Raw genomic sequence first — 70,651 nt, forward strand, 5'->3', positions numbered from 1 at the left:
AGATGCTTTAAGCTCAGCTTCTCACCTAAGTAACTCCAACCGTCCAAGGGAAAATTAATTTCTTTCCTTTTTGTTCTTTTCAACTCAATAAAAGACACAGTGAAGTTGGTCATACTTATGCAGGTAACATGGGCTTAATTTGATTATTATCACAAGCAAGCCCAAATTTGGTTAGGCCGAAGAAACATCAGCTAGCTAAAAAATACCTATAGAATGACTTTACTGTGAAAAAATGATGCCTACATTGACATGCCTTTCTCTTTCTACTAGCAAGGTAATTTCTCTTCACTTTGCAAAACAAGGGCGCGTTCTTTATACTGCCAGCATGGATGGAGTTATATGTGAATTGGATACTCGTAGTGGAAAACCCAAAGACACATTTAAAGCTTCGAAGAAGTCAATTAATCATTTGACAATTTCTCATGGTAAGTGCAGCATTTATTTTCATGTGCTCCTACCTTCTGCATATTTAAAAGATTTGTCTATTAAAGTTCGATGTGTTTGTTTTATTCATGGGAAGATCTTCACCAACATGTATGGCTTAATTGTGAAGCAGTGCTACATTAGAAGGAATCTCATTCTGATTTCCTTAAATGTTATTTGATCGTCATGTACAGCTGTTATGGACCTTGTCCTGATCCACATAAGCATAAATTGGGTAGGGTAAGGGGGTGAGGACCAGGGACAGGGCACTCATCTCAACCGGGTTGAGCTATTGTTCCTGACGTGGAAGAGATGCTTTCAGGCTTGTAATTTTTTTTCTTATTTCATTGCTTCAATCAAAAAGTTACATGATAACCCTTCATATGGGAAACTAAACTCTATCTCCATCTTCCATACTAAACCGATGTTGCCTAATTCGTTAACTCTCTCCCTAGCTAAATTATCTCTGTCTCCTAATGTTTTGTCGATCCTAATTCTGATAAGCCTATTCACGGGCTGGGTGACCTTCTTTAACCCATAAAAGTAATAGCCTTTTGAGCTTGTATGATAATTGCCAGTAAACATTGTTTTTTAAATAGAGCATACTGGGATACCACCCTGCCAGGAACAAACGCAGGTGGAACAATTATAGCTTATATGTTTGCATCTTTAGTGTTCAAATGTATTTAGTTTATCCAGTGTTGGAACAAAGGCTTGTAAAATTTCCAGTCTTTCGTGAATATGGCACCTTCCGTCGTTATTGTTTAGATATTTATCTTGTCCATTCTGTGTATTTTCTGGACTTACATTTTAGGATTTTGCAGATGAGAAGTTCATGGGTGTCTCAGGTAAGACAACAAAATTATTTAGTGTGAAGGACAAGAAGGAGATCTTGAAGATTCCTTCTGAAGATGTACGCTCTCTCTCTTTATCTCCTAGATGTGGCACGTAATGAAAGAGGCTTTATCACTTATCCGTGCCATTGTGATTGCAGGGCCCTATCCAGATGATGTCTGTGTCTGATGATGCACGGATTTCAGTTTCTTGTGATGACAAAAATAAAGAAGTCCAAGTCTGGTCTTGTGATCATCATAATGGCACTATCGGTTCTACAGCCTCCCTTGTCATGCATACTCAGCCAAAGGCTGTAGAATGTAAAAGGAGCGCATCATATGAAACCGGAGGAATTGTTCTTGCAGTATCGAAGAAAGGTGTTGCTTATGTGTGGCATTTACAGACCATCTCCCAAGATGAAAAAGTGCCCACCAAAATCTCAGTAAAAAATTCACCTGATAAAAAGGGCCGCATCCCAATTATCTTAGCTAAATTATGTGATGTCAAAGAAGACAATACAGTTAAGGTTCATGTTGCGTTTGGGTCACCAGGCTGTTTACAGTTCAAGGTTGTAGTATTGGGTGAGAATTGCGGGGACATCAATTTGGTTGCGGAATCTGATGCATTCACTTCGGAAAAAACTAATTTGGAGCAAGATGCTAAAGGTTTGTTGATATATCTGTCAATGTCGAACCATCATTACTAGTACAGTAAAGTCAATAAATAAGCATAGGGCTTTATCTTAGTAGCGCTGAAAGTTAATTTGACAGATGTTCCTGGCTCTGGCTGCATAACCGCTTAGTCTGTTCTCCTACATTTCGTGTGATTTGCACTTTCTTTTGTTAGTTCATTGCCATGGCAAGAGATGCTTTTACTTTTTGGCTCTTAGCTGTGTCTAGGTATCTGCAATAAACTTGATGGTGTTAAAAATAGTTTCAGTTGTTCAGCAAGATGTTTTCTGACCATTCATATCTTGTAAGTTGTAACCCATAAATTTGATCTTATAACTTACCTATCCAATTATCAGTTGTTTTTTCACAAATATCCTGAGTAACTGTGTTTTGAAGGCTTTTCTATGATCGCAAGTAGTCCTTGCCAGATCATATGAGTTGTTTAGATAGCAGGTAGCGTATACTTCACTAATGTATGTCCAATTTGGTAAAACAAATAAGCAGCACATGTAAGTAGTTATATTTTGTTGATGAAAAGGTGTCACACTCAGCGAAGCATGTCTGCCATGTTTTGTAGCTTGTGACTACATGTTAATGAAATATGAATCAAACTTATATAGTATAGTTCACTAGAGGGTTTATCATAATTTATGACTTAATCAAGTACTTTCATTGCTTTCCCAATAAGCGGCAAACACACTTTTTTTTTTCCGAAAGCCGGCAGGAGTACTGCCTATTCGTATAGAGGGGTGAAACTATACAGAATTTTACAAGATTTGTTGCAAACAGCGACCAGGTTTAGTCAAGATCGTCAGCTACCACTCTCACAAAAGCAAGAGCTCTATGTACCAGGCCGGCAACAATAACAAAAGAAATGTACTTATGTAAAAAAAAGTCCTGCTATTTCGCTCCTTCCATAGGAATCAGGCGGTATAAGCAACCGTGCCATCAATAGTTGACCTGGTAACTGCACCTGCCTTAGTTTTGTGTAGTTTGCGTTTTGGAAGTCATAGAAGTGCCGTTCTTCTATATTCAACATGTTAAATGTTAAGGCTTTACATTTTTTTAATTTGGTTTTTGTGATGAATGACTTAATTTGATGGTATGACACTGTGACTCCTCTTTATAAACATTATAGTTTGGCACAATGAACGTCTGTGTTATTTTGTTGTTCTATTATAGGTGAATGTTGCACAGGGATTTGAGATGCTAATTTACAGCTGCAAGGAAGCGAGATACCAGCATATAGAAAGCAGAAAATGCATAGTACTTTTTGTGCCAGATATAATACATTAGTCTACCAATGATAGTATAACAAACCAAAACGTGAGAGAGGTGATGTCCTGTGGTTGCGGCATGCATGTTTTTGACACTAATGACATTTTTGTTTGGTCTTGGTTCCTTGTAAATTGAATCACAAATTTTGGACTTTGTCTCCATATGTTTTTACGACTATATGTTATGCTATTGAAGTTACAATTATGTACTTAGTTGAGATGCCTATCGTTGATCTTAACTGTTTATCAATTTCTGTATGTCACTAGGAAATAGCAGGATGGCTGGTGAACAAGATCAACAGGAGAATACAAACCCAACTGATCAAGGAAGATCAAAGAAAAGGACAGCATCTGTTCTGGATTCTACTAATGGTAACAAATCACCATGTTATTTGAAGTACCTCCAGACCTGACACAGTCATATGCATCAAGTGTTCTAAACCATGAAAAAACAAATTTAAGGGTGCCCTTCATTTTCTTTCTGATGACTAAAATTTGTATTTTGGTGGAACATCTAGACACAGTCAAGGAGGGGAATCCAGAGTATAATATTGACGAACCAACTATGGAGCAGAAACTTGAAAGTCTAAATTTGCTCAACAAATCTGAATTCATTGAAGAGCAACCAGTCTCTCTAGCACCGCCGAGTGCAGATTCAGTCCATATTTTGCTGAAGCAAGCTTTACGTGCTGATGATCATGCTGAATTGCTGAAATGCTTGTACAATAGAGATGAAAAGGCATGTCTTTGTTTTCTGTTTTGTGCAATGCTATGTCAAATCCTTTGTTGCTGCTTGTCTTCACAGGTCATACCATGAATTTTTTCACGTCAAAGTTCCTAGTTAATTAAATGCTTGTACAATAGAGATATATTTTATATAGTAAGTAAAGGTGCATAGGAAAAGGGTAAATTATGTGCAATACTGAGTTTCTACCAGTGATGTTGTTGATAACAGAAGAAACAGAGTTCCTTATTCCTGCTCTTAACCAATGTTCTAGACCTCGAGTTTTTTTTTTTTTTTTTTTTTTTGAGGGAATCTCTAGGCTTATTCAGTCAAGCTAGGATGCTTTATAAACAATCCTTGCGAGAAGTTATCTGTTAGGCTAAGATCTGGCCTGCTTTTCGGCCCATAACAAACCTAATAGTTAAGTGAGTTTGAGTTTCACCAATTACTCCTCTAGCTGCAACCTTTCAGTTATTTGTACCTGCCAAAGTCAGGATTTGGCGCTATTTATCTTTTTTGCTATTTGTCAGAATATGTTCTCTTGTGTGATAATTTTATTGTTTCATTACATGCAGGTCATTGTGAAGTCAATATCACTCCTAACACCAGCAGATGCCCTGAAGCTTCTCAAGTTTTTCGTGTTGTCGATACAATCTAGGTACGAAAGCTTTGGAAGTATTTTCTTACTTGAGTACATTGTTCAGAACAAACTGTGGTGCGCTGGTGTGTGTAATATTAACTAGAGAACATCAGTTCATTGACTGATAATGCCTTCAGTCAGACACCATTTACTGTATGTAATCCATTGACCTTTGCATTGTTGGTTACTGTATTTCCGATCTAATCTTTTTATTCACATGACTAGATTGTAGAACTTCGGAATGTGCTTAGCCTCTTGTAGTTAATTTTCCCCATTATTTGGTGATTCATGCGTGCATGCATATGACATCACAACCTTACAAAAAGTTTTTTTTTCCTCCACAGGGGTGCAAAACTGGTTTGTTTGCTTCCGTGGCTACAAACTTTACTTAGCCGGCACATGAGCAGCATAGTGTCTCAGGAGTCTTCTTTGCTGTTGCTCAATTCACTCTATCAGGTTCGTAATTTTGTCATCTGCAGTTACAGTACATCGAACAAATATGTTTTGGATTAAAAATTGGCTAGACCGTTACAGTTTTGGACTGCCTTGAATATGTAAGGTTCGTTTGTGGGTACTGAGTGCATTTTTTTCTCTAGCTTATTGATGCAAGAACATCGACCTTCAAATCTGCACTTCAACTCTCTACCACCCTAGATTACCGTTTCAGTGAGGTAAGCTTTCCTTCTCCTTCTGTAAAAAGCATGATTGTTTTTTTGGCATTTCAAATAATTGAAAGATTTTCCAGATTGCTGATGAAGAAACTGACGAGGAAGAGGCGATTGCACCAATTATCTACGAGGACAAGGACACAGATGACGAAGAAGAATCTGATGGTGATGCTATGGAAACCGATGGGGAGAGTGAAGAGCTGGGCGATGTAACTGATGCCTTTGAGCATTCTGATGGAAGTGAGATCATGAGCGACTGACGGACTTGTACACTCTTCTAGTTCTGACCGCTCAATCGTCCTTATATGACCATGCTAGAATATCGTCCGTAAGAGGTAGGAGCTTGAAAACCCATGGTGCAAGCTGTTGAACGTTCTTGGATAAAATATTTGAGAGCCAACCCAGCTGAGCTTATACGTGTTAAAATTGCATTTCATCTGAGGAAGAAACTGTAGGCAATTTTATTTTTTGAAGAATTCGTTGCCTTGTTTAGTTCTTAGTAAGGTTGAGAGACGACGATTTACACACTTTGCAAAATATGTTCGTTTCGAGAAATTACACAGGGGGCACTTCAATTCTGGTGGCTGCCTCGTCTGTCTTTCATGTGAATTACATATGGACTACGGTATATCCGCGAGCTTCTCTCTCCCTTCGTCTCCGATTTCAGTTTTTGATTACGTACTGGATCAAAACTTGCAACTTTGCAGCCAGGTATCCGAGCTGCAGCTACCGGGAAACCTGACAACGACGGAACTCCTAAACCACTGCCTGCCACATATATAAAATAAAATACTAATCCAAGGTAGATTTCTAAATCGACTCTCTATAATATAATCCTGATATGTGTTTGACCATAGAGGTTCGAGGTCAAAACTAGTACTTCACCCGCAAGGCAGAAGCAGCTATAAAGTCATCCACGGCAACGGCAACCATTTCTACGCCGCAAGTGCCACTGCCATCTCCCAAAAGATTCCCAAAACTTCTGTATTTGCAATACTATTGAGCAGGTCCAACGACCTTCCACACGGACAAGATCGATGAAGCAGACCGTAGTCCTGTACCCCGGCGCCGGCGGCAGCCACGTGGGCGCCATGACGGAGCTGGCCAACGTCTTCCTCAAGCACGGCTACGACGTCACCATGGTGCTCGTGGAGCCGCCCTTCAAGTCATCCGACTCTGGCGCCACCGCCATCGAGCGCATCGCCGCCTCCAACCCGTCCATCTCCTTCCATGTCCTCCCGCCCCTCCCCGCCCCGGACTTCGCCGCCTCCGGCGACAAGAACCCTTTCGTGCTCATTTTCCAGCTCCTGCTCGAGTACAACGAGCTTCTCGGAACCTTCCTCCGCTCCATCCCCAGGAAACGCTTGCACTCCGTCGTCCTCGACATGTTCTGCATCCACGCCGTCGACGTCTGCACGAGCCTCGGCGTCCCGGTCTACACGTTCTTCGCCTCGGGCGCGTCGTGCCTGACCGTCCTAACCCAGCTTCCGGCGCTGATCGCGGGCAGGCAGACGGGTCTGAAGGAACTCGGGGACACGCCACTCGATTTCCTCGGCGTCCCGCCGATGCCGGCGTCTCACCTGATCAAGGAGCTGCTGGAGGACCCGGAGGATGAGATGTGCAAGATCCTGACCAACATGTGGAAACGCAACACCGAGACGATGGGCGTTCTGGTGAACACGTTCGAGTCGCTGGAGAGCCGCGCGGTGCGGTCGCTGAGGGACCCGCTCTGCGTCCCCGGCCGGACCCTGCCCCCGATCTACTGCATCGGGCCGTTGGTCGGCGAGGGCGCGAAGGATCATGCCGATGACGGAGCGGAGAGGAGGAACGAGTGCCTCACGTGGCTCGATTCGCAGCCGGACGGCAGCGTCGTGTTCCTCTGCTTCGGAAGCAAGGGCACGCTCTCCGCGGAGCAGCTCAAGGAGATAGCCGTCGGGCTGGAGAGGTCCGGGCAACGGTTCTTGTGGTCCGTGCGCACGCCGGCCGGAAGCCACGACGCGAATAAGTACCTGGAGGTGCGCCCCGAGCCGGACCTCGGCGCGCTCATGCCGGAGGGGTTCTTGGAGCGGACCGGGGACAGGGGCCTCGTCGTCACGTCGTGGGTGCCTCAGGTGGACGTGCTCCGGCACCGCGCGACCGGCGCGTTCGTCACGCACTGTGGCTGGAACTCGGTGCTGGAGGCCGTCGCGGCAGGCGTCCCGATGCTGTGTTGGCCGCTGGAGGCGGAGCAGAAGATGAACAAGGTGTGCATGACGGAGGACATGGGCGTCGCAGTGGAGCTGGTAGGGTACGGGGAAGGTTTCGTGAAGGCCGGCGAGGTGGACGCCAAGGTGAGGATGGTGATAGAGGGCGAGGAAGGGCGGCAGCTAAGGGCGCGGGTGGCTGCTCGCAGAGAAGAGGCGGAGGCGGCGCTGGAGGAAGGAGGCGCGTCACGGGCGGCGTTCCTCCGGTTCCTGTTGGATGTGGAGAGTATCAGAGAGCCGATCGTCGAGTGATGTATCTTGTAATTACGAGGTGTGCATTGGTGTCTTCCCGTCTTCTTCTACCACCAGTAAAGACGGAAGGATAAGTTAGCTCACGAACGGGTATCACAGGATCCTGATCATTTAAAGTAAACCAAATTTGCAAAGAGGGACACCGAAGCAAAACCCAATTTGCAACTGATCTTTGCCATCTACCAGTATGTACACTCGTTTCGCTTCTTTTGTAAAACTATTCCTTCCGTTTTTTATTTTCTTCTTGTTTTAAGGTTAGTCAATGTCAAACTTTGTCAAATTTAACTAAGAATATAGAAAAAAAATCAACAACCACAATATAGTAAAAGGTAATTCAACTTTCTAAAAAAAAAGAGAAATAGAGATAGTACATCTCTAATCAATTCCCCACCCACATGTACAGATAGTCTACACCCATCTTCTATTGAATCCCCTCGGTCAAGCAGCTGGCCAAAGCGAACTTCTCTTTCGCCTTTTCCCTCGGTCAACTCCACATTTTTCCATGACCATCATCAATCCTCTAAATCGAGGATACGACTTCTCTGAATCGAGCCTACAACTTAAAGATTGGCGGCTCATGCACCAGGAAGCTATTGCTTTCGTTAAAGCAGAGCCTTCCACCTTTTCTCTAAAAAAAATAGTCCTTCAATTTTAAAATAATTGACGTTTTAGAATTGTCCTATGTCAAATTAATTTAAATTTGACCAAGTTTTTTAAAAACATGTTGACAACGACGACATCATTATAGTTTCATTAGATTTATAATATTTTTTCACTATATAGATTTAGTGTTATAGATATCAACCTATTTTTATTACCGATCAAACTTATAAAAGTTAACTTAGGACAAACCTTACGCCCTCCGGTATCCATTGAAGCTCTACCTGGTTTGCCCCATTATGAAGGTGACCCAGCACGACGACTAGACAAGCTAGACCCACACATTATATCGGCTTGAAGTATAAGAAAGAAGACTCTACAATAACTCTTGTAAATCCTAACCTGCATATATAAAGCCAGACAGGAATACACCTGGGGGTACACGATATTAGACTAGACGTAGACAACTTCTTCCGCATACGGTGGCCCTCTGTAATACAACTATGATCATATACTGGATTGCTAGCAGGATGTAGTGATCCTCCACCGAGGGGACGTGGATCTGGGTACGTCGTGTGCCACTCTCGCTCCCGGATTGTCCTCACCGCCTTCTACCCAAAACCCAAATCCATAATCCATGGACATTGTCGAGGTCACCCCTCGACAAACATATATAATATCATTTTCTTCGGAACAAAGGGATTATTTCTTCAAATTTGTTTTGATCCTTATTGTCTCCTTTGGTTGAATTTTTATATTAAAGAAAGTATTTGTTCATTGGAGCAATCCAAAAATACTAAGATGTTAATGTGCAAAGTCCCTTGCAACAACATGGTTGCCATGTTGCAATGGTTATGGGTTAACCTATGACCAACTACTCCCTCCGTCCCTTTGAACAAGGCCTGATTTTTTTTCCATTTTTCACCAAAGAACAAGGTGCGGGGCGCTTAATAGGTGGTACTTTGTAGTTTATTATCACATATTTATTCATATTTTCATCTCATATACGGTTATATCAATGTTTTATATTGTTTTTGGAATTTTTTCAATTATCCCTTTTATTTTGGTTATAACTATGCAGAACGCAATCTCCCGTTTTGTGTATTTTTTTATTTCAGGGATCTATGCTGAGTTAAATAGACCTCAGCTTTTTCGAGGATCAATATTTTACAAAGATTGATGATATGAAGCTTTGAAATCACACAAACGGAGCCCGTAATGCAGAAAACCTATGGGTGGCGTGGCCCACACCCCTGGCCGCGCCACCTAGGCGTTCCGCCTCCTCGAGTGTCCTCGACCGTCCATCAAGAGCCAAGATGATGATCTTGACCTAAAAATCCCTATATAAAGGACCCCCGCCGTGTATCGGAAAGGAGGCGGAGCGTAGATCAGAAACACTGAAATAGAGTCAGCACCAACAAAGATAGAACCAGTACTTTGATGAAATCAAACATCACACTGTAATAGGGTAACTATAAAGGTGGGTTTGGGTACTATGAAAGTATTAGTTGAGGCTCATGGATCAAGACTGAGATTTATCCATCCTGCCCTCTCGGTGATATCACATTGTCAGCGCTTGCAAGCACGTGACTAGGTCACGGGAATGTCATATCACGAACTAGTAAAGAGTACTTGTCGGTAAAGGGATCGGACTAGGTATAAGTTGATATCAATGCTCAGATCCCAAACAAGCAAAGTATCGCGAGATAAAAGGAATCAGTTACTATCTTTATGGTTCATGCGATCACAAGTTTCATCTTTGAATGAGTGGGAGTCATTACGGATCTCCATATCCCGCTGATAATTATTGATCGAAGATGTGTCTCGATCATGTCCATATTATTCACGAACCGTAGGGTGTAGGTCCGTCGATGCTTTTGAGTTGATACGGAACACAGAAGAAAAGTTTGGACAACATAGGGATTGTTTCGAGAATTGCCAGAATTATTTTTGGGATATCGAAATAGTTAAAGGGGTTGAATGTAATGCTTGTTAATTAAAATAATTAACATATTAAGTAAAAGATTTAAAAATGTTTTATTCATTTATTGGAGAAAACCCCTTCATTTTGAGTGTAGTTTTAAATCAATTATGATATATTTGAGTGGGTGTGAGTGGAGTGTCCACCACATAATGATGGAAGAGGTGGTGGCACCTCTTATGGCCGCACCCCCTTGGTTGCTACCCTCTCCTCCTATATAAGATGGGTGGAGTTTCTCTTCCATTGTTGCTCATTCCTTGACCCTTTGGTTGGTCCCTTCTTCCTCTTCCCGTTGATCACCATACGAGCTATGGCTTAGGCGAAGCCCTGTTGAAATTGTTTCTCCACCAACACCACCACGTCAGAGTGCTTTTGGATTATCCCGGTGGATCCAATACTTCTTCTGCCCCGCTGGAACGAGGGATCGGAGGTCATCGTCAAGCCATACGTGTGACCAAGTTTGGAAGTGCTGCCCATTGTAGCGATTGTCTTCTTCACGATTTTGAGATCGACAAGTGATCGACTAAATCAACCACAAGAACCGTTCTCAGTAACGCTATGCGGCTTTGATGTCTACTCACGCTTCTTTTCCTGTAGACAGTGTTGGGCCTCCAAGAGCAGAGGTTTGTAGAACAGCAGCAAGTTTTCCCTTAAGTGGATCATCCAAGGTTTATCGAACTCAGGGAGGAAGAGGTCAAAGATATCCCTCTCAAGCAACCCTGCGATCACAATGCAAGAAGTCTCTTGTGTCCCCAACACACCCAATACACTTGTCAGATGTATATGTGCACTAGTTCGGCGAAGAGATAGTGAAATACAAGTGGTATGAATGTATATGAGCAGTAGTAACGGCGCCAGAAAATACTCGACTGTCTACGGCGCCAAAAAATAGCTTGCTGGCATGCAGTAGTAATATTGCAGGAAGTAAAGATGCAGTAAAACAGTAAACAAGCGATGATTGCAGTATTTGGAAACAAGGCCTAGGGATCATACTTTCACTAGTGGACACTCTCAACATTGATCACATAACTGAATAGATAAATGTTATACTCTACACTCTCTTGTTGGATGATGAACACCACTAATTGTGTAGGGCTACAAGAGCACCTCAATGCCGGAGTTAACAAGCTCCACAACATTCGATATTCATATTTAAATAACTTTAGAGTGCATGATAGATCAACACAACTATACCAAGTACTAACATAGCATGCACACTGTTACCATCACACTATGAAAGGAGGAATAGATCACATCAATACCATCATAGTAATAGTTAACTTTATAATCTACAAGAGATCACAATCATAGCATATACCAAGTACTTCATGATGCACACACTGTCAACATTACATCATGGAGGAGGAATAGACTACTTTAATAACATCACTAGAGTAGCACATAGATGAATAGTGATACAAAACTCATATGAATCTCAATCATGTAAGGCAGCTCATGAGATCATTGTATTGAAGTACATAGGAGAGAGATTAACCACATAGCTACCGGTACAGCCCTTAGCCTCGATGGAGAACTACTCCCTCCTCATGGGAGACAGCAGCGGTGATGAAGATGGCGGTGGTGTCGATGAAGATGCCTTCCAGGGGCACTTCCCCGTCCCGGCGGCGTGCCGGAACAGAGACTTCTGTCCCCCAGTTCTTGGCTTTGCGATGGCGGCGGCTCTGGAAGGTTTCTCGTACCGTGGCTTATTCGTATCGAAGATTTAGGTCAGGGGGCTTCTTATAGGCGAAGAGGCGGAGTCGGAAGGGTTACGGAGGCGTCACACAACAGGGCGGCGCACCCCCTCCTGGGCCGCGCCAGCCACATGTGTGGGCCCCCTGTGGCCCTCCTCTGGTCCCTCTCGGGTGTTCTGGAAGCTTCGTGGAATTATAAGATGTTGGGCGTTGATTTCGTCCAATTTCGAGAATATTTCCTTACTAGGATTTCTGAAACCAAAAACAGCAGAAAACAGGAACTGACACTTCGGCATCTCGTTAATAGGTTAGTTCCGGAAAACGCATAAAATCATCATAAAGTGTGAACAAAACATGTAGGTATTGTCATAAAACAAGCATGGAACATCAGAAATTATAAATACGTTGGAGACGTATCAGCATCCCCAAGCTTAGTTCCTACTCGTCCCGAGTAGGTAAACGATAAAAGATAATTTCTAAAGTGACATGCTACCAACATAATCTTGATCATACTATTGTAAAGCATATGAGATGAATGCAGTGATTCAAGACAATGGTAAAGACAATGATTAAACAACTGAATCATATAGCAAAGACTTTTCATGAATAGTACTTTCAAGACAAGCATCAATAAGTCTTGCATAAGAGTTAACTCATGAAGCAATAGATTCATAGTAAAGGCATTGAGGCAACACAAAGGAAGATTAAGTTTCAGCGGTTGCTTTCAACTTTCAACATGCATGTCTCATGGATATTTGTCAACATAAAGTAATATAATAAGTGCAATATGCAAACATGTAAGAATCAATGCATAGTTAACACAAGTGTTTGCCCCTAAGATAGAAGGAAGTAGGTGAACTGACTCAACATAAAAGTAAAAGAATGGCCCTTCGAAGAGGGAAGCATGGATTGATATATTTGTGCTAGAGCTTTTATTTTGAAAACACAAAGAGAGCATAAAAGTAAAGTTTTGGGAGGTGTTTGTTGTTGTCAACGAATGGTAGTGGGCACTCTAACCCCCTTGCCAGACAGACTTCCAAAGAGCGGCTCCCATGAAAAATCTTTTATTTTATTTTTGGGTGACACTCCTTCCAACCTTTGTTTCACAAACCATGGCTAACCGAATCCTCGGGTGCCTGCCAACAATCTCATACCATGAAGGAGTGCCTTTTTTATTTTGGTTTTATTTAGATGACACTCCTCCCCACCTTTGCTTTCTCAAGCCATGGCTAACCGAATCCTCGGGTGCCGTCCAACAATCACATACCATGGAGGAGTGTCTATTTTTTGTAAAATCATGAAAGTTAATTAGTTTGGGGCTGGGAACCCCATTGCCAGCTCTTTTTGCAAAATTATTGGATAAGCGGATGAAGCCACTAGTCCATTGGTGAAAGTTGCCCAACAAGATTGAAAGATAAACACCACATACTTCCTCATGAGCTATAAAACATTGACACAAATAAGAGGTAATAAATTTTGAAGTGTTTAAAGATAGCACTCAAGCAATTTACTTTGGAATGGCGGAGAAATACCATGTAGTAGGTAGGTATGGTGGACACGAATGGCATAGTTTTTGGCTCAAGGATTTGGATGCATGAGAAGTAATCCCTCTCAATACAAGGCTTAGGCTAGCAAGGTTGTTTGAAGCAAACACAAGTATGAACTAGTACAGCAAAACTTACATAAGAACATATTGCAAGCATTATAAGACTCTACATTGTCTTCCATGTTGTTCAAACACCTTTACCAGAAAATATCTAGACCTTAGAGAGACCAATCATGCAAACCAAATTTTAGCAAGCTCTATATATTTCTTCACTAATAGGTGCAAGGTATATGATGCAAGAGCTTAAACATGATCCATATGAGCACAAAAATTGCCAAGTATCAAATTATTCAAGACATCATACCATTTACCACATGTAGCATTTTCTGTTTCCAACCATATAACAATTAACGAAGCAGTTTCAACCTTCGCCATGAACATTAAAGGCTAAGAACACATGTGTTCATATGAACCAGCGGAGCGTGTCTCTCTCCCACACAAGCATGAATTTATTCAATCAAAACAAAAATAAAAACAAACAGACGCTCCAAGTAAAGCGCATAAGATGTGACCGAATAAAAATATAGTTTCAAGAGAAGAAACCTGATAAATTGTTGATGAAGAAGGGGATGCCTTGGGCATCCCCAAGCTTAGATGCTTGAGCCTTCTTGAAATATGCAGGGATGAACCACGGGGGCATCCCCAAGCTTAGACTTTTCACTCTTCTTAATCATATATCATCCTCCTCTCTTGACCCTTGAAAACTTCCTCCACACCAAACTCAAAACAAACTCATTAGAGGGTTAGTGCATAATCAAAAATTCACATGTTCAGAGGTGACACACTCATTCTTAACACTTCTGGACATTGCTCAAAGCTACTGGAAGTCAATGGAACAAAGAAATCCATCCAACATAGCAAAAGAAGCAATGCGAAATAAAAGGCAGAATCTGTCAAAACAGAACAGTCCGTAAAGACGAATTTTTTTGAGGCACTGGACTTGCTCAGATGAAAATGCTCAAATTGAATGAAAGTTGCGTACATATCTGAGGATCATGCACGTAAATTGGGAGATTTTTCCGAGTTACCTACAGAGAACCCTGCCCAAATTTGTGACAGACAGAAATCTGTTTCTGCGCAGTAATCCAAATCTAGTATCAACCCTACTATCAAAGACTTTACTTGGCACAGCAATGCAATAAAATAAAGATAAGGAGAGTTTGCTACAGTAGTAATAACTTCCAAGACACAAATATAAAACAAAATTACTGTAGTAAAACAAAAACATGGGTTATCTCACAAGAAGTGCTTTCTTTATAGCCATTAAGATGGGCTCAGTAATTTCAATGATGCACTCCCAAGAAATAAGAGTTGAAGCAAAAGAGAGCATCAAAAGGCAAATTCAAAACACATTTAAGTCTAACCCACTTCCTATGAAAAGGAATCTTGTAAATAAACAAGTCATTTAAGCATAATGCAACAAGCATAGGAAAACTAGACAACCTCAACTTCAAGATTTTCAGCAAAAAGAGAGGTGTTTTAGTAACATGAAAATTTCTACAACCATATTTTCCTCTCTCATAAAGATTTTCAGTAGCATCATGAACAAACTCAACAATATAACTATCAAATGAAACATTCTTATCATGAGCTATATGCATAAAATTATTACTCTCCACATAAGCATAATCAATTTTATTAGTTGTAGTGTGAGAAAATTCAACAAAGTAGCTATCATTATTATTCTCATCAAGTGTAGGAGGCATAGTATAATCATAATAAAATGTACTCTCCATAGTAGGTGGCACCAAAAGACCACTATCATTATAATCATCATAAATAGGAGGCAAAGTATCATCAAAGAAAATTTTCTCCTCAATGCTTGGGGGACTAAAAATATCATGCTCATCAAAACCAGCTTCCCCAAGCTTAGAATTTTCCATATCATTAGCAACAATGGTGTTCAAAGCGTTCATACTAATATCATTGCTACTAGCATGCAAATAAGATTCCATAGGTTTTTTAATTTTCGCAGCAAACAATCCATGTCTTAACTAAGGAAATAGATTAAAAAGCTCATAGTTGCTTTTCATTATGCCTAACTAGTGAAATAAAAACAAGAAACAAAAAGATGCAATTGCAGGATCTAAAGGAAATAGCTTCGAGCACTTACAACGGCGCCAGAAAATAGCTTAATAGCCGAGATCCGGAGTGTGAGTACCTTTTACCTTTCCTCCCCGGCAACGGCGCCAGAAAATAGCTTGATGTCTACTCACGCTTCTTTTCCTGTAGACAGTGTTGGGCCTCCAAGAGCAGAGGTTTGTAGAACGGCAAGTTTTCCCTTAAGTGGATCACCCAAGGTTTATCGAACTCAGGGAGGAAGAGGTCAAAGATATCCCTCTCAAGCAACCCTGCGATCACAATGCAAGAAGTCTCTTGTGTCCCCAACACACCCAATACACTTGTCAGATGTATAGGTGCACTAGTTCGGCGAAGAGATAGTGAAATACAGGTGGTATGAATGTATATGAGCAGTAGTAACGGCGCCAGAAAATACTCGACTGTCTACGGCGCCAGAAAGTAGCTTGCTGGCGTGCAGTAGTAATATTGCAGGAAGTAAAGATGCAGTAAAACAGTAAACAAGCGATGATTGCAGTATTTAGAAACAAGGCCTAGGGATCATACTTTCACTAGTGGACACTCTCAACATTGATCACATAACTGAATAGATAAATGCTATACTCTACACTCTCTTGTTGGATGATGAACATCACTAATTGTGTAGGGCTACAAGAGCACCTCAATGCCGGAGTTAACAAGCTCCACAACATTCGATATTCATATTTAAATAACTTTAGAGTGCATGATAGATCAACACAACTATACCAAGTACTAACATAGCATGCACATTGTTACCATCACACTATGAAAGGAGGAATAGATCACATCAATACCATCATAGTAATAGTTAACTTTATAATCTACAAGAGATCACAATCATAGCATATACCAAGTACTTCATGATGCACACACTGTCAACATTACATCATGGAGGAGGAATAGACTACTTTAATAACATCACTAGAGTAGCACATAGATGAATAGTGATACAAAACTCATATGAATCTCAATCATGTAAGGCAGCTCATGAGATCATTGTATTGAAGTGCATAGGAGAGAGATTAATCACATAGCTACCGGTACAGCCCTTAGCCTCGATGGAGAACTACTCCCTCCTCATGGGAGACAGCAGCGGTGATGAAGATGGCGGTGGTGTCGATGGAGATGCCTTCCGGGGGCACTTCCCCGTCCCGGCGGCGTGCCAGAACAGAGACTTCTGTCCCCCAGATCTTGGCTTCGCGATGGCGGCGGCTCTGGAAGGTTTCTCGTACCGTGGCTTATTCGTATCGAAGATTTAGGTCATGGGGCTTCTTATAGGTGAAGAGGTGGAGTCGGAAGGGTTACGGAGGCGCCACACAACAGGGCGGCGCGCCCCCTCCTGGGCCGCGCCAGCCACATGTGTGGGCTCCCTGTGGCCCTCCTCTGGTCCCTCTCGGGTGTTCTGGAAGCTTCGTGGAATTATAAGATGCTGGACGTTGATTTCGTCCAATTCCGAGAATATTTCCTTACTAGGATTTCTGAAACAAAAAACAGCAGAAAACAGGAACTGGCACTTCGGCATCTCGTCAATAGGTTAGTTCCGGAAAACGCATAAAATCATCATAAAGTGTGAACAAAACATGTAGGTATTATCATAAAACAAGCATGGAACATCATAAATTATAGATACGTTGGAGACGTATCAGGCTTCAAGGGTGAGTTAATCTCAACCACGGTTTATCCGTTACTTGCATCTCCTAGATATGACCTTGGTGCATTTGTGGTTGCAATCGTATGATTTTTTTTTCTATGCAACAAATCAATCACGTTATTATGGCATTTGGAGTGCCTTGTGCCTCCACACCGCTCCAACAAAGAGGAGCACCCGCAAGAGCAGGTGCGGATCCAGGCCTAGGGCAACCAGGGCCATGGCCCGGGGCGCATACATTTTCATGGCCTACCATCTACAAAAAACGTTGGCCTCGGGTGCAGCCCTAGGTTTGGCCCAAGTCGTTGTGGCTTTCCCTCGCTCCTGCCTCGCTTGACCGCGACGAATTAAACTCTTTGGCCTCTTCTCGCTCGCGTCCAGTTCCCTCGTTCGCTTGTCCGCTGAGCTAGATGGATCACCCACGCCAGCAGACAGCAGGCTACACCGGTCCCCCGACGAAACCACCCTTCCCGAACTTGTCTTACCCTCTTGTTCGCGACCGCCTATCCTCCACGCGGCGCCCCCCGCCCTGCTTGCCCCCGTCCGTCCTCCTCTAGTCCTCCGTCGCGCGACTGATGGACGACGACGCCCATTTACGGAGAGCATGCAACTCTGACTCCTCTGCTCCAACATTCCTCTCTTTGTTATTGCTGACTACCTGACGTGCTGAACCGCACTCTTGAATTGCCGATTGCTCCTTGCTTGGCTGCAAATCCAATATTTTAGTTAGGTAATTTATTATACGCTAGATAGATTTGAAAATGTATTCCATCTTTGCAATTATACCAAAAATAATTGTGCTAGACCTTTGATTCAAATTACTTGTCACATGTTTAATGAACCTACACGAATTTATGCAACATTTTGATTGAATCTGTGACAATTAATTTGGATTTGAGGGAATATTACAATTTTATACGAGTTTTTTTAGAAAATATTTTTAAGCTTAGTTTTTGGCCCAAGGCTTACTGCAATCATGGATCCGCCACTACACAAGGGTGTGAACTTCGGGATACCTCATCATCTCCACTTGCCTCGGTTATTTCTCAAGCCGATCTACTTTACTTATGCACGTTACTTTGTGATAACCTTCCTGCTTGAAGTTCTATTTCTTGCTACCACCTCGTTGCTTATCTTGCTTAGCATAGGTTGTTGATGCACATAGATGAACCCTAGTTTGTAGGGTTTATTATTGACAAGTTAAACGTTAGTTTTATTCCGCACTTGATCAAGCCCCAACAAAAAAAGTTTCAAACACCTATTCACCTCCTCTAGGCGGCATCCTTAGTCTTTCACTTGTATCTTTTCTCTAACAAATGGTTAACTAGTTTCGAAATAATTCACATTCTATAGGTTTGTCCTATGTCAAATTATTTTAAGTTTTACAAAACTTTTTGGAAATTTATTAACAACTACAACACAAATTTAGTTTTATTAGATTCATCATATAATATGTTCTCGTGTTACAAAATTTTAGAGTTATATACTCCCTCCATTTGTAGATATAAGTCATATAGTTTTTTGAGAAAACTACAGAATATAGGGTGTATTGCATTCCACGACTCGTGTGGACAGTTTGTTTAGGGATTACTTTCCGTTTTCTTATCTTATGCAAAGTTTTTTATTTTCTCACGTTAGCTGTCTAGGGATAATCCCGCCCAAACCTGGTGCATGATTCCCTCCATGTGCGTTCTCTATTTTCCATGCCAAGAACTATATAACTTATATCAAGGAACAAAGGGAGTGTATCGATATATTTTTTATAACCAATCAAACTTGTGAAAGTTGACTTATGATAAACCTAGAATATCAATTATTTCAAAGCAGAGAGAGTATTTCTTCAAACTTGTTTGAACCTTATTCTATTTTTGGTTTACTTTTCTATATTTGAAACAGTGTTTATACGTTCTAGCAGTTACAATTGCAAATAAGATGTAAATGTGGAAATTCCCTCGCAACAAAATGGTTATCATGTTGCAATGGTTATGAGATGGCCATTTTAACTAGATTTGGATACATGGTATACTTTATATTTTATTTTCGAAGACCATTCCTTCCACTATGTGTTGTAATTTTTAGTTTTGCTAAATCTCAGATAATCGAGAATTAGCTTAATTCTCATTGACTCTAAACTGTCGGACAGATTGGGTTGTGATTTGTACTAGCCATGAGGTACAACATGGCTAACAACGACATCATCCACCCATGGTCGTTGTGGAAAGTGGTTGCGAGTGATCGGTAGAGTGATGAACGGAGAATCAAGATTAGGAGGAGATTGTTAGCTTTAATCTTGATTCTATCTGCATTTCTATTTCGTTTGCATGTAGTTTAGGCCATAGAAATTGTAAGCGGGTGAAGCTTCGTCCAGATCGTAGAAAGTGAGATGCCTGCTAGCCGTGCGATGCGGTGTGTGAGGTGAGATGCAGCGGTGTTTGTGTGAGGTGAGATGCAGCGGTGTGTGAAACGACCTGTGCGTGAAGGAAGGAGAAGGCCTGCATGTCAAGTGTCACCCGAGTGAATCGGTGTAGTTCAGTTAGTGTGTTAGCTAGGTGCATGCAAGTCCCTTAATCGAGATTTTCATAATTACACATGAGGTTATAATTGAGATTTTACTACCCCATCCATTTCGTACAAGGCTTTAACCACCAATGCCACTTTTTTTAAGACGTTGAAGCACTTTTTTTTTCTTTAGTTTATATATGTACTCTATTTCTAGTACGTAGGTTCATTTAGTTTAGTTTGTATCTAGTCTACACCGTAAAAGTTAATAAAAAACCTTAAATAAACGGAAAGAAAAATCTCGGAAAGTTGGCTCGGAAATGGTTATCTTTGTTGGTTCGAGGTTGCTTATCGCCAATCGGAAATGGTTATCTCGAAACCCCCGAAGTCCAAAACCCTTCCCAAACGACTTTATTGTTAGATCCCATCCACCACTTTGCCGACTCCGCCCACACAACACCACCGCTCCCCCGTCCGCATCTCTCCCTTTCGCCTCCACCGATCCAGATCCCACACACCGCCGAATCCATCAACGATGAGGCCGTCGGCGATGAGATCCGCCGCGCAGCTCCTCCGCCGCCGCAGCTACTCCTCCGCGTCCGGCCAGCCGGAGCGGAAGGTGGCCATCCTCGGCGCGGCCGGCGGGATCGGGCAGCCGCTGGCGCTCCTCATGAAGCTGAACCCGCTCGTCTCCTCCCTCTCCCTCTACGACATCGCCGCCACCCCCGGCGTCGCCGCCGACGTCTCCCACATCAACTCCCCGGCCCTGGTAACCCACCCGCCCGCGCCACCCGTCCTCTCAGTTCGGTTCGATCTAACAACGCATGGATCGGTTTCTCTCAGGTGAAGGGCTTCATGGGGGACGACCAGCTCGCGGAGGCGTTGGAGGGGGCCGACCTCGTCATCATCCCCGCCGGCGTTCCGAGGAAGCCCGGCATGACCAGGGACGATCTCTTCAACATCAACGCCGGCATCGTTAAGAACCTCTGCACCGCCATCGCCAAGTACTGCCCCAACGTACGATTCCCTTCTTATAACTCTTTAAATCTGGATCTGTGGCCCGCGTTGTTGATTGTTCTGGCTTCTGTGGGTGCGTCGTCTTGCCACAGATCTATCTAGTGCCTGTTGAAGGCGTAGCACTCCGTTGTGATGATTTGATAGTAGAAATTGTGGAGCAGACACGGTGTTAGGAAATCAGTATGTTATACATTCAATAAGTCCCTTTTTGCTGCTTCATTTGATTTGCTTCTGTATTTTAGGCTCTTATCAACATGATCAGCAACCCCGTGAACTCAACTGTTCCAATTGCTGCTGAAGTTTTCAAGAAGGCTGGTTCCTATGATGAGAAGAAATTGTTTGGTGTGACCACTCTTGATGTTGTTCGTGCCAGGACTTTCTATGCTGGGAAGGCTAACGTACCTGTTACTGGTAAGTGGCACAATAAATGATCTACTCGATTGTTAGCGAATAAAGGAAAGAGTATGCTTGTGTTATTATTCTCCACTTAGTCCTTCAATCGGAGTGCTTTTTTGGCAGGTGTGAACGTCCCTGTTGTTGGTGGTCATGCTGGTATCACCATTCTGCCACTGTTCTCACAGGTAGTGAGCTTTGAACATCCCTGTCGCGCAATAAAGTAGCTTCACACCATCTTCAACAGTGTTCCACATTTCTATGGCATACATGCCAAATATAGATTGGACCTTTATTAGATTCTTATTATTGACTGCAGTATGTTCTGGCTTTTATAATCAAAACATGCAGTGTAATAAAATTATCTTTTACTCCGTCCGTCCCAGAATATAAGGCGCCCTTAAGTTTTTCTGGTCAACAACTTACGCTATGATTTGTACTTACAGTATGTCCACAATATATAAATTTGCATGATGAATGCAACGATATAATTTAGTATATATTTCTGGTAAAAGCTGTGCATTAAAGACTACAAAAAGTGTGCCTTATTTTGGGACGGAGGGAGTATCCGCACAGGTAAGGAATTGTGAAGTGCACGGGTCTATTATGAATCAAAACCATAAACTATTATTCTTGCTCATGAGTGACTATATTCTTGTGAACAACAAAACAGCATATTTAACAAACTATAAATAAGAAAGTGAATATGATCTATGTTTCTCTTTCTGCTTCATAACTGTGACGTAGTTGAATAGTAATGCATTTGTGCTGTCAAACCTTACTCCGATAACTTGACTGAAGTTAAACTCATTTTTAACAGGCAACTCCTTCAACTAATGCATTGTCTAGTGAAGACATCAAGGCTCTCACCAAGAGGACACAGGAGGGTGGGACAGAAGTTGTTGAGGCAAAGGCTGGAAAGGGATCTGCAACCTTATCCATGGCGTAAGTCAAAGATGAAAAAAAAACCATGCAACCTGATGATAATGTGCTGCTTTTGTAGCTAATTATTGCCATGTTTTTGTTTTGCTAATAAATTGGTATATCTTCTGTAGGTATGCTGGCGCAGTTTTTGGTGATGCATGCTTGAAGGGTCTGAACGGAGTTCCTGACATTGTTGAATGCTCCTACGTGCAATCAACTATCACAGAACTGCCATTCTTTGCCTCCAAGGTACATGTTTATTTTGCTATTACTTTGCTTATTGCAGTTGTTATTTGTTTTATGATTTCATGAAGAAAATCTAGATGGTTCCAGTGTGATGCAGTAGCAACAACATTTTTCTCTATATTCTGTGTGGTTGTTTGTCACACATATGATTTTATAATATTTTTATGATGTTATGTATGCTGAAAGTAGGGTAGAGTTTCCCCTTTTTGACTGGTTGGGTTGTTTATATTCGTTCTGATCGTTTAGTGCTTGCGATGTATTTTGTATGTCATCTTTATTGTTGTTTAACTATATAACCGCTATCTTTGACATACATTTGCAATTTCTTGCGTTGATTTCGTTATATCATGGTCGTACAGCAGGGAGAATTTCTGGAAGTGTATATGTTTTGACTAGTTCGACCATAGGGTTATATTTGACATACATTTGTAATTTTTTTTTTGCATTGATTCCGATATATTGTGGTCTTGCAGCTGGGAGAGTTGCTGGAAAATGTTTGTTTTATCTAGTTTGATCATAAGATATGCCATTAAATTCACTCCCAAGTACAGTTGAAAAAACGTTTTTTCTTTGTTGTTGGCCATACTCCATTTTCCCCATTGCAGAAGATTTGATAACTGTCAATATTTTTGCAATGCGTTAGTTTGATTGAGATAACGGTCTGAAGCAAGGCTCTGCAAGCATTTGCTGTAGTATGCTGTTGCCACTTAGTGTGCATTGAATCTGCTAGAGCACGCTTTACGCTGTATTGTGCTCAGGTGAACTTATTTCACGTTGGTATGTATAGCGCATATTGCTTAACATAATGCAATTTGATTTATTTTATGTTCTCGTCCTTTTGTTGGTTAACTTTACAAAACTTGCACGTTAGTCATAGAAGGGAATTTCATGTTCCACTGATGTAACAGGTGAGGCTCGGGAAGAATGGAGTCGAGGAAGTGCTTGGTTTGGGTGAGCTGTCGGCCTTTGAGAAGGAAGGTTTGGAAAGTCTCAAGGGTGAGCTCAAGTCTTCAATTGACAAGGGCATCGCGTTCGCCAATGCGAGTTAATTAATTTTGCAGATTATAGCAAACCAGGTCTAGTTAAGGGGTCTGTTGTTTTTGTTCAGTGCTTTTTCTGCCCATCACGTGGGCATGGAAGATTTGAGCTTCACAATAAAAATCCGGCGGCGTAATGCCACAGAACATTACTTGTACAAGAGGGAACTAGTTCGTGTCAAGTTTTGAACTGGTACATTAAACGAACAATTGCTGATGCACTTTGTGAACCGTCCTTTGGTGTTGAATCCATTGTCTTTAAGTTAACTACACTGCTCCGTGCTGATGACTTTAGTTGACTGTTGCTGATGCACTTCATGAATCCTTCTTTGCAAGGGCAACTGTAGCTAAATATACTGCTTTGTGCTGATGACGTTAGTTGTGTCCATCAGTTGTTTCCCGGATTTTACTTCTGTAGATTTTCTCTTCTGCTGTAACCATTATTCTGAAAGTGGCAATGACTTGATGCTCTAGTACTGGTAATTTGACAGCTGGAACTCATTTGAAGGTATCTGATTCGCCACTATGAAAGCAGGGAAAGCAGGGTTTCAATAGCCTTTTCCCTTTTATGCGAAGTAGATATATTCTCTCACGTTGGTTCTCAGATCATTTCATCTTGCCACTAATCTGTCAGGAATAAGATTACCCTCCATGTTTGTCTGTGGAAAGACTAACTCTATTCGGTGATGCCATAGTGCCTATTCTGCATTTCACTTTCTTGTTGTGTATATATATATCTCGGGATTTTGTAATAGTTGGTTCCTATCTAATCCAATAATTATCTCAAAAAAAAATCTAATCCAATAATTGCGACTGTGATAGGTTCTTTCCTCTTGAAATGTCTATAAAGCATTTAATATCTAGAAACTGACATAACGAATGTTGGAAGTAGTCTTGGACTATCAAAATAGCATGAAATGGACAGTCTGTTGTTCAAAATTAGCCAACAAATATCAGATTACTTCAGAACAAGTTTCTGTTACCAAAGTACAGCACCGTCCATGGCCAGGTAGATTTATACTTTCAGCCTGTTGATGTTGGAAATACGCTAAAACACGCCTTTTCGAGGCTCTTTTTGGGGCAGATGAGTAGTAAGGTTTATACTTTCCGAAAGCGCAATTATGCGCCGCTCAGCGTCAGGGAGAGTTCGTAGTGCAGCATCAACCGTAAAATGACACACCTACTTTATTTGCACTTAACATGAGAGTTAGGGAACATCTTAAATTAGTGAATGCTGCTGGATGGTTCCTTCCCCGTCGCTAACCGTAGAAACCGAGTTCGCCTCACTGATTTCATAGGCTCATTCATTCACCCAAGCACGATCTGTTGTATATGCAGTGGAAAGAAAATGTATTTAACTACTATATGATCTTATTTCTTACAGTATATTTTATGAAAAATGGATGATGACGGAGTGCGTGTACGACTAGTCGACTACTGGCCTCTGACTTGGGGGCCGATGTCTGTCTCAAGCTCCTTGAGACCTTGACCACTTCGTTTTGAGACGGCAGTCTCGAAGTTCATAAAAGGGCAAAAAATTCGCACCCTCGCGCACGCCTCCTTGTGCACGCCTCCTTGAGCAGAAGCTGACATGGCCTCCTCTGCCTCCGGGAGAGGAGGCGGCTTCCCCTCGCCGGCCGCGGTGGCGGCGCTCGTGGTGCTGGCGGCCGCGGTCGTTCAGGCGCGGGGATCGTCCGCGGCGGCGCCGTGCGTCCCGCGGGTGTTCAGCTTCGGGGACTCGCTGGCGGACACGGGCAACTTCCCCTTCCTCTACGGCAACGACTCCCGCGAGCCCGCGCTCAGGCCGCCGTACGGGGAGACCTTCTTCCGCCGCGCCACCGGCCGCTTCTCCGACGGCCGCCTCATCGTCGACTTCATCGGTAAGGCGCGCACGACCACTCCACCTCCATCGACCGACCGGCCGCCCGGCGCTGCCGGCCAGCCTTGCAGCGGTACTACTAATTTTGAAATCTGAAACTCGCTTCGGGTGCGTGCGCCGCAGCGGACACCATGGGGCTGCCGTTCGTGCGGCCGTACCTGAGCGGGCGCGCCGCGGGGGACTTCGCGTCCGGGGCCAACTTCGCGGTCGGCGGCGCCATGGCGCTGGGCCCGGACTTCTTCCGGGGGAGAGGGGTGCCCATGGGCGACCGCATGCACCTCGGCATCGAGATGAAGTGGTTCCGCGACCTGCTCGATCTGCTCTGCCCCGGGAACCGGACTGGTAATGCCAATTTACTTGCTTCCCCTTCCCGCAACTCGGTTTGACTTCACCTTTTCTACTACTCCGGGGACTGGAGTAGAATCTGAACAACAGAACACGTTCGAATTACACACGATGCTTTGCTTGGGGGATGAGTTTGATGCATCTATTTAGATAGAAATGTGTGAATATGATCTACTCTATGTATAAGCAATATATTATCCTCTTTCGAACACTGGATTCGTTGAACACAAGAATTGGGAAAAAAAAGTTAGCGATTGGAATCTTCTATTATACCTTGCTGAATCCCATAGAAAAGCGAAACCAAAGCTTGTGCTAAATGATTTGTTTGCATGCGTCAAGTGCAAAATCTAGGAACTTTGAAATTAGATTTTGGCATGTTGCTAGAATCCTAGATGCCTAGATTTGAGAGAGGAAGAGAAAATGCATCGGAACTCTCATATGAATTCTGAAAATGAGATTAGACATTTAAAATAAAACATGAAGGCACATTTTGTGTCCTATGATTATTTGACATGACATTAGAGCAATACTACCATCCAAATTTTGCTTGAAACTGAAAAGAAAATTTTGCGAGAAAAAATATTTTGATTTTGAAACAGCTAAGTCAACTTCTATCTCCAAAATTATCATCATTTTTTTGTCACATTTGGCGCTTTTGCTCTTAAAAATACAATGCTTCGTAATTATAGCTTACATGTATATTTTTGCACCACAAACCACTGCCACATTATTGTTTCGAAAAGGAAGCAATTCAATCGGTAAAAATGGGAACTGTAATATATTTGATCCGCGGGGAGAGATTTATGTGAGATGATTGTTAAATACCTGGAACAGATAGGATACATCAATTCCAGAATTAAAATACTCTGCTAGGGGAAATATTATTTCTAATTCTGTGCTACGATGGGACCAGAAATGAACATTCAAATGTCGCGATTTGCTTGGAGAAATATTTTAGACCTCTAAACTGTGTTGTGATGTGACCAGAAACGAATATGTGATTCGTACTTTCTTAACATTTTTCCTAAGATACATCGTTATATACTGACTAAGAGAGCTGTCTGTTAAACAGATTGTATGGGCATGATAAACCAATCTCTCTTCTTGGTTGGAGAAATTGGGGGCAATGATTACAACATACCTCTTCTCTCTAGGGTGCCCTTTGAGAAGATTCGCACCTTCACCCCGAGTGTTGTTAACAAAATTTCTTCAACAATCACTGTGAGTCATTTGCTGCTGCTTCAATGCTGTCACCATTGTTACTATCTTGAGTCTGAATTCAAGGAATAGTACAGGAGTACATAGTTAGTAATGCAGGTGAGTTAGTTTACAGGAATTGATTGGTCTGGGAGCCAAAACGTTGCTAGTTCCTGGTAACCTCCCAATTGGGTGCGTCCCAAACTACCTCATGATATTCAAGAGTGACAAGAAGGAAGATTATGAGCCAGAGACTGGTTGCCTACGGTGGATGAACGAATTCTCAGAGTACCACAACAGACTTCTCGTTGATGAGTTGGAAAAGTTGCGCAAGCTTCATTCTGGTGTGTCCATAATCTATGCCGATTACTATGGAGCTGCCATGGAGGTCTACCATACTCCCAAACAATTTGGTGAGTTCAAATGTTGTTGTTTACTTTGTAGTTGGAAACTTTAAATTAGTTTGTTCAATACAAGAATATACTTTTCTGTAATGAAGATGTGCTAGTGAACCAGTCCATATTGCCACCCAATACTTATATTCATAACATCATGCAACAAAAGCTAGGATATTTTTTCTCCTTACTTTCTTTAACTAGCAAACCAGCTATTGGAACCACATTATGGGAATAGATTACAGCCTACAAGCATATATCCTACATAATTTGATGCATTGTAATGGACACTTGAAAAGAAATTTTTACTATGTTGATGGTGGTCTATTTATCATTTCTTCGTAACGCCTTTTCATGCAGTAAAAAGCGAAATGCCTAGAAAGGCAGGATAGCAATAGGCAATAGGTCCAGAAAAGATAAATCCTGATTAGTGGAAATACAAATAACAAACTATCACGTAACATATGTATGTTTAATTCTTGTGAAATAATCCTACTAGTAACACATTTAATTCATTGAGTAGAGATAATCAGGAGAAGTGCCACCAGTGTAACATCAAAGTGATGTCTATACTATTATTTGATGTCTCTGTAGCTTCTCTAGACTAAATACATTATATTTTTTACACGATAAGTGCTGAATATAACATCTTCACTGAGCTTCAGATTCGGTGAGGCAGGTAGTTTCACTAGATAAATGAACTGAATTCTTTAGAGCTTCCTGCAAAAGGAAAACACATATTAATCAAGAAGATCATAATTTCGTAGTTGATATTCTGTTTAACCTGAATACATATATAACTCAGGGATCGAGCATCCTTTAGAAGCATGCTGTGGTGGAGGAGGACCCTATGGTGTGTCCATGATTGCAAGATGTGGATATGGAGAATACAAGGTGTGTGATGAACCACAAAAGTATGGATCATGGGATGGCTTCCATCCCTCAGAAGCTGCATATAAGGGCATCGCCATTGGCCTGCTAAGAGGAACATACACACAGCCTTCAATTGCTACCACCATCAGTTCGTGCCCACAACTTATTGAACTTGGCTCGTCTATTGAATACAAGGTCCTCTATGACTTGTAACTCTGTAAATTACAATTTTTTTTTGTTACTACAAATGAATTATAGAAATATACCTGGTTAGAGATGTACAGATAGTGACATTTTTGCCTAATTACAGAACTGCAGTACTGTTCTACACATGAAGATTGCTGCCCAAGTGATTGGCTGGCTTTTGTTTTTCCTTCACTCTGTATAGACACAGGTTTCATACATTGTTGTTTTGTTGATTCTCCCTCATTTTCAATAAATTCTCTTTACCGTAAATGTTTGCAATTAGGTTTTAACTTCTCAGGGTTCTTTGTCCTGTTGTTTATTAGGTAATAATTACATCACTAGCTCATATTGGCTCCTTGGCTGGTGCAGCCGAAATATTGATGCTTCTAATTTTTACCCTTAATTGTAAATGTAACATCTACTCCACCGATTAATGCAGATTAACATGTCTTTGTCTTTCGAACAGAGAAGAAAGTGTAGATTTTCAGGGTTCTTTTTGTTCTATTGTTGCTTTCCTTGGAATCAGCTTTCATTACGTTGTTACATAATTTAGCACTTGCTACGGTCAACAAAAATTTAGCACTTGTTGCTGAGCTCACATCGCATTCTTCCAGTGCCAGGTGTTAGCAAATACTTGAAGAGGCGTTTGCAAACTTCAACTATTTGTTAAACATTTCACATATGTATGTGTTGGAATACTCTATGTGAGTGATGTAAAGATTTAATCTTTTCCATCGTTTGTGTGTTTTCCTTACAAGAAAGAAATACTTTAGTTGTTCTGCTAGTTTGTTGTTAAAAAAAATACATTCATTTGTATTCTCCACAAAAAGGACAAGGAATGAAGAACCTATATATTCCCTCCGTCTCATAAGAAGTACTCCCTCCGTCCCATAAAAGATGTATTGGATTTGCTAAAATTTAAATGTATCTAATCGAGGGGAATATTATAACCAACATACTACTCTTACGTTGTAATAATATAAATGAACATATTCATTATGATGGTGGGAGTAGAAACTAATATACTCTTACATTGGTTTTTCAAGATGAAGTGTATGTTTAGAATATAAATGGACATATTTATTGAAAACCATGAAGTGAAATATATATATATATATTACACACACATGTGTTCTGTTTCAGAATTTGATTTTTTCAATTCGCTTGTAGGGGCGAGTGTACACGATGTTGAAGTACGCACTTTGCATCCGAAGAACATGTGCTGATGTTGAACACGATGTATCTGGCTTTGACTCCGATTACAAAATTGGGGATGAGAGCAGCGTGGGGATTCTTTATTGTTCTGCTTACCCGTCCGCATCTACTTCCACATGATCATGATGGATGATGCAGAATGCAGAAGAAAAGTTAAAGAAATTCAGCGAGATCCTACTTGCCGTCCTACGAGAAATCGATCGAGTTACTTCAGTCATGTCCAGCACTACCCGTATCACGACGCTGGCTCTTCTGAAAGATCGCGGACATGAAAGGGATCGCCGATCGCGGTTGGTGAGTGCTAACAGTCAGCGATCACCTCCTTCCCTTCCGGCCCCGAGAATATATTTCCCCGTCTACCCCGAGCAGAGATCCACTGCAGAAAAAGAAGGCATGGCTTCCTCTACCTCCATGTTGGTGGTGGCGGTGGCTCTACTGGTACTGGCGGCGGCACAGCCAGCGCGTGCCCATCCGCCGTGCTTCTCGCGGCTGTTCAACTTCGGGGACTCCCTGTCGGACACGGGCAACTACCGCTTCATCTTCCCGAACGACACCAACGAGCCCGTGCTCCCCTACGGCGAGACCTTCTTCAACCGCTCCACCGGCCGCTTCTCCAATGGCCGCCTCATCCTCGACTTCATCGGTACGCGACACAAACCACCCTCCCCTGGACAAATGAATTCACTAGCAATAGTAGTACTAATCTTGAAATCCGGCAGCGGAAGCACTGGAGCTGCCGTTCGTGCGGCCGTACTGGAGCGGGCAGAGCGCCAAGGACTTCGCGCGCGGCGCCAACTTCGCCGTTGGCGGCGCCACGGCGCTCAGCCCGGAATTCTTCGTGGAGAATGAGGCGCCCCTGCCTAATCCTAACACGGTGCACCTCGACGAGGAGATTGATTGGTTCCGCGACCTGCTCAAGTTGCTCTGCCCCCGCAGTCTAGCCGGTATCACTCCCTACTCCTTCTATCTTTTGACCTGCACACTTTTTTTAATAAAAGAAAATAAAAGGCTCCACGCCTGGCTTTATTAAATTTACTAGCACAAAACCCGTGCGTTGCTACGGAAATTCTTCAATGATGCGGTCGATGGTAGTGTGTATACGGTGTTTGCCCTGGTTGTGAGAGAGAACTCGCTCTACAGGCGTGAGGTGGGACTATTTTCAATAGTAAATAAAATCGATGTGTTTCTGCAGTCGTGGGTTTAATTCCGGTTCCATTTATTCGTATGGTTTTGGTTAGTTTTATAGCCATGTTACTCGGCCCATAAGAAAAAGGGCATAGCCTCACGATTGAACGGACTGGAAATAACCCCGGTCGTGATACACAGCAACACACATAACCCGGTAGGGCTGGTATAGTGCGTTGTATATCAACCTCCAAAACTATTTTATTAATTTCTCTCAACTACAAAAAATCGGTAAGTCAATAAATGTCTAGAAGATAAAAAAAATCATTGATAATTCAATATTGTTGAATTTCTTCTTCTAGAGGTCGTAATCTTTAATATGTATGTTATTGTATTTCATATAATCAATTCTGATTTTGTTTTAATTAAATCTACTATTTTAGACTTGTTTGGAAAAAGTAAGGGCAACGCTAGCCCTCGGTCGCCCGATCTGGGGCAAGAAAATCGGTTGCTCTCCCCGCCATCGGATCGCGATCCGGCGTCCACAAACAGCCACGCCAATGTTTGCATTTACCCCCTCAAGTTTTCTGAAAATCAACCCACAGTCCAGGGCCAGTCCATTTACAACAAAAAAAAACATGTGTTTGTAGCAATGCAAAAGTGGTTAACAACATTTTATTTATTACAGATTAGTTGACAACAAAAATCAAAAACTATATTTACAAAAATGACAAACGATTACAACAAAATAACCAATATGTTTACAGCAACAAACTAGGAGCAAAAAACAATTTTTTGGGGTGTTTACAAATAGTCAGTTTCCATGCCATAGATATCTTTACACCAAATTAGTAACATATTTACAACAATAATTAACAACAAAAAACAACATTTTTTATATTTGGATGTTTACAATAATACTTAGCTTTCATACCAGGTCAGTAACATATTTACCACAAATAATTAGCAAAAAAACCACAAAATAATTTAGGTGTTTACAACAATAATCCACAACAAATTTACAACAAAAAAATTCCCATAGCATAAAATATATTTACAAGAAATCTCCAAAATATTAACAACAATAGTTAACAGTAAAACCAACAAAAAAATTATTGTCTGCTGCCCCCAAATCTACTTGCCCATCTCCCCCAAACCCCCCCCCCCCCCCCCCCCCGCCGGCAACAGCACCGGTGGTGGGGGCACAACTGGATGGGGAGTAGACGGCGCACACGCCAGGAGGAGCAGCGGCGGCGCGCTCGTCCGGGGAGGAGCAACGGCGGCGCGCTCGTCGGGGGAGGAGCAGCAGCGGCGCGCTCGCCGGGGGAGGAGCAGGAGGTGCTCTCGTCGGGGGAGGAGCAGCGGCGGCGCGCTCGTCGGGGGAGGAGCAACGGCGGCGCGCTCGTCGGGGGAGGAGCAGCAGCGGCACGCTAGCCAGGGGAGGAGCGATGGCGCGGGGCAGCGCGCTGACCGGGACGACCGATTTTCTCCTCTGGATCGGTCGGTGGATACCAAGCATTTTCCAAAAAGTAATGTACTACTCTGTTTGGAGTACATCAATTTAAATCTACCCCTATCTCATGTTCTCACTCTGTATATCCCACTCACGTTACAGTTTTACAGTCAAAAATATTTTTCTATGGTTCATTCCAAAAACTTAGAACAGCACACAATACCAAGAAAACAACAGCTAGCAATGCCGTACCTGCTAGCAATTGGTAGCCATTTCAGTATCAGCATTCACAAATAGCACCTACCTCTGTATACCTCTGCTATGTTGCTATCCAACGTCACGCAGTTAGTCGAAGAAAAAACGAAGTAACATGATTTTTTTTCTCTTCCTTCTTTGCCTCGTCCAGCATTACTATGTCTGCTATCTACAGCTAGCCATGAAACCAGCACACTCCGTCCCGGCCACAAAAACCATCCCCACCTTTGCCTCGTCCAGCACCGCCAGTCCAACTCCATCCCCCGCCGTCGCGGCGAGATACGTCACCGCGGACAAGGCTGGAACGGAACTGCAGCTCGCCCTGAGAGCATCTCCAGCCGTGTCCCCCAAAGCAATTTGGGGCGCGCTGGACCAAAAAACCGTTCCAGCCGCGTCCCCCAAACCCGAATTTTGTCCGGCGCGCCCCGATACGGTGTTCGGTGCCCCAAGCCCGTCCCCGTCCCACAGGGGACGCTCCGGGCACGCCGGACACAACGAAAAGCGAGGCGAACCGACGCGGGCCCGACACGTCAGCGGCTCGGATGCTCAACCGCCACCTACGTAGCGATGGTGCAGTTGCCGGGAAGCGGAACCGTCGCATTGGCAACCACGTCGACCGACGCGCCAACCGCCGGAATGGAGCGCGGACTCCTAGGAAGAGCAACCGCCGCTCTCTTCGACTTCTGAGCCGCTGTTCATCCGCGCTCAATATACGTAGGCGCTTTCGGATCTTCAACCTGCCGCCATTCATCCAAGCTTCCATCCGACACCTCCAGCGACGATGAGCTACACCTCACAGCTTCCATCCGACACCTCCAGCGAGGGCAAGTCTGCTGGATTTCGCCATTGGTGGGACAGAACCCGGACGCCCAGCAGCGGCGACGATTCCCTGCCGGCACTTGACAGCGAGGAGGAATGGCTGGGCGTGGAGGAGGACGTGGAGGAGGAAGGGTCAGAGGAGGCGGCGGCCCGTGCGAAGGTGGAGGCGGACGCGAAAGCGAAGGCCAAGGCGCAGCCGGCGAGCACCGGCGACGACGAGGAGGACACTAGTTTCTCTGACGAGTCGGCCGACACCGCCTCTTCAGAAGAGGTGACGAGCAGGAAGCGCCACCGTGATGACGACGACAAGGCGGAGCCATCATCGAAGAAGAAGACGAAGTAGTTTAAAATAATTTATATGTAATTTAATTATGTTTTTTCGAAGTTCTATATGTAATTTGTTCATTTAAACCGATTTGAATATTAGTAAAGAGTTTTCTTCTATCTATTTAAATTATTTTTATGTTTGAGGGGCAGCGTTTGGAGGACGTGACTGGGGAGCGATATCGCCAAACGCGGCACGAACAAAACACGTCCCCAAACGCTCGATCCGGCGCGCTTTGGGGGACGGTTTGGGGAACGCGACTGGAGATGCTCTGAAGCCTCCATGCCGCGGCGATTTCACCGTCCATGTGACCATGTCCCACGCCGTGGACTTGTCCTTGCTGTTTGCCATCCTCGTGGCAGCATACGGCAGCCAACACTGGAATTCGGGCGGCGGCTGAGCACCTCGTCGTCCGGGCTCATCCGAGGAAGCTCCACTTTAATTTAAGCCAAGCGTGAAAATTATATCAATAGATTAATGGACAAACTAAGTATGAGCAGTCCCTGCCCAGGCTCTACCAACGTTATGGCGGACACTCAGGTTATCAGGTCTCCATCCTCCACCACGGTCCCTCGCTGTTTCAGGAGGCTGTCACTGATGATGCCACGGCTCGAGAGCAGCAAGGTCGAGGGAAGGCGCTGTTGGCGGTCATCGATTTCCGTGAAGAACAGGCGGAGAAAATCATGGTCAAAGCTCGTCAACGCCACCAACCTCCGCTCAGGCCACGCATCACGACCGAGGCACAGCCATACGCGCACCTCGCTTGACCCCCGCCGCCGCCCATCCCGGCTCCAGCTCGCGTGCCTTGCCCACTCAACGCATGTCTCACGCGCGCGACCAAGCCGCAGAGCTCCTCTCGCGCCCCGACCCGCAGGTCAACACCGCCGCATCCGCTCGATCCGCTCCACCAGCTCGCGGCTTAGCGAAGAACGTGGTCGGCTGTTCTAGATCCGCCCCACCAGCGCGCGGCTTGGCGACAAACGTGGTTGACTGGTCGCAGCTTCTCCACCGTTTGGCGAGGGCCTGGCCGGCGGCGGGAGACACGCAGAAGAGTCGATGGCGTCGGGAGCCTATACATAGGCGTTCTTCAAGGGCCTGACCAGCGGCGAGAGTCGCGCAGGAGTAGAGCTAGCCGGCGGCGCGATGCGCGCCGGCGGGCGGCAGAGCAGTTCTTCTCTGCTTGGCTTCGGGCTTTAGGCTTCGGCTAGACATGTCTAAAGGAAAAAAAAACCAAAACGAACCGGTACCGTGGCACAGTGTGTTATATGGGATTTGGTGGGAGGACAAAACTGTCCAATAAAATGTTGGACGAAAATTTTGGCAGAAACCTTAGAGCATCCCCACTCGTCTCCCCGACGAGGCCCCCAAGCGATGTTTTTCCAATCCGGACGGCGTTATTCGGCCCAGTCGCACCCCCGGTTCCTCGATTTCGTCCGGATTTGGGCCTAAATTCATCCGGCGAGCCCACGCCATCCTCGGCCCCCCGGGGAGCGCTCGGGGAGTCCGGACGAAACGGAAGCGCGGGAAACGTCGAGGAAACTTCCCGCGCGTCTGGTGGCCCCAACTTGTCGGCGAGAGACACCGATCGTCGTCCTCATCGCATCGTCTTCTGCGCGCTGTAACGGTCAGCATTCGCCGGCCGCGTAGCTTCCACGCGGCGAGTTAATGTCGTCGCCTCGGTTTCACGCGCGCCTACCACTATTTATCGCCGGACTACCGCGTCTGCCCCGCATTCACCTCGCTCGCCTTCCCCCAAATCTTCCCCGAACTCGAACGAACCAGCAATGGCGAACGACGGTGCGACCAACAATGGCTTCGACCGCCGCTCTCTCCACCAATGGGAGGGACGGCTCCTCCACGCGGCGGGCTACCCGGCGCCGCCGGACTTTCGCGCGCCGGGAGGATGGAGGCTTAGCGCGGGCGGCGTGCCGATTCTGCCGCCACCGATGGGTCGGGCCGCGCTCGAGGCGGAGATCGACGCGGTGCTCGTCACTCTCAGTGAAGAGCAGCGCGCGGATCCACGCTTCTTCCCCGACAACTACGAAGCGTGGACCGAGTTCTTCCGGCGCAGGTACGAGCGCGAACTCGCCGCGTATGACGGCCCTCCTCCTCCTCCGGCAAGGAACAACACCGCCGGCCGCCGCCGGTGGTGGAGCGCGCCTGACCGCACCCTCTCGAATGTGCTCGCGCACATCGAGGGAGGGAATTCCCCCGTCCTGCAAATGTCGCCGCCGGAGGCGGCGACTCTGTCGCGCCGGCGCGGTACCTCCTGGCTGCCGAGGAGGATGGCACCGTCCTCCTCCTCGTCTGGGTCAAGGTCGGCGTCCAGGTCCGGCGGGTCGACGTCGGTCTTCGTTAAAAAGGAGCCGGCGTCTCCGTCGACACCGGCGCGCGTCAAGAAGGAGCCGGCGTCTCCACCACCGACCAGAGGGCGCAGCAGCGGCGCCCTCGTCATCCGCGACCAACCCTCCTCGCCGCAGCGCGGGCGGAAGAGGAAGTCGGCGAAGAAGGAGGCCGCTGCGGCCGCCGGCAACCAGCTCGCCGAGGAGGAGGCGAAGCGCGCGGAGGACGCCGCGGTGGCGGAGGCGATCGCCAGGTCGCTGAAGGACCTGGTGCCCGCCGATAACAGCCTCCCCATCGACGCCGCACTGGAATGGTCCAGGCGCGACTGGGAGCGCCAGGAGGCGGAGCAGCAGCGGCGGATGCTGGATCTGGCCGCCGCGCGTCAACTCGCCGCCCGCGCCGCCGCACCATCCGCCGGTAGGAACGCCGCGCCTGACAAGGTATCAACTTGTCAATGCCTACAAGTAGTAGACTAGGGTTTCGTTGGATGTAGAGGGCAAGTAGATCTCGAAGGTTTCAGCCGAAAAGTACTCGACGAAGTAAAAACTAGGGTTTGCTAAAACAATGATTCGATCCTTTCTTCGTCCCTCGACTCCCCCTTATATAGGAGGCGGAGCCGAGGGATTCGTGTTGTACAAATTACAGAGTTCGGGAAGGTTTCTAACTCATCCCGCAAGATTACAAATAACACTTCCTATTACAACTCTAGCTTTCCTTAATAATATCTTGGGCTTCCGAATCTTCTTATTCTTCGGGTAGTGGGCCTTCAGTAAACCCCGGGTACTATCTTTGGCAGGCCCATTGGGGATGCCTATGTCAGTAGCCCCCGAGATTTTGCTTGAATCGTAGTGTCAGGGAAAATCTCCACTGTTTATTTTTATTCGACAACTTTAACTTTTCTATATTTCTTCACATAAATTTCTATATTGTACAGGGATAACGGTAGTTGGGGCTAGTTCATCTGACGGATCAGGTACTAGTTAACTGCTCTAGTGGCAATCCGCAAAAACCTACTTCAAGATCACGTCCCTGGACATGATCCCGGGATACTGGTGTAAACTTCGACAGGTGCCGCTTAAGGTCTTACCATTCTGTCGAGTCCCAGTCAAATTTATCGGGTACCTAACGCGTCCGTTAGGATTTTTCTTCGTATCTGTTGATACGGATAAAAGTAGCAAACCGACGTCAGAGACGGCGCCACGCCACACAGAACGGATCTGGGGTCTTACCTTCGCAATTTTGCGGCATTCAGAAATTTATCGCGACTTTGGCGTTCTGAGAATATATTGTCGAGTGCTTATTCGGCTGTTGGAATGGCACATTTTATTGAGTCAAAGATGACTTATATTGCTCTCCCGATGGGAGTATATGCAGAGTTATTTATAACTCGAAATATACTCTTTTGCTCTACTATCTTTCTTTTTCTCTTTTTTTCTTTCTTTTTTATGATTTCATCGGGTACGCGAGCAGCGTTCCCGATGGGAGTAGCCCCCGAGGCTACAGCCAAGGACTTGTACTTGGTTGTAGGCTCCACGCCTTATGCTGCTATATTTTCTTTTGTCTCCCGAAGTTTTCATAATTTCTCGGGTGCGCGAACAGCGCTCCCGATGGGAGTAGCCCCCGAGGCTATGAACAAACGCTTGCGTTTGATCATAGGCTCCCACAAATTCTATATTGTCATACTCGAAATTTACTTATTTCAAAGTAGCCCCCGAGCATTTGGGCAAAAACTTGTATTTGATCAAAGGCTTCACCAATATTTTTTTTATATCGCCATTTATGAGGCTATTGAGGCGAATTTTTTCTTCTGCCAAGGTGACGTTATTGCTGACGATAGCCACGATTGTGGGCCCAATTTATCCATTATCTTGACACGTGGTGCAGGTGGGGGACACACGTCCTCCGCTTTTCCTGGCGCACGTACCGTAACTCCTCCAATGTAAAATTACATTTTTACCCTTGTTGCCATGTTATTATCATCTACCGCACACTTTTTCCATCCAACGGTCCGTCGTTTCGCCGCACCTCTATATAAGATCTCCTTCTTCTTCCTCGAGCACTTCCGCTCGCGCCGTTCTTGTGCTCTCCTCTGCAAAACCTCCTGCGCTCCACAATTCCCTAAACTCATCTTCTCCAAGCTGCATTCCTGCGCCATTGCTGATGCCACCGCGCCGTTTGATCAGGCACAGCACGCCGGAATCCTCAATGGCTGCCGTGGATCTGGGAACCGCGGAGTGGGAAAGGTCCAAGATTTCCACTCAGGACATCAATCTCCTGAAAAAGCTGGGGATCAACAAGAAGCCCAAAGCGCTGTGCTTCCCTAGTGAAGAAAGCTACCCAACCCCTCCAATGGGGTATCGGGTAAGTTTTGTCGACCACCTCATCCGCGGTCTTTCCGCCCCCATTCATCCTTTTCTCCGCGGACTGCTCTTTATTTACGGTCTGCAACTTCATCACCTGACGCCCAATTCCATCCTTCATATTTCTATTTTCATCACCCTCTGCGAAGCCTTCCTTGGCGTCCAGCCTAACTGGGCGCTATGGAAGCGCATTTTCTTCTGTCGCCGCAATGGCTCTCCAATTGTCGCCTATAATATAGGCGGCGTTGTAATTTCCGTTCGCCCCACCGTCGATTACTTCGACGTCAAACTCCCTGACTCAGTTCAAGGGTGGCGCAAGAAGTGGTTGTACATTCAGGAGGAGAACCATGGATGTGCTGAAGACAACATCCCTCCTTTTGATGGTGCCGAGAAAATTCTTCGCCGCCGCTCCTGGGACGCAGAGGCTACCGAAGAAGAAAAAATAGCGACAGAAGCCCTGATGACTCGCATCCATGAGTTGCAAAATACTCGCGACAAAGAGTTATCAGGTATCCAAATCACAACATACTTTCTTAGAACCAGAGTGCAACCGCTTCAGGCTCGCAAACACCCTCTCTGGGAATATGCTGGCGACAAGGACGCAGATCGGTTGTCAGCGGATTTAGAGGTCAAGGATTTAGAAAAACTTGTCCGAAAAATCTCGTCTCTCAGCAAAAAAGATCCTGTCCCTTCTTCTTGTCGTGTAAAACCATTCAGCGCCACCAATCCACTTCCCAAGGTAAACTTTGTCGCTTGATTTGCTATTGCTTTGCTATCTTTTTTTTATTACCCTGCTTTTTGACATCTTCCCCTGCTTTTTGTATAGAACCATCCAAATCTTGTCTCGCTTCCTCCCCTTCCTGAAGGTGGAGAAGTCGAGGAAAGGGCCATTGTCACCGACGACAACCAAGATGCTCCCTCTTTTGCGAATGAACCCGTGGATTCTCTAAAATCTGCGGGATCTTCTGAAAAGGAAGCTGCCTCCGAAGGCACTGTATCGGCACAATCTCCTCCTCCTGCTGTTTCTCCAAGGAACAAAAGGAAGAGGAATGATGCCGAAGATTCCGGCACCTCCAAAGCCGAAGAAGTTGGTCCTTCACGTCAGAAGGCAACTTATGATCCATATCTTGAATTCCTCATCAGCTCGTAAGTCACCTTTATTTCCCCTTATTTTTGTACTCGAAGATTTTTGTCTATCTTGCTTTTTATGCTGTCGTCTTTTAATCGCAGTGATGATGAGGGAGAAGTACCAACTCTCGATGTGGATTTTTGTGTTTTTCTTCGGCACCAGCACTGGGTTAGCTACCCATGTGGCTTCTGTATGCAGTTCCTTGATAAAACCAGCTTCTCTGAGTCTATCGATTTCCGACAGCATAGCCTTGCGGTTTGGTTCCAAAAAACGCCGCAGAGGTTGTTTGATTGGTTTCGCAATTGGATCCAAGTTTAGATGGTGCTCGGCAAGTTCCCTGGGTACTCCTGGCATGTCAGCTGGACACCATGCGAAGATTCTCCAGTGCTCACGGAGGAACTCGACGAGCGCGCTTTCCTATGCGAGGTCCATGTTTGTTGCAATGGACGTCGTTTTCTTCGGATCTGTCGGGTGAATTTGTACTTCCTTGGAATCTTTTGCGGTATTAAAAGTTGATTCTTTATTAGGCCTCCCGACGTCTGGCAGTACGTCGTAGTCAGTCGTGAGCCTCGACTCCATGTATTCTCCTTGCATCCCGAAGGTTTCTGAGAGCCGATGAAAATCCTTATCACATTTATCGGCTAACGCGAAACTTCCTTTAACTGTGATTGGTCCCTTAGGTCCAGGCATCCTCCACAACAAGTATGTGTAATGTGGTACTGCCATGAACCTGGCATATGCTGGGCGCCCCAACAGAGCGTGGTATTGTGATGGGAAATCCATGACTTCAAACTCCAGCCGCTCTATCCTGTAGTTTTCTCGAGTGCCAAACTGAACGTCGAGATTGATCTTCCCCAATGGGTAACTTGGCTTTTCTGGCATGATGCCGTGAAAACGCGTATCCGTTGGCTTGAGGTTTGCCAAGCATATGTTCATCTTCCTTAGTGTATCTGCATACATAAGGTTTAGACTGCTTCCTCCGTCGATGAAAACTCGGGATACATCGAATCCTGCGATTACTGCTGGCAAAATAAGCGCTGATTGCCCTGGTCGAGGAACTTGCTGCGGGTGATCCGCAATTGTGAAGCCAATATCTTGTCCCGACCAATTGAGATACTCAACTGTTGGTGGAGGCATCTTTTCTGCCATGAACACCTGTCGCGAGATTACTTTCTGAGCTCTATTGGATGGTCTGCCTTTCTGAATCATCGACACCGCTCCATGGGAGTTGGGATCAACATAAGGTGGTGGTGCTGGTGCTGCCGCTATTCTGAGCTGATGTCGATTTTCGTCCGTAATTGCGGGAGGAGGTGGCAGGTGGATCTCACTCCTAGGTCCCTGAGGATTTCGACTTGCTGCCTGAGCATTGGCTTGCCCGGCGAACCTCATCATTGCTTGAAAATTTCGGCAATCTTTCTGTAAATGTCCCGACTGCCTCTTCCCATTATTGTCGACATAGAAATGCATCTGACACGGGCCGTTCATCATATCCTCAGGGGACACGAAGGGCCTTTGGAACCTAGGCCCATTATTTGGCCTGTTGTTTCGAGAATCATCTCTGTTGTCGCCTCGTTGCTCGTTGCTTCGTTGATAATTATCTCTATTGCTTTCTCCCACGCTTGCTCGGAACCCAGCCGAAATTTGGCCTGGTGGATCATAACTCGAGAATCGAGAAAATCGTCGTCTATTTTGAAAATTTCGACTGCGGTCCTCCTCCGGTGACCTGTGCCATTTATTATGCACAGCATCCTCGCCATCTGCCCATCTGTTCGCTATTTCCATTAATGCTGATACTGTTCTTGGGTTGGTTCTTCCCAAGTCCTCAACGAAATCTCCTCTTCGAACTCCTGCCACAAACGCGTCTATTGCTCTCTCATCCGATATGTTTTCTGCCGAGTTTTTGATGATGTTCCACCTCTGGATGTACTTCCTCATTGATTCATCATGTTTTTGTCGACATGATCTCAATTCCTCGTGTGTCGCAGGCTTTTTGCAGGTAGACCGGAAGTTCTTGACGAATATGTCCTCGAAGTCAGTCCAGCTGTCGATGGAACCTGAAGGAAGCTTCTTTATCCAAGATCTTGCAGCTCCACTCAAGTGCACTTGAATACTTTGCATCGCCGTTGCCCTTGTTCCGCCTATTAATTTTACTGTCTCGAGATAATCTACCAGCCAATCCTCAGGATCCTGCAATCCGTCAAATTTCTTGAAATTATCAGGCAACTTGAATCCTGAAGGCACCCGGGTTTTTCGGACCCTCCTTGTAAAACATGGTAGCCCACACATGTCCTCCTCGGCTATCTCTGGAGAATGTCGATTCTTCCTTCTATGTTGTCGTGCTCTGTCTACCCTTGCTTGGATTTCCGTATCCCTTGCTTCGCCTGTTCTCTCTGGAACTGCCTCTACGACAACAGGTCGTAGACTGTTTTGCCTTGCTGATCCTTCGGGAGGTGAATTTACAAATGCTGCTCCCATGGCTCCAACTCCTGCTATAGCCATGTTGTATAGTGCCTCTTTTGGATCTCCGGCAGGTGGTTTGGACGCCAGGATAAAAGCTTGCGTCGCCATGTACCCTGCTTCTGGTGTTTTCGGGATAATGTTTCCCCTTGTGTCTATCGACATAAAGGACATGTCGAGATTTTGGACTAGGTTCTCCCTCTCTGCTTCTGGTATATTGTTTAATCGAGACCTTGCCCTGTTGCGAGCTTCTCTGTGACTGCGCCAATTGACAAGGTATCAACTTGTCAATGCCTACAAGTAGTAGACTAGGGTTTCGTTGGATGTAGAGGGCAAGTAGATCTCGAAGGTTTCAGCCGAAAAGTACTCGACGAAGTAAAAACTAGGGTTTGCTAAAACAATGATTCGATCCTTTCTTCGTCCCTCGACTCCCCCTTATATAGGAGGCGGAGCCGAGGGATTCATGTTGTACAAATTACAGAGTCCGGGAAGGTTTCTAACTCATCCCGCAAGATTACAAATAACACTTCCTATTACAACTCTAGCTTTCCTTAATAATATCTTGGGCTTCCGAATCTTCTTATTCTTCGGGTAGTGGGCCTTCAGTAAACCCCGGGTACTATCTTTGGCAGGCCCATTGGGGATGCCTATGTCAGCGCCCAGGGAGGTGATCAAGCTCGAGGAGAGCAGCGGCGACGACATCTACCGGCCGTCGCCGCTACGCGCCGGCGACGCTGGCCAGGGTACGAGCGGCTGGTACGAGGCGCCGCCGCCCCAGGACGACGCCGGCTCGAGCGACGACAATGACGGCGGCGACTACACGTCCTTCTACCGCCATTTCGGCATGTAGGAGGATGCTTTTTAGTTTAAATTTTAGTTTGCCAATCGCCGAATTCAAATATATGTATGAATTCGGCCTATTTATGTACGAACTCGCATCTATATGTTAAATATCATTAAATTTCGCTTATGTTTGAACGAACTCGCCAATTTTGTCCGAATTTGCCGTATTACGTTACATCCATCCTGGGATCGCGGCTGGGAAGCTGGCCCTCCCCACGCCATTTTTTTGTCCAATCCGGACGAAAATTTCGCCGGATTTGGGCGTGGGGAGCGCCAACGAGTGGGGATGCTCTAGCTCCTTTATTAATAGGTATAGATAGAGCCCGACTAGTTCACAAAACAACACTTGGCGTCATCCTATAATAATTAGTTTTACAGATGAAAATCGCAAGGAACTTTTCATTCAGATAGATGCTATGGAAACGTGAAAGAGTAAACCATTCTTGAGTTGAGACAAACAATGATACTAAGAGATGTAGTAGCACTTTTTAGCATTGGAGATGAAGAAGATTTTGATTGTTGATTCAAACCTTCTAGTTTGCTTGCAAAGTAATAATCAACTGATCAATATTAGCAGCCATGCATTGCCTTAAAAAAGATGCATTAGAAATCATTTTTTAGAATACTCGCGAAAGAAAAACACAAATAGTTAAATGTGTTCATTGTCTAGTTAAACCTGCTGGATAAGATATAATATTGACACTACAGATTTGTCGGGGGCGGGTTACTAAAATGTCAAGGATGCAAACGATTATGCCTCTTTCTCTTTCAGACTACGATGATACATGATCACAAGGAGTTATTCAGATTTCGAAGAATCAAGATGATTCTCTCCTTCTTGTTAAAAGCAGAAATATGAAACTCATGAGATATTTAATTGCAAGCCGTAGACACTGGAAAAAACAAGGCCAAACACAGGTGACTTTTCCCAAACCTAAAAATATATTCCATGTATCTTTTTGCGGGGGAAATATATTCCATATATAAAGTTGAAGGACAAAATAACCAACAGACAAACTGGCCAGCAAAAGAACATGTATTCCTGATGAAAAGGAAAACAGTAAAATGAGTAAGGGCATTATTTAGTGTAAATAGGGTATCTACAAAAAAATATTGGGGAATCCTTAACATACAGTGAAGTATGGGACAGTGGGGTGGCACTTATATCTTTTTAAACACTGAGGTAATACCTATATAGCATTTTTTTTTGTATAACCTGTATGGTAGGTACAGTGACAAACAGTACTTTTGACAGATAATTTTTTTTTCACTCATACTGATACTGATATATTAAATTGCTTTAAAAATATCAAGCAGAACTTTCTAAACTTGTAAAGTAGACAATAGCACCACATAAAACAAAATGCTGATTTGAAAATATCACATGTTATAAATTTACGAAACTGCATACATCAACAAAGTTCTCACAATAATCACTTTCAGTTACTAAACTTTAGGAGTATCACTCCCTTCTCCTCCCCCCTTTTGACATTTCATTGCGTTTCCGAGTTTGGGCTTTTTAAGTTTTGCTAATTTTAGGATTGTTTAAAATATATATCAAAATAAAAACACTGGTTCAAACAAATTGTTATTTTCACAACTATTTCGACATACACACCCCTTATAAATTTAGGCTTACACAAATAAAGTCGTGGACTAATAATGGATGTGTGAGAGAGTGTGGGGGTGTTAGAGATCATGTCCGAATCTCAAAGCAAATCAGAAAAATCCGTCGGTGCATAGATAGCATTTCTGAAGTAGCACAGTTTTCTACCAAGGTGAACATATCCTGTAGCTGCTGCTTAAGTAAATTGGTTAGCTACCAAGGCGACGAAGGACATGCGTTTTTGCACCCTGATTTTTGAAATGCATTTTAAACACATTTTAAATTGTTAAAAAAATCTGGCAAAAATTGCCACATGTACATCTTAATGTTCTATGTGCTCGTAAAGTCGTTTCATAAAAGATGATATCTTTTGTGTCATATATAAAAAAGATAAAATTTGGTGCTAAAACAACTTTTTGTGAGATATTTCTTTATCTGTTTTACAGAGTCACAAAATAAATCGATGTTCCGTGAAACTTGGCATGCGTGAATGTCGATATGCGCGCGCCAAATTTTTGTTTGATATTTTTTGACACTTTAAAATATTTTTTTCAGTGCTAAGAGCATATACACATGGTATCAAAAATGTATTTTCGGGCGAATATGGTCTATTATGTGTGGATAAAGACAACATGTTGTGTTCGTGAGTTTATCCACGAGATTACAGTTATAATTCGCGCACTAATGGGATCATAGATGAATACCGGTAAACTTGGTTCCAGCCTCTTGTTGTTTCACTGCCAAGTACCGTTTTCGGTACTTCCTCAACACTATTCTTGCAAACTACGATGTCACCATCTTTACATAATGATTTGGAATCATGTTTAAACAGGTCGTTGCACCAACATGATGAACAAATCTCTCTTCTTGGTTGGTGAAATTGGGGGCAATGATTACAACCTTCCTTTTTTTACTGAGGTGTCCTTTGAGAAGATTCGCACCTTCACCCCAAGTGTTGTTGCCAAAATTTCTTCTACTATCAAGGTGAGTTATGCGCTACCGTTGCTGGTTTCTATTGAGCCCCAATTCCAGAAAAAGTGCAAGAGTACATAGTTAATTATGTAAATGAATTGAGTTTGCAGAAATTGATTTATCTGGGTGCCAAAACGTTGCTAGTTCCTGGCAACCTTCCAATTGGCTGCGTCCCAGCCTACCTCATGAAATTCAAGAGTGACAATGAAGAAGATTATGAGCGAGAGACTGGTTGTATCCGCTGGATGAACGAGTTCTCGCAATATCACAACGAACTTCTAGTGGATGAGTTGGAAAAGTTGCGGAAGCTTCATCCAGGTGTGGCGATCATCTATGCTGATTACTATGGAGCTGCTATGGAGGTTTTTGTTTCTCCCGAGAAATTTGGTGAGTTAAAGCCTTCTACTATCTACTATGAAATCACCTGGTAGGATCCCAGGTGACTTCCCAAATCAGAATTTTCTGTATTTTGACAAACAAGTTATTATTTTCGTTTTTGAAGAAAAAGAAGAAAACAAGGACTTCCAACCATCGGTCTCAAAAGACAATTATTTACTCTTGCTAAGAAAACTCGAGGGGTTTCTGTAGATAAATTAAGTTCTAATCTTGTCCAATTAGTTATTGCTTATACAAATTCACTTTCTTTCGTGTATAAGGCGATATCATTTTTTAATAGTTGCTAATTCCCTCTCCACGTTGTTATAATTGTCGTTCAGGTATCGAGCATCCTTTCGTGGCTTGCTGTGCTGGAGTGTCCACAGCCTCCAGCTGCGGTTACGGAGAGTACACGGTTTGTGATGATCCACAGAAGTACGGATCATGGGATGGCTTTCATCCATCGGAAGTTGTATACGAAGCAATTGCGAATGGCCTGCTAAGAGGTCCATACACCCAGCCTACGATTGCCGCCACCACCAATTCATGTCCCGACCTTGTATCTTCTGTTGAATACAAGGTCCTTTCGGACATGTAACTATAGTAGACTATTATGCATTCTGAAAATTTGCCTTATTTTTTTCCGAGGTTGATGGGAAAAAATCCTCACCGCGTGTTATATTTCACGAAAGTAGCTGGACACGCACATATTCTTATAAACAAATTGGAGGAAATACAGGGAAAGAAGAAGTCAAATAAAATACCAAAAAAGACAAACTAGAAACAAGGGAACACAAAGGGAAGGGGGAGATTCGCATCCGAAGCCAACCGAAACCCCTCACGAGGCTAGCACCTCAAAGCACAATCAGTTCGACTTGACAGGGCGAGCGAAGGGCAACGACGAAGACCTGCAGAACCGAGACTAGGCACAGTCGAAAGGCGTCGGATAGCCAAGACTGGGGCGACGACACCGGTGTGTCGAACCCGTGGTCGAAGGTGGATGCAGAATCGAGTCACGCCACAAGCACGAACCAGACAAAGTCACAACCAGGCGCCACCTTGAGAACCTCAACTCAGCCGCTAGACGAGAATCTCCGGAGAGAACCACACCGCATACAGGCATACCAAGGGGACAAATATGGAAAACAAGGGGAATATGTGATAGTTCGAGGATTATGTGTGTTCATGAATCTTAATGCTTTGTTCCGGTCTATTCAAAAGGGTAGGCCTTAATTGCTTGTAGTTCCAAGTTAGCCCCGGTAAAATGAGCAAGTAGGACAAAAGATGTTATGCAAATTCTCTTAGTTAGTATGCATAACTATACTGGATCACACACCTACACACAACTGAGTTAGGGATGAATGGTATGTTAGTTGGATTACATTATATAATAAATATCATCTATATATTACCCCATTGCCGCCTCATGCCCACGCTTTTAGCCACTGAAAGTTACGTGCTACTTTTTCCAGGGAAAACTAGAAATCAGCTGCTTTTATTTACTGTTTGCTTCTACTGCTTTGAATCAACCGCTATAAAATCACCACTTGGTTTGTGAGTTTATTGATATACATGTGTGGTTGAGAGTGATATCTCAATTGCTAAAGTCTTACTAGCAATTGTGTTCTCTTTGGGTCGAACTATAAATTTGGGTAATACTTCCATCGAACATTTCAGTGATCCCCTATACTTGTGGGTGTCACCCCCCACTTGGGCGTTGACGCTACTTCAAGTCAAAAATTACCAAAGCAAAATTCCTCATCGCCACCAGTAATTGACCTACCATTACTAGACCTTAGAACTCGGCGTCCATGCCATTCTTCGCGACTGACTTCACCATGGAACCAAGAACATGTCCCATGAAAGCATGCCGAGCTTTGCGTCGGTCCCTCCCGAACCAAATGGCCAGGAAAAAAACATGATTACACACGACCGAATCCCATCCGATCCAGCAATCTCCAGGTATAAAGCGCCCGAGGGAGTTCGCCAGCAGAGCCTTCCGAAACTCGACACCCGTGATGGGATTCGTAGCATTAAACAAAAAATTTCCTACCGCAAGAACGAAACACAAGCCAAGATCTAATCTAGAAGACGGTAGCAACGAGGGGATCACGAGACTAACCCTTGAAGATTTCCAAAGCCTACGAGATTAGATCTCGTAGTTGCAGAAGATGATCACTTGCCGCTTTCAAAAGCGCGTAGAAGATCTTGACGGTGCCACAAACGGGCAGCACCTCCGTACTCGGTCTCACGTACGGTGTTGATGAAGATGACGTCCTTCTCCCCGTTCTAGCGGGCAGCGGAAGTAGTAGATCCTCCTCGGAATCCCGGCAGCACGACGGCGTGGTGGCGGTGGTGGTGGAGAACTCCGGCAGGGCTTCGCCTATGCGCTGCGGGAGTAGTATGTGGAGGAGGGGCGCTAGGGTTTGGGGAGAGGGAGGCTTGGGCGCCGGCCACTAGGGGGGCGGCCAAGGTTGGAGGCTTGAGTGGCCGGCCCCCTCCCCTTGCTCCTCATTATATAGGTGGAACCCCCAAGAGTTGTAGTCCAAGTCTTCGAATAAGACCCCAACACACAAACTTGGCATAAGGTGGGAAACCTACCCAAGGTGGGACTCCTACTCAAGGTGGGAGTCCCACCCCTTCCTTGAGGGGGGTGGCCCGCCACCATGGGTGGAGTCCACCTGGGACTTCTCCCCCTTAGGGCTGGCCGGCCATGCTAGTGGAGTCCCTCTGGGACTCCACCTTCCATAGTGATTTCTTTCGGACTTTTCTAGAACCTTCCATAAATGCACCGGATCATTTTCAAACTTATAAAATGACTTCCTATATATGAATCTTATTCTCCGGACCATTCCGGAACTCCTCGTGATGTCCTGGATCCCATCCGAGACTCCGAACAAAACTTCGAACTCCATTCCATATTCCATATCTACTTAAACGACATCAAACCTTAAGTGTGTCACCCTACGGTTCGTGAACTATGCAGACATGGTTGAGACTTCTCTCTGACCAATAACCAATAGCGGGATCTGGAGATCCATAATGGCTCCCACATATTCAACGATAACTTAGTGATCGATTGAACCATTTACATACGATACCGATTCCCTTTGTCACGTGATATTTTACTTGTCCGAGGTTTGATCATCGGTATCTTTATACCTTGTTCAACCTCGTCTCCTGAAAAGTACTCTTTACTCGTACCGTGGTATGTGGTCTTTTATGAACCATTCATATGCTTGCAAGCTAATTAGATGACATTCCACCGAGAGGGCCCAGAGTATATCTATCCGTCATCGGGATGGACAAATCCCACTGTTGATCCATATGCCTCAACTCATACTTTCTGAATACCTAATCCCACCTTTATAACCACCCATTTACGCAGTGGCGTTTGATGTAATCAAAGTACTCTTCCGGCATAAGTGATTTACATGATCTCATGGTCGAAAGGACTAGGTAACTATGTATCGAAAGCTTATAGCAATTGAACTTAATGACGTGATCTTATGCTACGCTTAATTGGGTGTGTCCATTACATCATTCACATAATGACATAATGTAATAACCCAGAACATAGGAACAATGAAGGGTAGATTTAGAAATGGGATGTGCATTTCATCGCAAAACGGGGGAAATTTTCGCGCCTTACTGCAACTAAACCTAAGAGGGATCGAGGTTCTCTCTCATTTTGCACTTAGGGTTAGGCAATGTGAGTTAGGGAAATTTCGACATGATCTCTTTTGTAACTTGTTACTTTGGGGAATGTTTGCATTTGATAAGTGTTAAACAATTAACTATAAACATCACACCATATAAACAATGAATTTAGAATTCAAACACAAGAGATAAAATTCAAATCACTTTGAATTTCAAAGTGAATATCAAATAATATTTCATCAAGAATATAAACATTGCATAATACAAAGCTCATAAACCAAAACTTGAGCTTTATTGATCATCAACACAGAATACATAGTCTTTACAATATTTTTGATACAAGAATTGATGTATAATAATAAACAGAAATGAAAAAGGAAAATTACAAGATTTTCCTAAACTAAAACCTAGACTAAATTCTTGAAGGACATCTTCTGGTCATAATCAACTTCAAAACCTGCAAAACAAATCACAAGTGCTAGATAGGATATTAAGTATTAGAAATTCAGTTTGGACAGAGTGAAAAACATCACAGAAATTCAGTTTGGACAGTGAACAACATCGTCACCGCACACTTGTGCTTGTCCAAAACCCGGACAAAGACAGATAGGATCAGACCAAACCTGAGCAGCCACAGAGGGCTCAAGTTTCACCATAGCAAGGCTGTTGCTAGGCAAGCAACAGCAAGGCAAGCAAGGGGTGAGTCATAAAGTAAATGAGCTGGTGTGTCATGGCCAGGGATGAAGTAGAGGCCATATAAATAGCACACAAACCCTAGAACCATGTCAGTCGACCACATTTGCAAATCACCAGGTAAGGGTGAAGCAAGAACAAGCACAGTTCATCCAGTTCATAACCAAGAACAGAAACCAACACAAACAACTTAGCCACCAGGAATCATGGTGACCTGAGAAGATCAACCAGAGATTGGAGGTGAAGGGCTGAGTACAGAAACCCCAAGTCTGCATCAACCAAATATTTCACACTAGGAGCTGGAACAAGGTATACCAAGTTCCTGGACAGATCCAATGGATTTGATCCATCACATATGCATGAAATAAGCATGGGAATGAGCAGATGCTCATATGGGTAGATCATCACTTGGTTTTCACCAAGGATTACTGCCAGTCAAAAGCTACTAAAAAAGAAAGCATCTAGGTACAGATCTTATACACAGAAACTAGCACATATGCACAGATGCACACACTAGCCAGATTAGATGCACAGATAGCACCAGTAGATGGCAAGGATTAGCAGCTAAGACTACACAGTAAATCCTAAACTATGAACCATCAGTAAACCCTAGATTTTCATCAGGCAAGCATATTGGCATTCATCTCAAGGATGATTCCCAAATATGCAAGCAAAGGTTGAGTAGCCACAAAATCCAACTAAATAGGTGAGCAACCAATCAGCAGCAAGACCACTGAGGTCACATCACACTTAGCATCAATTAAAATAAAGCCAAATATATCACATCATTATCCAGGAATGGATTCAGATTCAATTGCTTGCCAGATAATCATGAACATCTAAGCCATTTGCAAGCAAATCATTTAAATCATTACTGCATAAGCAGTTCATCATAATTTAGTTAATACAAGCATGAATTTATCACAGATCCATGCTTAGCACTGACAGTAGCACACTATTAAGCAACACAATTTACTCACTGCACCATAACCACTGGAGCAAGTCCAGTAGCTTAAGTAAGCAACATCATAGTGATGCTTGAGCATCAGCATCACAAGATAATTGAATCACTTAGTCACAGTATTAGCTTGAAGCTATCACTGATAATTGAATTGATCAAATGGATCAATTATAGCAAGCCAAGCTACACAGAGAGGTTAGCCAACAAGCAAGGAATGATCCAATGGATCATTGGCTTGCATAGGAAGCACTGAAGCATATCACAGGCACCACTGGCACACACACAAGTGTCACTGATGCATCACAAATACACCTAGACAAGCAAGTATGATATCCCAGTAAGAATAAGCAAGCCACAGTCAAGCATAGCATGTCATAGCTAGCTTTTGAGCAAGCACAGCAGAGCATGGCAAGTACAGAGCATGCTAGGAGCAGCAGAGAAGCAAGCACAGCATAAATAGCAAGCAAATCGACATGTGCCAGTACCAGTAACTGGTAATTGGGCCATGAGCTTGCAGTAAACAGAAGCACAGGCAAATTGTACAGCAATAGCATGGCTCTGCGTGATCACAGGATCACCAGAGAGCAACAGGGCATGAGGAGGAAGAAGAACAGTGGCAAGGGAGGCGCACAGAAGAGAAGGAAGAGATGCAACACTTACTTGCGCCTGGAAGCAGAAGCTAGGGCATGGCGAGGCAGTGCTCGCGCGGCCCTAACAGCTGCAAGTCCAGGGAAGGCGCCGACGTTACGCCGGCGAAACCCAAAACACGAACCAGCACCACCGTAGCAGATGCACCTGAGGCGACGGCACAAGTACTGCGAGCAGCACCCGCGCCAAGCCAACCCCAGGAACGCACCCATCGTCGGCGAGGACGAGATCTCGCCGGAGTTCGTCGAGGCGATTCTTCTCGAGATTCAACATGGAGGCGATTCGCCAGGAGAGGAAGAGAAGGGGAAAACTACGCGGACAGATCGATAGATCTGCACGCGGCGGTTCTAGATCGGTAGGTGGTTACGGCGGAGGAGCACGGCGATGGCCGGAGCGAGGCGGCGGCCATGGCGGCGACGCCATCGCCAGGGCGTCGCAGAGAGAAGCTAGGGTTAGAGACGAAAAGCGAGAGAGGGCCGAGTGAGTGAGAGCGGTGGGCCGTTCGGCTCCACCGAGCCGCTATGGGGCAAGCCTTAGTGGGCTGTCCCATGGGCTTAGGTTATTGGGCTGGGCCCAATAAGGTCCAGGGGGGTATTTTAGTCTTTTAACATTTAATAAAAAGCCAGAACTTTACCAAATTTTAATAAATCAAATACAACTCTAAAAATCCATTAAAAATTGGATTAATGAATGAAAAATAAACCTTAACAAGAATAAAATATGAAATGGAATTCATGAAACAAATTCAAAATTATGAATTTTCAGAATTTAAATAATTTCTTGGAATTTTAAACTATTATTTCCTTGTATTTAAAAATTCAAGGAAAAATCTCAAATAAGTTCAAATACTTATTTTCAAACATTTCAAAATAAAATTCTAATATTCCAAGTCAATTCTATTGAAAAGGGTATTTTTCCAAGAAAAATACTATATTCCTTTTTATTCCAAAAACTATAGAGGTAACTCTATAATTTCAAATTATTTTTTTTGGAATGATTAAGGGAATCATCAAGTAAAATAGTTTTACTTTGAATTGTTGTACTTTGTGTGAAATACAATGATTAATACTTTTAAATCAATTGGAAATTACTGTCAAAGACATAAATCTTAAACGCAACCCTAAATTGATATGACTCAGCGGGGTAAAGGGATACAACATAAAATAATACATCCATGATTGCATTATTTGGATTTTATAACATTGTCCTTACCGGACAATGATGCTTCTTACAGAACCCGAGGTCCAGGTTCCATCAACTGCATTGAACTGCACTATCTCGCAGTCCACAGGCAAGTTCACCCTTGCTCATATCAACTTGAGTATTTTCTACTACTTTAATGCAAAGCTATATACTTATCATTCCTGCATCGCAAATAAAATGTTACTTTCCAACTATGAATATGACTATGTGGCTGGCAATGGAACCATGGTATGTGTTGATATGGTGGAGGTTCCATTGCAATGGGTTATATCACCCTAGGATTAATCACCAATGCCGTCCAGTGATTCTAGCGCCGTACAAATCGCGTTGACCATGAGATCTATAATGGCTCTGGGGAAGCCAGCCGTATCTTTTCCCTTCTGCACGCCAACGGATTGGTAGAGCCGGTGGGGTGTTGGAGGCACTTCCGCAATAGGTTGGGATATCCTTTTAAATCCCCATCCATTAGTGATGATAAGCTCTACCATCTATGAAGGATTGTCCGGAGTACACCGTGAGTAAAGCCGTATTATCGGGTGAAGTCTACTGGGGGTGTACGGTTGGACAAAAGGGTGGGTTTGCAGTCGCGGAGAAGGCGGTGTGGGCTTGGATCTTTATACCTGGCCTCACACCAAAGGAAGTGTGAACGGGGGCAAGTCCCTGCGGATGGCAAAAAGGGTGAGATCTCTTGTGGGAAAAGTAACGCACCTCTGCAGAGTGTATCAAATTGTGGCTGTCACTCCTTGTTCCGGGAAGGGAACTGCGAACGCGCCAGGAAAGGAACTCCACGAAGTTCTAGTCAACCTGTGAAGACTAACGGGCATAGTTTTCATAATAAAAGCAACCTTTTGAAGAAATGATTTCAAAACATGCATTGACCTGCGATTTCCTGATCAATGGTCGTAGCTAATGCATCAAACACCTTTTTATTCTTTTAGAACTTGCTGAGTACCCCTGTACTCACTTTCTTTCGACACCCTTGCTAGACTGTGATCCGGAAGTGGAGGCCATCAACGATGGAGCACCAGAAGGAAGTTACGAGCTGGTCTACGAAGAACCTGATCTTACCGGCGGAGTGGAAGGCATAGACTATGGGATAGTCTATGGACCAGATGACACGGAGGTGGAGGAGTAGTGACATACCCTAGCATCATAGAGCCGAGCAATGTAGAACTTACCTAAATAAGTTGTTGAGCTCTCTTTATATTTGTTATGAGTTGTAATCGTACTTAAGTAGTATCTTAGGGTGTTCTCATAGGACCTGTGAGAATACCAACTTGTTAAGACAATGTTTGTAATAAAGTATGGAGTGTTATGACCTGCAATGTTTCTGTTGTACCACTCTGAGGGATATGGCAAATTGTGAAGAAGTCCCTTCGCAAAGATCATATCAACGACTTGTATACTACAACATGCAGTGGTATGCTGGGTCACCGCAGCTGGTTGATACGTCTCCGACGTATCGATAATTTCTTATGTTCCATGCCACATTATTGATGTTATCTACATGTTTTATGCACACTTTATGTCATATTCATGCATTTTCTGGAACTAACCTATTAACAAGATGCCGAAGTGCCAGTTGCTGTTTTCTGCTGTTTTTGGTTTCAGAAATCCTAGTAAGGAAATATTCTCGGAATTGGACGAAATCAAAGCCCAGGGGCCTATTTTTCCACGAAGCTTCCAGAAGTCCGAAGGAGAGACGAAGAGGGGCCACGAGGGGGCCACACCCTAGGGCGGCGCGGCCCCCCACTTGGCCGCGCGGCCCTATGGTGTGGGGCCCCCGTGCCGCCTCTTGACCTGCCCTTCCGCCTACAAATAGCCTCCGTGACGAAACCCCCAGTACCGAGAGCCACGATACGGAAAACCTTCCAGAGACGCCGCCAACGCCGATCCCATCTCGGGGGATCCAGGAGATCGCCTCCGGCACCCTGCCGGAGAGGGGAATCATCTCCCGGAGGACTCTACGCCGCCATGGTCGCCTCCGGTGTGATGTGTGAGTAGTCTACCCCTGGACTATGGGTCCATAGCAGTAGCTAGATGGTTGTCTTCTCCCCATTGTGCTATCATTGTCGGATCTTGTGAGCTGCCTAACATGATCAAGATCATCTATCTGTAATTCTATATGTTGCGTTTGTTGGGATCCGATGAATAGAGAATACTTGTTATGTTGATTATCAAAGTTATATCTATGTGTTGTTTATGATCTTGCATGCTCTCCGTTATTAGTAGATGCTCTGGCCAAGTTGATGCTAGTAACTCCAAGAGGGAGTATTTATGCTCGATAGTGGGTTCATGTCTCCGTGAATCTGGAGGGGTGACAAGAACCTCTAAGGTTATGGATGTGCTGTTGCCACTAGGGATAAAACATTAGTGCTATGTTCAAGGATGTAGTCACTAGTTACATTACGCGCAATACTTAATGCAATTGTCTGTTGTTAGCAACTTAATACTGGAGGGGGTTCGGATGATAACCTGAAGGTGGACTTTTTAGGCATAGATGCAGTTGGATGGCGGTCTATGTACTTTGTCGTAATGCCCAATTAAATCTCACTATACTCATCATGATATGTATGTGCATGGTCATGCTCCCTTTATTTGTCAATTGCCCAACTGTAATTTGTTCACCCAACATGCTGTTCGTCTTATGGGAGAGACACCTCTAGTGAACTGTGGACCCCGGTCCAATTCTCTTTACTGAAATACAATCTACTGCAATACTTGTTCTACTGTTTTCTGCAAACAATCATCTTCCACACAATACGGTTAATCCTTTGTTACAGCAAGCCGGTGAGATTGACAACCTCACTGTTTCGTTGGGGCAAAGTACTTTGGTTGTGTTGTGCAGGTTCCACGTTGGCGCCGGAATCCCTGGTGTTGCGCCGCACTACATCTCGCCGCCATCAACCTTCAACGTGCTTCTTGACTCCTACTGGTCCGATTAAACCTTGGTTTCTTACTGAGGGAAACTTGCCGCTGTGCGCATCACACCTTCCTCTTGGGGTTCCCAACGGACGTGCCAACCACACGCATCAAGCAAATTTCTGGTGTCGTTGCCGGGGAGATCAAGACATGCTGCAAGGGGAGTCTCCACTTCTCAATCTCTTTACTTTGTTTTTGTCTTGCTTAGTTTTATTTACTACTTTGTTTGCTGCACTAAATCAAAATACAAAAAAATTAGTTGCTAGTTTTACTTTATTTGCTATCTTGTTCACTATATCAAAAACACAAAAAAATTAGTTTACTTGCATTTACTTTATCTAGTTTGCTTTATTCTTGTTGCTAAAATGGCCAACGCTGAAAATACTAAGTTGTGTGACTTCACAACCACAAATAATAATGATTTCTTATGCACACCTATTGCTCCACCTGCTACTACAGCAGAATTCTTTGAAATTAAACCTGCTTTACTGAATCTTGTTATGCGAGAGCAATTTTCTGGTGTTAGTTCTGATGATGCTGCTGCCCATCTTAATAATTTTGTTGAATTGTGTGAAATGCAAAAATATAAAGATGTAGATGGTGATATTATTAAACTAAAATTATTCCCTTTCTCATTAAGAGGAAGAGCTAAAGATTTGTTGCTATCTCTACCTAAGAATAGTATTGATTCATGGACTAAATGCAAGGATGCCTTTATTGGTAGATATTATCCCCCTGCTAAAATTATATCTTTGAGGAGTAGCATAATGAATTTTAAACAATTAGATACTGAACATGTTGCTCAAGCTTGGGAAAGAATGAAATCTCTGGTTAAAAATTGCCCAACCCATGGACTGACTACTTGGATGATCATCCAAACCTTCTATGCAGGACTAAATTTTTCTTCACGGAATTTATTGGATTCAGCTGCTGGAGGTACCTTTATGTCCATCACTCTTGGTGAAGCAACAAAGCTTCTTGATAATATGATGATCAACTACTCTGAATGGCACACGGAAAGAGCTCCACAAGGTAAGAAGGTAAATTCTGTCGAAGAAACCTCTTCCTTGAGTGATAAGATTGATGATATTATGTCTATGCTTGTGAATGATAGGACTAATATTGATCCTAATAATGTTCCATTAGCTTCATTGGTTGCACAAGAAGAACATGTTGATGTAAACTTCATTAAAAATAATAATTTCAACAATAATGCTTACCGGAACAATTCTAGTAACAACTATAGGCCATATCCTTATAATAATGGCAACGGCTATGGTAATTCTTATGGGAATTCTTACAACAATAATAGGAGTTCACCCCCTGGACTTGAAGCCATGCTTAAAGAATTTATTAGTACACAAACTGCTTTTAACAAATCTGTTGAAGAAAAGCTTGGGAAAATTGATATACTTGCTTCTAAAGTCGATAGTCTTGCTGCTGATGTTGATCTTTTGAAATCAAAAGTTTTGCCTAATGAGAATCATCATAATAAAATTGTTACTACAGAAAATGCCATTCAAGTTAGAATTAATGAGAATATAAGATTAATGGCTGAACTGCGTGCTAGGTGGGATAGAGAAGAAAATGAAAAACTAGCTAAAGAGAAGAATATAGCTAAAGTTTGGACTATTACCACCACTAGTAATGCTAATGCTACACATGTTGCTGCACCTCCTACTAATACTAATAAAAGAATTGGTGTTAGCAATGTTTCCACTTCTAATGCAAAGCGCGAAAAACTGCTAAACTGCTAAAATCACTAAACCGCCTCGTGATAAAGCTGCTGAAATTTTTTCCAACATTGGGGATGATGATCCCATTGCTTTAGATTATAATGGTTTGAATTTTGATGATTGCCACATCTCTGAAGTTATAAAGTTCTTGCAAAAACTTGCTAAAAGTCCTAATGCTAGTGCTATAAATTTGGCTTTCACACATCATATTACAAATGCTCTCATAAAAGCTAGAGAAGAGAAACTAGAGCGTAAAGCCTCTATTCCTAAAAAGCTAGAGGATGATTGGGAGCCCATCATTAAGATGAAGGTTAAAGATTTTGATTGTAATGCTTTATGTGATCTTGGTGCAAGTATTTCTGTTATGCCTAAGAAAATTTATAATATGCTTGACTTGCCACCACTGAAAAATTGTTATTTGGATGTTAATCTTGCTGATCATTCTACAAAGAAACCTTTGGGGAAAGTTGATAATGTTCGCATTACCGTTAACAATAACCTTGTCCCCGTTGATTTTGTTGTCTTGGATATTGAATGCAATGCATCTTGTCCCATTATATTGGGAAGACCTTTTCTTCGAACTGTTGGTGCTATTATTGATATGAAGGAAGATAATATAAAATATCAATTTCCTCTCAAGAAAGGTATGGAACACTTCCCTAGAAAGAGAATGAAGTACCCTTTTGATTCTATTATGAGAACAAATTATGATGTTGACACTTCATCTCTTGATAATACTTGATACACACTTTCTGCGCCTAGCTGAAAGGCGTTAAAGAAAAGCGCTTATGGGAGACAACCCATGTTTTTACCTACAGTACTTTGTTTTTATTTTGTGTCTTGGAAGTTGTTTACTACTGTAGCAACCTCTCCTTATCTTAGTTTTGTGTTTTGTTGTGCCAAGTTAAGCCGTTGATAGAAAAGTAAGTACTAGATTTGGATTACTGCACAGTTCCAGATTTCCTTGCTGTCACGAATCTGGGTCTACCTCCCTGTAGGTAGCTCAGAAAATTAAGCCAATTTACGTGCATGATCCTCAGATATGTACGCAACTTTCATTCAATTTGAGCATTTTCATCTGAGCAAGTCTGGTGCCATTTTAAAATTCGTCAATACGAACTGTTCTGTTTTGACAGATTCTGCCTTTTATTTCGCATTGCCTCTTTTGCTATGTTGGATGAATTTCTTTGATCCACTAATGTCCAGTAGCATTATGCAATGTCCAGAAGTGTTAAGAATGATTGTGTCACCTCTGAATATGTCAATTTATATTGTGCACTAACCCTCTAATGAGTTGTTTCGAGTTTGGTGTGGAGGAAGTTTTCAAGGATCAAGAGAGGAGTATGATGCAACATGATCAAGGAGAGTGAAAGCTCTAAGCTTGGGGATGCCCCGGTGGTTCACCCCTGCATATATTAAGAAGACTCAAGCGTCTAAGCTTGGGGATGCCCAAGGCATCCCCTTCTTCATCGACAACACTATCAGGTTCCTCCCCTGAAACTATATTTTTATTCCATCACATCTTATGTGCTTTTTCTTGGAGCGTCGGTTTGTTTTTGTTTTTTGTTTTGTTTGAATAAAATGGATCCTAGCATTCACTTTATGGGAGAGAGACACGCTCCGCTGTAGCATATGGATAAGTATGTCCTTGGTTTCTACTCATAGTATTCATGGCGAAGTTTCTCCTTCGTTAAATTGTTATATGGTTGGAATTGGAAAATGATACATGTAGTAATTGCTACTAATGTCTTGGGTAATGTGATACTTGGCAATTGTTGTGCTCATGATTAAGCTCTTGCATCATATGCTTTGCACCCATTAATGAAGAAATACATAGAGCATGCTAAAATTTGGTTTGCATATTTGGTTTCTCTAAGGTCTAGATAATTTCTAGTATTGAGTTTGAACAACAAGGAAGACGGTGTAGAGTCTTATAATGTTTTCAATATGTCTTTTATGTGAGTTTTGCTGCACCGGTTCATCCTTGTGTTTTTTTCAAATAAGCCTTGCTAGCCTAAACTTTGTATCGAGAGGGAATACTTCTCATGCATCCAAAATACTTGAGCCAACCACTATGCCATTTGTGTCCACCATACCTACCTACTACATGGTATTTTCCGCCATTCCAAAGTAAATTGCTTGAGTGCTACCTTTAAAATTTCATCATTCACCTTTGCAATATATAGCTCATGGGACAAATAGCTTAAAAACTATTGTGGTATTGAATATGTAATTATGCACTTTATCTCTTATTAAGTTGCTTGTTGTGCGATAACCATGTTTACTGGGGACGCCATCAACTTTTCATTGTTGAATTTCATGTGAGTTGCTATGCATGTTCGTCTTGTCTGAAGTAAGGGCGATCTACACTGAGTTGAATGGTTTGAGCATGCATATTGTTAGAGAAGAACATTGGGCCGCTAACTAAAGCCATGATCCATGGTGGAAGTTTCAGTTTTGGACAAACATCCTCAAATCTCTAATGAGAAAAGAATTAATTGTTGTTGAATGCTTAAAGCATTAAAAGAGGAGTCCATTATCTGTTGTCTATGTTGTCCCGGTATGGATGTCTAAGTTGAGAATAATCAAAAGCGAGAAATCCAAATGCGAGCTTTCTCCTTAGACCTTTGTACAGGCGGCATAGAGGTACCCCTTTGTGATACTTGGTTAAAGCATATGTATTGCGGTGATAATCCAGGTAGTCCAAGCTAATTAGGACAAGGTGCGGGCACTATTGGTACACTATGCATGAGGCTTGCAACTTATAAGATATAATTTACATGATGCATATGCTTTATTACTACCGTTGACAAAATTGTTTCATGTTTTCAAAATCAAAGCTCTAGCACAAATATAGCAATCGATGCTTTTCCTCTATGGAGGACCATTCTTTTACTTTCAATGTTGAGTCAGTTCACCTATTTCTCTCCACCTCAAGAAGCAAACACTTGTGTGAACTATGCATTGATTCCTACATACTTGCTTATTGCACCTATTATATTACTCTATGTTGACAATATCCATGAGATATACATGTTATGAGTTGAAAGCAACCGCTGAAACTTAATCTTCTTTTGTGTTGCTTCAATGCTTTTACTTTGAATTATTGCTTTATGAGTTAACTCTTATGCAAGACTTAATTGATGCTTGTCTTGAAGTGCTATTCATGAAAAGTCTTTGCTTTATGATTCACTTGTTTACTCATGTCATATATATTGTTTTGATCGCTGCATTCACTACATATGCTTTACAAATAGTATGATCAAGATTATGATGGCATGTCACTCCAGAAATTATCTGTGTTATCGTTTTACCTGCTCGGGACAAGCAGAACTAAGCTTGGGGATGCTGATACGTCTCCGACGTATCGATAATTTCTTATGTTCCATGCCACATTATTGATGTTATCTACATGTTTTATGCACACTTTATGTCATATTCGTGCATTTTCTGGAACTAACCTATTAACAAGATGCCGAAGTGCCAGTTGCTGTTTTCTGCTGTTTTTGGTTTCAGAAATCCTAGTAAGGAAATATTCTCGGAATTGGACGAAATCAAAGCCTGTGGGCCTATTTTTCCACGAAGCTTCAGAAGTCCGAAGGAGAGACGAAGAGGGGCCACGAGGGCCACACCCTAGGCGGCGCGGCCCCCTTGGCCGCGCGGCCCTATGGTGTGGGGCCCCCGTGCCGCCTCTTGACCTGCCCTTCCGCCTACAAATAGCCTCCGTGACGAAACCCCCAGTACCGAGAGCCACGATACGGAAAACCTTCCAGAGACGCCGCCAACGCCGATCCCATCTCGGGGGATCCAGGAGATCGCCTCCGGCACCTGCCGGAGAGGGGAATCATCTCCCCGGAGGACTCTACGCCGCCATGGTCGCCTCCGGTGTGATGTGTGAGTAGTCTACCCCTGGACTATGGGTCCATAGCAGTAGCTAGATGGTTGTCTTCTCCCCATTGTGCTATCATTGTCGGATCTTGTGAGCTGCCTAACATGATCAAGATCATCTATCTGTAATTCTATATGTTGCGTTTGTTGGGATCCGATGAATAGAGAATACTTGTTATGTTGATTATCAAAGTTATATCTATGTGTTGTTTATGATCTTGCATGCTCTCCGTTATTAGTAGATGCTCTGGCCAAGTTGATGCTAGTAACTCCAAGAGGGAGTATTTATGCTCGATAGTGGGTTCATGTCTCCGTGAATCTGGAGGGGTGACAAGAACCTCTAAGGTTATGGATGTGCTGTTGCCACTAGGGATAAAACATTAGTGCTATGTTCAAGGATGTAGTCACTAGTTACATTACGCGCAATACTTAATGCAATTGTCTGTTGTTAGCAACTTAATACTGGAGGGGGTTCGGATGATAACCTGAAGGTGGACTTTTTAGGCATAGATGCAGTTGGATGGCGGTCTATGTACTTTGTCGTAATGCCCAATTAAATCTCACTATACTCATCATGATATGTATGTGCATGGTCATGCTCTCTTTATTTGTCAATTGCCCAACTGTAATTTGTTCACCCAACATGCTGTTCGTCTTATGGGAGAGACACCTCTAGTGAACTGTGGACCCCGGTCCAATTCTCTTTACTGAAATACAATCTACTGCAATACTTGTTCTACTGTTTTCTGCAAACAATCATCTTCCACACAATACGGTTAATCCTTTGTTACAGCAAGCCGGTGAGATTGACAACCTCACTGTTTCGTTGGGGCAAAGTACTTTGGTTGTGTTGTGCAGGTTCCACGTTGGCGCCGGAATCCCTGGTGTTGCGCCGCACTACATCTCGCCGCCATCAACCTTCAACGTGCTTCTTGACTCCTACTGGTCCGATTAAACCTTGGTTTCTTACTGAGGGAAACTTGCCGCTGTGCGCATCACACCTTCCTCTTGGGGTTCCCAACGGACGTGCCAACCACACGCATCACTGGTATCAGAGCAAATGTTGCGACCTTAGGTTGGAAAAAACCTACAAGAGGCTTACTAGGGACTCCTTGTTGTTCACATAACACACATGTATCAATGTTTCGGTTAATACAATTATAGCATGGTATGTAAACATTATCATAAACACAAAGATATATTATAAGAACCATTTTATTATTGCCTCTTGGGCATATCTCCAACAACCCCGACCAGATCAATGAAGACCCGCATCAAGTAGATTTTCGTCTTGCGGGAGAGAAATTTTAAGACCGCCTCCTTTATTGGATCCTAGCTAGCAGGCCCCACGCCACCCGCTGGTAACATGCAAGATCCGCCACACCAAATCATACTAGAAGCCCGAGGGCTAGGCCGTCATCGAGAAAGACGACGACAGAGCAGGGTCAGCCCTCCACCGGATCCGACCCAACCACGCAACAAAGAGGAACTATGGAGACGACACGTGAGATACCTAGATTAGATGATTTAGGGTTTCGTCGAACACCATCCAGCCCATCCCTTCTTCTCCGTTGGCGGCCATGATGCCGCTCGGTGAGGGAATCCGCCACCACCCTGACAGTCCTCTGCCCCTAGTTGCTTCACGTCGACCGCCCAGCCATCTCCAACGCCCCACCATTCCCAGACTACTTCTTGTATTGCAAGTTTTTAATCGAATATCGCCACCTAAACTCGTAGATTCAGGACCATAACATATTAGTTCCATCCCAATGCTTAAGACTTATATTATTTTTAGAAAGTCAAACTATACCAAGTTTGACTAAGCTTTTACCAAAAATCATTGACATGCAAAATACAAAATTTATATCATTAAATAGATAATGAAATATATTCTCGTATGGTATCTAGAAAATATTATATTTATTGATAGGTTGTTCCAAAAGTTTGGTCAAACTTTACTTGATTTGATTTTTAAAAAAATATACAAGGCTTAATCTTTAGGATAGAGTACAACTGGGTATGGGTAGCCTAGTTCGGATGGCCAAACATAATTTTATGTTGTGCATAATTTTCCGTGCAAGTTAAACTGTGCAAACATTTTGATCAAAAATATAGATAATTATACAAAATCTACCATGTTAAATACATATAATATAAAAATATGTTTAATACCAATTCTAAAAATATTAATGTATTATTTTATTGTATATATTTATATTTTTATCAATATAGATGATTAAATTTCACAAAATTTGACATTAATTAAAATTTATATGTAACATATTTTGGGCAGGAGGGAGTACATGACAGTGGCCGTTGAAAGATCGCGGACATGAAAACAGATCACAACAATTTGGTTGGTGAGTGGTGATAATCAATGATCGCTTTCGGCCCCGTGGACACATTCTCCGTCCACACTCCACATCGAGCCCACCGCAGAGAAAAGGGCATGTCTTCCTCTACCTCCATGTCAGTGGTGGCGGTGGTTCTACTGGTACTGGCGGCGGCACAGCCAGCGCGGGCGGATCCGGCGTGCTACTCGCGCTTGTTCAACTTCGGGGACTCCCTGTCGGACACGGGCAACTACCACTTCGTCTTCCCAAACGACAACCGCGAGCCCGCGATGAGGCTGCCCTACGGCGAGACCTTCTTCAACCGCTCCACCGGCCGCTTCTCCAACGGCCGCCTCATCGTCGACTTCATCGGTACGCGCGCGACCAATCAATTTACTACTCCGTAGCAACATTAGTAATTCTGAAATCCGTGGGGTGCGCCAGCGGAAGCACTGGAGCTGCCGTTCTTGCGGCCGTACTGGAGCGGGCAGAGCGCCAAGGACTTCGCGCGCGGGGCCAACTTCGCCGTTGGCGGCGCCACGGCGCTGAGCCCGGAATTCTTCGAGGAGAATGACGCGCCCCTGCCTAACCCTGACACGGTGTGCCTCGACAAGGAGTTGGATTGGTTCAGCGACCTGCTCGAGTTTCTCTGCCCCAACGATTTGGCCGGTATCACTCCCTTATCCTTCACCCTTTTTGACCAGCTGGTGAAAGTGTTCTGTATCTGCTAATACTTACTACTGCGAGTTAATTGGTTATAGCAACCAAGGTGAATACTGTGTCCAGTGTCCTAGTGTGTCGGTCCATTTTTTCAGTCACTACAGAACATCCCAACTGAAGTTTCAGCAGAAGGAACTGATAGTGATGCAACGAGACTTGGAATGTATTTATCTGCTATCCGCCAGATTACAGTTCTAAATTTGCGCACTAATGGTTCAAGCCTCCTGCTGTTTCACTACCATAGACAGAGTCCGTAGAATCGAATGCTGTTTTTCGGTACTTCGTGAACACTATTCTGGATGTCATCTTTACATAATGATCCAGAATCATGTATACTGAACAGATTGCACCAACATGATGGACAAATCTCTCTTCTTAGTTGGTGAAATTGGGGGCAATGATTACAACCTACCTATTTTCACTGAGGTGTCCTTTGAGAAGATTCGCACCTTCACCCCGAGTGTTATTGCGAAAATTTCTTCTACTGTTACCGTGAGTCCTTCGCTGCCGTTGGCACTATTGTTTCTGCTCAGTCCCAATTCCAGAAATAGTGCAGGATTACATAGTCAGTAATGCAAATGAACTGAGTTTGCAGAAATTGATAGAGCTGGGTGCTAAAACGTTGCTAGTTCCTGGCAACCTTCCAATTGGCTGCGTCCCAGCATACCTCATGAGATTTGAGAGTGACGAGGAAGAATATTATGAGCCAGACACTGGTTGCATACGTTGGATGAACGAGTTCTCGCAATATCATAACAAACTTCTTGTGGATGAGTTGGAAAAATTGCGGAAGCTTCATCCTGGCGTGGTGATCATCTATGCTGATTACTATGGAGCTGCTATGAAGGTTTTCCGTTCTCCTGAGCAATTTGGTGAGTTCAAAGCCTTCTATTATCTACTATGAAATCACCTCGTAGGATACAAGAAAAATACTTTTTGCTAGCCAACATATGTCAGTCCCACCTTTTTTATGACAAGTTTCAAACTACTAAAGTATATCCCTAGGATAAAGAAGAAGAAAAGTGGATTGTCAATTTTTTTACCAAAGTTTTATTTTGATTATACCAAATTGACTCCCCAAACCGAAAATTTCTGTAATTGTGGCAAAAAGGTTGTTATTTTCATTTATGAAGAAAAGGAAGAATACAAGGACTTTGAACACCATGGATCTCAAAGAAAATTATTCACTCTTGCTGAGTAAACTAGAGGGTTTTCTGCGGATAAATTCAGTCCTAATCTTCTCCAACTAGTTATTGCTTGTACATAGCCACTTTCTTTCCTGTGTAATACGATATCAATGTTTTCAGTAGTTGCTGATCCCCTGTCCACGTTCTCCTTATTATAATTGTTGTTCAGGGATCAAGTATCCTTTGGTGGCTTGCTGTGGTGGAGAAGGATTTTATGGTGTGTCGGAAACTGGAGGATGTGGATACGGAGAATACAAGGTTCGTGATGATCCAGAAAAGTACGGATCATGGGATGGCTTCCATCCATCAGAAGCTGTATACAAAGCAATTGCGAATGGCCTGTTGAGAGGACCATACACCCAGCCTCCGATTGCCACCACCACCAATTCATGTCCACAACTTACTGAGATTGTCTCTTCTTTTGAAAACAAGGTCCTCTCTGATTTGTAACTACGTTCAGACTTTTATACATTCTCATAATTTTCTTAATTGCAACCATGATTGTCATGGTTGCAGTTTCTGGATTCTCAATTGTAACAAATGTGTACGTATGCTAAACGGTACAGCTTCACTTACACAATAAAGGATAAAAAGATACCTACATTTTTCGGCTATATGATTTTCCAGAGAACAGGGTGTGTTCAAGCTACTGTTCTCGTTTTGTGATGATTTGACGAGGCTCATTCGGAATTATTGGTGGGGTGCTGAACGTGGGAAGAGAATAACTCATTGTGTTAGTTGGGCGAAATTGAATAGAGCAAAAACCTATGCCGGTTTGGGCTTCAAAGACCTAGGGATATTTAATCAAGCTCTCCTTGCCCGTCAAGCTGGGCGATTGTTAGCTTTTCTGGAGACCTTGTGTGCGCGGGTGCTTAAAGGCTAAAGTGTAGTATTATCTTAATGGTGATTTAGTTGACACGGTCTCTACCGGGAATCCTTCGTCAATTTGGACAGCTATATCATATGGTTTGGAGCTACTAAAAAAAAGAACTAATATGGCAAGTTGGTAATGGGCATAGACATGCAGGGATAGCTCGATCTCTAGGACGCAATACTTCAAAGCCCTAACCCCAAAGGATAATCGACGCTACCGCAAGGTATCTCAATTGATTTATGATGATGGCAGCTGAAAAGTGCATTTGGTCCGTAGTTTATTTGTGCCAATTGATGCTGATTCAATCCTAAAGATTAAACCGTCTCGCCGCCTTGGTGAGGACGTGCTCGCATGACAGTCGGAGCCATCAGGTGTTTTTTCGGTATGCACTGCATACAAATTAGGTCTTGCATTCCACCCTGACCAGTGTGCCATTGCGGATTCAAGTGCCCAAACGGATTCATGCTGGGCAAGAATATGACGGGTCTCTGTACCACCCAAGGTGAAGGTTTTTGCGTGGAAGGCTGCAACAAATGCTTTAGCTACAGTGAAAAACAAACTGCATCGCAATATGCGGGTTACTGCGCACCGTAATATTTGCGGCGCAACGTTTGAGGATGTTGCTCATGCCCTATACAGTTGCCCCCATGCACACGCACTGTGGGATGATATGAGAAAAATGTGGAACCTGCCGGCAAATTTTGATATTCAACAACCTTCATACCACTGGTTCCGTTCCTTGCTTCCACAAGTACCAAATCAGTTGGTTGATGTGACACTGCTGGTGGCATGGCGTGCATGGTTCGCTCGGAATGAGGTGACGCATGATAGACCTCTCCCTCCGATTGAAAGCTCTAAGAGATTCTTCTCTAATTATATGAAGCTGATTCGGAATTCCAAAGACACCTCTACTGAGTCGTTGATTAAGGGCAAGCAACTCCTGCTTGTTGTTGGTCCTCCGCCTGCTCCATGTGATGCAAAAAAAGGGCCGAGACATACCTTGGTCTAGGCCACCGATGGGATGGGTGAAACTTACTATCGATGGATCTTTTGTACGGAAGACGGATCTGCTGGTATTGGCATGGCTCTACCTGATGACCGAGGTTTCTCATCTTCACCTCTTGCAGGTTCTTGGCTGATTGTGATTCACCTTTGGAAGCTGAAATCCAATCATGTGTGGAGGGCTTAGAGCCATCTCTACCAAGAACCGAATTGCCAATTACTATTGAGACCGATTGCTCGAAGGTGGTGGATGCTGTGAAGTTGGTGGGTAGAATAGATCACCCGATCTTCACTAGGTATCTGAGATTAAGCTATTAATTAGTCAAGGGCGTGAGTGTGTTTTTGTAAAAGCGGAACGATCACAGGTTAGGGTTAGCCATGGTTTTGCAAACTTTGCTATATTAGAACATCATAGTGCTACTTGTGGTTAGGTTCTGGAAAGCTATTCTTTAGGATGTAGATCATGATCGACTTGTAACCAAACCTGCTTAATAAAGTTCATATCAAAAAAAGTGTAGATTTATTTTTCGAAATTACTGGATGGATATGCATGTACGTTCATGTGCATTGCAATACAAAACAAATTTTCATTTGTATGAAGTTCATCCAGCTTCAATTTCATGAAATTACTCGCGCTTTATAAATAAAGCTAAACAGCTAAACCGATACAGTGGTAAGAGGACTCTAATACAAGAGGATCCTCTTACAAAGCAGATCAAAGATAAATAAGAAAGATAAAAGGAGAACTGAACCTGCCACCTAAGGCATCAAAACATGACCGATGGATACCAAAGCTCCAACACGACTTCTCCAAGTTTACCACTATGCCGTTACCCTGTAGTCAGATGATGAAAATTGCTACAAGTGATGGAATTGGTCTTTGTATTAAGAAAATTTGTGCTCATGCATCAGTGATGCTGCATATAAAATTGTTGCTACAAACATAGTGCTGCACATATTCTTCATCATATATAGTTGATCATGTATGCTTCTCAAAAAAATGTTCAACAGTCAAAAAAAGTGCTGCAGAGGTAGTGTGGATTTTGGACTGCATGTTGCTACAAAAAAAGTTGCTGCTAGATAGAAGACTATAACAATAATTCATGTTATGTCGACAGGGGTTTGTTGCTGACAACATCCTACAAGGTTTTGACCTCAATAAACCAGCGCAAACGGAAGGTTATGATGGTGCTGATCAAGATGGGAATGATGCAGCAAATTTTGTTCCCGGACCACATAGTACAACAACTGCAGGTGCTTTCAATGTTGCTGAAGAAGATGGTGAAGAAATTTGTTCACAGCCTGTGGTTCCATTTGTTGGGATGATGTTCGATGACCTTGAAGTAGCAAAACAAGTATACAATGACTATGCATGGAAGCTTGGTTTCGGCACACGCATTGGAAACACCAAGTACAACACAGCACGAAGAGTGCCAAAGGACACGATTCTGAACAGAGTGTTTGAGTGTGTACATACTGGTAAACCAGCAGCTGAATGTAAGAATGCTGCTGCGAGAAGCAAAGAAGCTACTGCAAAAGTAAAATAAGCTTCTGTCAATATGACCAACATTGGTGAGCAAAAGTCAAGAAACAAACAAGCTGGATCTGAGATGGACGTGAATGAATCAAAGCAACGTAATATTTTGCTTCAATGTGACTGTAAAACCCATATGGTTGTTGGGAAGCGGAATGGCCTTTGGTCTGTCACTGTTTTTAAGGAAGAACACACCCACCCCATGGTGAAGCTAGCAGGGAGGCGACGCTACTACAGATCACATAGGAAAGTCCCAGAGGAGGATTTCCAATTCCTACAGACGCTACATAATCAAAACATTACAACCGTCAGATAATGGGTTGTCTAGGAAGCGTGCATGGTGGCGACCCAAGGATGCTAGGCTACGTGAAGAGAGATGTGTCTAACATAAGGACAATGCTGCGAGAGGAAGTATCACATCGTGATATTGTCGTTGCCTAATCGACGGTACCTCGGAGGAGGGATCCTCAAGAGGGGGAGAAGAAGTAGGGGCCATAGGGCGGAGTGCACACGGGACGGTGGTACGCGATTTACCCAGCTTCGGATCACCTGCACGATGACAGGGCCTACTGCTGCTTGTCTGGAATTATCTGGGCGCTTTCGCGATGTTACAATGAGTTGAGGTCCTGCCTCTAGGGCTCCCAGGATCCGGCTTATAAAGGCGCACGGATCTAGGGTTTACATGGAGAGTCCTAGCTGGATTACAGATAGCCTAGCTACGGTACAATATCTTGCCGTGCACGTCACGGATCCGCCTTCCATATACGTCGTACTGGATCCGGGTTCCTTACGGGCCTCCGTGGATCCGGGTTCCTCCTAATATCAGTACGGATCCGGCTTACTGATCCTGGGCCGGACTTCTTCCTTCATGATCAACAGCAACTGGGCCGCCCGATGGGCCACATGCCTCATCACCATCTGTGGGCCACCCGGGCTTGCCGGATCTAGGCACTGTCGATGGTACACCCATGAAGTATACCCACAACAAGAGGCCCCTGTGAGTTCTCCGAGTTTCGCCTGCAGTTTCCGCCATGCTTGCACCTTAGGTTTCCGGCATCGTTTGGTAACGCGGAGAAATTTGAAGAACTCCAACTTCACATTCTCTTCTTTCCCAACCTTTAGTCAGAAAATCCCCCATCCTGCGGGACTTCATACATCGACAGCTTCAAACATGTCTCCGGGTTACTCCCCTGCTTGCGAATGGGGATTACCTATCTTCGCGCCTTTACCCGGAATCTTTAGCAGACTCAAACGGTTCCGCCAATTCTGGCGCCATTTTCGCGCGATTTGTGCGGTAACTTATCTCTAGCCATTTTTACCGCTAGGGTTTGGGACACGTGTCACACATCCAACGGCGCGACGCTTGCGTTCCGACCACAGGATGCGGAGCACGAATCTCGTCCCCCTGCCTATAAATATCCGCCGTCGACACCCTAACCCTCATTCACCCCCCTTTCTACCTCTCTGCGAAGCGCCGCCTCGAGCTGTCTCTCCGCCGTGCCGGAATCTCGCCGGACTCTCACCGGAGCTGCTTCGCCGCCGTACGGAGTTCGTCCTGTTCTTAACTTCAGCGAGCCACCGCGTTGAAACCTCGTTGTCGGCGACTCCGGCCACCGCGGACTCCATCACGGTGAGTTCTCGAGCTTCGCTCTCGCGCCGTA

General features: G+C 43.8%; 6 protein-coding genes across 9 annotated transcripts in view; all 6 read left to right on the top strand.

The window, feature by feature from the left end:
- LOC127343134 (uncharacterized) overlaps window positions 1-5,663 on the top strand; it is an 8,063-nt gene extending 2,400 nt beyond the window's left edge. For both annotated transcript variants that reach the window (XM_051369243.2, XM_051369244.2), the window contains exons 4-12: window positions 271-425; window positions 1,248-1,336; window positions 1,418-1,922; window positions 3,473-3,577; window positions 3,724-3,944; window positions 4,505-4,587; window positions 4,914-5,025; window positions 5,166-5,240; window positions 5,315-5,663. In XM_051369243.2, coding sequence (XP_051225203.1) covers window positions 271-425; window positions 1,248-1,336; window positions 1,418-1,922; window positions 3,473-3,577; window positions 3,724-3,944; window positions 4,505-4,587; window positions 4,914-5,025; window positions 5,166-5,240; window positions 5,315-5,497 — 1,528 coding nt within the window. In that variant the 3' untranslated portion in view covers window positions 5,498-5,663. The remainder of the gene's footprint in view (window positions 1-270; window positions 426-1,247; window positions 1,337-1,417; window positions 1,923-3,472; window positions 3,578-3,723; window positions 3,945-4,504; window positions 4,588-4,913; window positions 5,026-5,165; window positions 5,241-5,314) is intronic.
- A 119-nt stretch (window positions 5,664-5,782) lies between these two features.
- On the top strand, window positions 5,783-7,966 carry LOC127343135 (UDP-glycosyltransferase 88A1). The gene has a single exon (XM_051369245.2). The coding sequence runs from the start codon at window positions 6,275-6,277 to the stop codon at window positions 7,730-7,732; it is 1,458 nt and encodes a 485-aa protein (XP_051225205.1). The 5' UTR covers window positions 5,783-6,274; the 3' UTR covers window positions 7,733-7,966.
- A 12,329-nt stretch (window positions 7,967-20,295) lies between these two features.
- LOC127343139 (malate dehydrogenase 1, mitochondrial) lies at window positions 20,296-23,744 on the top strand. The gene is made up of 7 exons (XM_051369251.2): window positions 20,296-20,629; window positions 20,704-20,877; window positions 21,120-21,288; window positions 21,397-21,458; window positions 22,091-22,215; window positions 22,326-22,443; window positions 23,349-23,744. Exons 1-7 carry the CDS (start codon window positions 20,396-20,398, stop codon window positions 23,487-23,489), a joined length of 1,023 nt encoding a protein of 340 aa, XP_051225211.1. The 5' UTR covers window positions 20,296-20,395; the 3' UTR covers window positions 23,490-23,744.
- A 1,298-nt stretch (window positions 23,745-25,042) lies between these two features.
- Window positions 25,043-29,213, top strand: LOC127343137 (GDSL esterase/lipase At1g28600). 3 transcript variants are annotated; one of them, XM_051369248.2, is made up of 7 exons: window positions 25,043-25,357; window positions 25,480-25,698; window positions 26,774-26,922; window positions 27,035-27,311; window positions 28,099-28,361; window positions 28,477-28,529; window positions 29,115-29,213. In XM_051369248.2, the coding sequence occupies exons 1-7, from the start codon at window positions 25,069-25,071 to the stop codon at window positions 29,146-29,148; spliced, it is 1,284 nt and encodes a 427-aa protein (XP_051225208.1). In that variant the 5' UTR covers window positions 25,043-25,068; the 3' UTR covers window positions 29,149-29,213. The 3 variants fall into 3 exon arrangements, with proteins under 3 accessions (XP_051225208.1, XP_051225209.1, XP_071684406.1); XM_051369249.2 differs by lacking the exon at window positions 29,115-29,213 and having other exon boundaries at window positions 28,477-28,622; XM_071828305.1 differs by lacking the exon at window positions 29,115-29,213 and having other exon boundaries at window positions 28,099-28,622.
- Window positions 29,214-29,709: 496 nt separating this feature from the next.
- On the top strand, window positions 29,710-46,277 carry LOC127343136 (sinapine esterase). Its single transcript, XM_051369247.2, has 5 exons — window positions 29,710-30,210; window positions 30,287-30,511; window positions 45,115-45,266; window positions 45,365-45,641; window positions 45,971-46,277. The coding sequence occupies exons 1-5, from the start codon at window positions 29,784-29,786 to the stop codon at window positions 46,225-46,227; spliced, it is 1,338 nt and encodes a 445-aa protein (XP_051225207.2). The 5' UTR covers window positions 29,710-29,783; the 3' UTR covers window positions 46,228-46,277.
- A 17,427-nt stretch (window positions 46,278-63,704) lies between these two features.
- LOC127343138 (GDSL esterase/lipase At1g28570) lies at window positions 63,705-66,194 on the top strand. The gene is made up of 5 exons (XM_051369250.2): window positions 63,705-64,045; window positions 64,118-64,342; window positions 64,737-64,885; window positions 64,989-65,265; window positions 65,750-66,194. Exons 1-5 carry the CDS (start codon window positions 63,718-63,720, stop codon window positions 66,028-66,030), a joined length of 1,260 nt encoding a protein of 419 aa, XP_051225210.1. The 5' UTR covers window positions 63,705-63,717; the 3' UTR covers window positions 66,031-66,194.
- The last annotated feature ends 4,457 nt before the right edge of the window (window positions 66,195-70,651 follow it).

This window comes from Lolium perenne, chromosome 3 (assembly GCF_019359855.2).
Source record: "Lolium perenne isolate Kyuss_39 chromosome 3, Kyuss_2.0, whole genome shotgun sequence".
Taxonomy (NCBI): Eukaryota; Viridiplantae; Streptophyta; class Magnoliopsida; order Poales; family Poaceae; genus Lolium; species Lolium perenne.

Excerpts from the sequence above, each read along its gene's own strand:
- LOC127343135 (XM_051369245.2), top strand. The coding sequence starts at position 6,275 with ATGAAGCAGACCGTAGTCCTGTACCCCGGCGCCGGCGGCAGCCACGTG.
- LOC127343137 (XM_051369248.2), top strand. The coding sequence starts at position 25,069 with ATGGCCTCCTCTGCCTCCGGGAGAGGAGGCGGCTTCCCCTCGCCGGCC. Across the intron at positions 25,699-26,773 it reads CTGCCCCGGGAACCGGACTG|ATTGTATGGGCATGATAAAC; the intron begins GTAATGCCAATT and ends TCTGTTAAACAG. Across the intron at positions 28,362-28,476 it reads GCTCGTCTATTGAATACAAG|AACTGCAGTACTGTTCTACA; the intron begins GTCCTCTATGAC and ends GCCTAATTACAG.
- LOC127343139 (XM_051369251.2), top strand. The coding sequence starts at position 20,396 with ATGAGGCCGTCGGCGATGAGATCCGCCGCGCAGCTCCTCCGCCGCCGC. Across the intron at positions 20,630-20,703 it reads ACATCAACTCCCCGGCCCTG|GTGAAGGGCTTCATGGGGGA; the intron begins GTAACCCACCCG and ends GGTTTCTCTCAG. Across the intron at positions 20,878-21,119 it reads TCGCCAAGTACTGCCCCAAC|GCTCTTATCAACATGATCAG; the intron begins GTACGATTCCCT and ends TCTGTATTTTAG.
- LOC127343136 (XM_051369247.2), top strand. The coding sequence starts at position 29,784 with ATGTCCAGCACTACCCGTATCACGACGCTGGCTCTTCTGAAAGATCGC. Across the intron at positions 30,512-45,114 it reads CTGCCCCCGCAGTCTAGCCG|GTCGTTGCACCAACATGATG; the intron begins GTATCACTCCCT and ends ATGTTTAAACAG. Across the intron at positions 45,642-45,970 it reads TGTTTCTCCCGAGAAATTTG|GTATCGAGCATCCTTTCGTG; the intron begins GTGAGTTAAAGC and ends ATTGTCGTTCAG.
- LOC127343138 (XM_051369250.2), top strand. The coding sequence starts at position 63,718 with ATGATCGCTTTCGGCCCCGTGGACACATTCTCCGTCCACACTCCACAT. Across the intron at positions 64,046-64,117 it reads CCTCATCGTCGACTTCATCG|CGGAAGCACTGGAGCTGCCG; the intron begins GTACGCGCGCGA and ends GGGGTGCGCCAG. Across the intron at positions 64,343-64,736 it reads CTGCCCCAACGATTTGGCCG|ATTGCACCAACATGATGGAC; the intron begins GTATCACTCCCT and ends TATACTGAACAG.